At 45.7% G+C, this 69,573-nt stretch overlaps 4 protein-coding genes across 4 annotated transcripts; 1 reads left to right on the top strand and 3 right to left on the bottom strand.

The window, feature by feature from the left end:
- Positions 1–12,807: 12,807 nt before the first annotated feature.
- LOC142750605 (olfactory receptor 6N1-like) lies at positions 12,808–13,749 on the top strand. The gene has a single exon (XM_075859601.1). The coding sequence runs from the start codon at positions 12,808–12,810 to the stop codon at positions 13,747–13,749; it is 942 nt and encodes a 313-aa protein (XP_075715716.1).
- Positions 13,750–21,589: 7,840 nt separating this feature from the next.
- LOC142750606 (zona pellucida sperm-binding protein 3-like) lies at positions 21,590–27,150 on the bottom strand. Its single transcript, XM_075859602.1, has 8 exons — positions 26,695–27,150; positions 25,997–26,115; positions 25,481–25,584; positions 25,236–25,413; positions 25,047–25,164; positions 22,578–22,669; positions 22,316–22,449; positions 21,590–21,831 (listed from the first exon to the last, which is right to left on the bottom strand). Exons 1-8 carry the CDS (start codon positions 27,148–27,150, stop codon positions 21,590–21,592), a joined length of 1,443 nt encoding a protein of 480 aa, XP_075715717.1.
- An 18,223-nt stretch (positions 27,151–45,373) lies between these two features.
- LOC142748448 (zona pellucida sperm-binding protein 3-like) lies at positions 45,374–50,122 on the bottom strand. Its single transcript, XM_075855546.1, has 8 exons — positions 49,667–50,122; positions 48,951–49,069; positions 47,581–47,684; positions 47,336–47,513; positions 47,147–47,264; positions 46,333–46,424; positions 46,069–46,202; positions 45,374–45,621 (listed from the first exon to the last, which is right to left on the bottom strand). The coding sequence occupies exons 1-8, from the start codon at positions 50,120–50,122 to the stop codon at positions 45,374–45,376; spliced, it is 1,449 nt and encodes a 482-aa protein (XP_075711661.1).
- Positions 50,123–61,849: 11,727 nt separating this feature from the next.
- On the bottom strand, positions 61,850–65,352 carry LOC142748450 (zona pellucida sperm-binding protein 3-like). The gene is made up of 8 exons (XM_075855547.1): positions 64,897–65,352; positions 64,122–64,240; positions 63,608–63,711; positions 63,361–63,538; positions 63,172–63,289; positions 62,829–62,920; positions 62,566–62,699; positions 61,850–62,097 (listed from the first exon to the last, which is right to left on the bottom strand). Exons 1-8 carry the CDS (start codon positions 65,350–65,352, stop codon positions 61,850–61,852), a joined length of 1,449 nt encoding a protein of 482 aa, XP_075711662.1.
- Between the last annotated feature and the right edge of the window lie 4,221 nt (positions 65,353–69,573).

Raw genomic sequence — 69,573 nt, forward strand, 5'->3', positions numbered from 1 at the left:
GGTAGACTTAGATACAGGGACCATCAGACAGTATCATACATGGCCATGTATCTAAGCCCACCATGTGGTCGGCTTAGATACAGGGCACCAAGAGACAGTGACGTTAAATTTACCCTCCTCTTCTGAAATCATCCAGCACCGTGACGTCATGCGCGGCACACAGCGTCGTGACGCAAGAGGACGTCAGGTCATCCGCTGTGCTCAGGAAGGAGTAGGCTAAGTATAGTGTCGCTACTATAGTAACAGGGGCCCGTGTAGTTTATTACATAGGCCCCAGTTACTATAGTAAATTTCTATTGACCACCTGTTTTGGGGCAATTGCGACTGCTGCGACCCCGATAGCTGCACCACTGAATGTGGCAGTCTCCTGGGGATCCGGGGCACCGGGCCGAAGATCCAGGGCTAGCGATGCCCCTGGCAATGACATAATTCTGCGAGGACATTAAGGTCCTCAACACTGATCCTTTAGTCTAGGAGGTACAGAGTGGTCAATGCTAGCCATTGTAAACCTTTCCTGAAGGACTTCAGAAGCACAAGTTGTTAGGAGCAGTTAACTTGTTCATGGACAACTAGTTGCAGTGCAGTTATTGGTGGTACAAGTTACCCATGCACCAAAAATGTTTGCTTCAGGCTCATTTGCACCAATGATCAGTAACATTTAAGAATGTACAAGCATTTGTGCTATTAGATGTGAATCTCCATAAACAGACAAAGCCTTCTCTAGCTGTAGCTCCTATCTGACCTCTAACCTGAATAAAGTTTTACAATTATATTTCGATTTCATTAAATTTTCAAACACTGAATCCCTACAGGACCAAACGTGGATCACCATAAAACCCTAAGGTGAGCCAAGTTTAGTAGACCTGGAGAAAGACCTTGCGGTCCACCCATAGACACTGCCACATGACAATGTATTTCTGTAAGTTTGGACATGTCCAACAATTACTTTACCAAGAGTTTATGATTTAGAAACAGGACACCACCCTCTAAAGAATGGCAGTTTACAGTTTCGACAGAACAAACACCTGCATGTATCAAGTGTGAAGATTGTAGGGTCAAGGTAGTTGGGTAAGAAGTCACCAGATGACTTTGAAATTGGGAAGGGTTCTGGGAAACATTTTTAGGGCCTAGTTAGAGGTTGATATATAGAGTCAGACGATTCTGGCATGGCAAGAAGAAGCCATCTTTTGCTTAGGTTTGTCACCCACTAAGTGGAGTCCGTAAGAGATTGACTAAAAGGCAATTCCTTAAGACTTCATGCAATCAATAGACAAAAACACCAAATAAGCAATATCTACATAATGACACACAAGACGAGATGATCTGGGAGGTTTTTAATTCTGGATAGTCAGGACTTTAGTAAGTTTCTTTACGGCACATGTCATAGTCCGAGCAAGACCAAGTATTAAAACAACCAATCTAAAATAACAGATTTAAACCAAAACACACAATTCCACATGTCAGTTGTTCTGGAAGCCTGGATATGATCTGATACAGGGGGGGGGGGGGGCTCCTTTTCTGGTCCGATAACAAGCAGAGGACCATAAACAGTCAGTCCATGTTCTACTGAAGGATGAGAACCTTCAAGAGTGGAAAGCATGCTTGAGTCATTCAATTTGAAGACCAAATATAATACCACTAAAGATAGTAATAGAACCACAGACCTGTAATATCTGAAGCATACACATTAAGAACTTCTACAGTGATTCAGCCAAATCTTGAAGTAAAAATTTGGCACAGGATATCTATGCAAGACAGTTTAAGATGGCTTTTGCAATATTCAGATTACTGTAGGTTTGGGTGATCATCTTCTCATCTGTGGGCACATTCACGAAACCCTGGAGTAAATTATAAAAGCTATTGGAAGTATTCTGACTAATGGTTGTATCACCTAAAGACAAGAAATTGTTCGAATAGCTGTACTCAACAGTTAAGTCAATTAGGAAAACATAAAAGGAGATCTTTCAGAAGACAAACATTAGGGCTTCTGTAGTTAGAACATAAGGTTAGACCTGTGGTGAAATGTATAGAACCCAGCAACCAAGGAAGTTGTTAGGCCTCATGCCCACATTATGGATCCATGTTAATTCCAAGTTGTACAGAACTGTAGTACAATAGTAATGTTATTATATGGAGGTTGACGTACCTTCATGTGTTTGTACACACTGGATGGGATACCAAATATATCAAACAATTGTGCCATGCTCCATCAGATGTGGATTCTCCCCATTGATGTCATGAACAACTTACCCATTGGAAGCTATGATCTCATAACAAGGACTGGCATTGACATTAGATGTAGTAGTGGCCACACAACTATCAAAGAACAGGGTCAGAGGGACATGGTTCTGAGCGTCCACTGAAGCATCTATGTGGAACATGTCACCAAGCTGGAGGACCAAAGATCAGGGTTTCCAACCGTCCGTAGATTTACTGACAGTCTACATAAACCGGGTGTTTTTTTTTTTTCCATCCGTAGTGTTCGGCAGAAAAAAACCACTGTCCGTGATTTTTTTTTCTTCCCCCGAAATCTTACACTTCTCATCTGCCAAAATTGACATACACGGTGCAAACAAGGCAAGGGAAGTGGCGGCTGCGGCACCACGTGTGGGATCACTAAAACTGGTTCTTAAAATTATAGCTGGTTCGGAGAACCGGGATAAAGCCAGACCCAGATGGGTCCCCTGCACTCAATTGTATCTGCGTCCTGGCGAGGCACAGGAACTATCGGTCCAGTGCCTTGCCATTCGGAGCTTTAGCAATTCTGCAGCCAGCGCGATCGATGACATCATCACGCCAACTGCATCATTCCGCTGAATGAGGCCCGTCTCTGATCAGGCCTGCGTTGCCGGAGGACGACATGAGAACGGTGACAGGTGAGCGGGTAATGTATTTTTTTTTTCAGTGGAACTCTCTGAGGGGCACTATCTACAGGGGACTCAATCTACAGGGCACTATATGGGAGAAATATCTACAGGAGGCTCTATGAGGGGCACTATCTATTTATCCTTAACTGTTGATTTTGTAATGTCTCTGTAAAATGTTTGGTCTGTCTGTGATTTTTAGCTCAGAAGTCCAGAGTTACTGAAGTGGAGGTGGCAATCCCACTAAAGATGACCTGGGAGTTTTTCATCCATCTGTAATGGTAGAAAATTAGCCAAAAGGAAGAAAGAGCCTGGTGCCCCAACTACTTACCTGTCATCAAGCGCAAGGAGAAAGACAACCTCTCCTCTGTGGTCACTGTTGTACTAAATGGAGCCCATGTTGGCTTGGTGGCCTTGCTGCTCACATTGCCATGTCTACAAGAGATCATTGGTTCAGCCAACTTACTTACTAACATGGATCAAGTCTTAATAACATTGATATTATTAGTCTTAAGCAAAGCCTCCACTTTATCCTCTACTGCCCCAAGAGAGCACACTAGACATTGTGGACAGGTTCACGGCTCATTGCAGTACAGTAATCAGCACTGTAACAGACTGTGCCCCTGTGTGTCTGTTTACTCTCCCAAGGAATCCCTAATTCTATGTCGAGGAAGCGTAAAAGGGTATTCCCAACTCAGACATTAATGACATATCCACAGGACATGCCATAAATGTTGCATAGGTGCAGTCCCTCTGGTCTCCTGAGTCCCGTCCCGCCTGGTGAAGTGGCCACCACACTTGCTCAGCTGCTCTTCTGTAACTCTTATAGAAGTGAATGAAGACAGCCTCGCACATACGCCAGATGGAAGGGACCAGGATTTTCCAGATACTGTAGATGATGGTCCCAGAGGTGGAACCCATACCTATCGGCATTCATGGCATGTCCTGTGGACATGCCATAAATTTCTGGCATGGGAATACCGCAGTGTAATGTACTGGCTGAGGCTTGTTGTCTAATCTGCCATCAGAAATATCTGGGCCCCATATGTGCAAATTGTCAGGGCTAGAGATGAGCGAACTTATGAAAAGTTTGGTTCGGCTGGTTCGCCGAATTTCACGAAAAAGTTCGATTCAGACCGAACTAGTTCTGACCGAACCTGTAATTCAAGAAAGCCCCTAAAAATCGTGTATAACACTGTTTAAAAGCCCTAGAAGCCCTGTATAACACTCTTAGGTCACCTATGAGTGTATCCAAGTACTTTTGATGTGTCTTTAAGGCAAAGTTAGTGTCAAAGTTACGCCAACATGTATGGCTATAGGAAAACGGATGGGACACAGTGATAACTAACAGAAACCACTGCACTTGTGCATGTTGTATGCTTAATGCATTGTTAAAAAAGGTACAAAAATTAACAATTTTTGGCGGCAGATGCCTGCCAGGGTTCATACATATAAGGTGGTAAAAGAAGAAGCAATGGCTTTTGACAAGCCCTCAAAAAATGTACCCTTTATGGTGGGAGATGCCTGCCGGGGTTCATCCATACATGGATGTAATGTAAAAGCAACAAGCAATGGCTTTTCACAAGCCCCTCCAAAAATGTACCCTTTTTATTGGCAGATGCCTGCCGGGGTTCATCCATACATGGATGTAAAAGCAACAAGCAATGGCTTTTCACAAGCCCTCCAGGCTTGCTTGTAGCAGACGGCAGTGGAGGTGTATTGGTGGTAGTAGAGGTAGCCAACAGACAGCAAGGGTGGTGGTAGTAGCAGCACATTAAAACACACTGGACAGTCACAGGACAAAGCCCTGTGGTGGGGCAGGCCTGCTTGTAGCAGACGGCACTGGAGGTGTATTGGTGGTAGTAGAGGTAGCCAACGGACAGCAAGGGTGGTGGTGGTAGTAGTAGCAGCACATTAACAGACTGGACAGTCACAGGACAAAGTCCTGTGGTGGGGCTGGCCTCAGGTCTGCTTGTAGCAGACGGCAGTGGAGGTTTATTGGTGGTAGTAGAGGTAGGCAACGGACAGCACGGGTGGTGGTAGTAGTAGTAGTAGTAGTAGTAGCAGCACATTAACAGACTGGACAGTCACAGACAAAGCCCTGTGGTGGGGCAGGCCTCAGGCCTGCTTGTAGCAGACGGCACTGGAGGTGTATTGGTGGTAGTAGAGGTAGCCAACGGACAGCAAGGGTGGTGGTGGTAGTAACAGCACATTAAAACAGACTGGACAGTCACAGGACAAAGCCCTGTGGTGGGGCTGGCCTCAGGCCTGCTTGTAGCAGACGGCACTGGAGGTGTATTGGTGGTAGTAGAGGTAGCCAATGGACAGCAAGGGTGGTAGTAGTAGTAGCAGCACATTAAAACAGACTGGACAGTCACAGACAAAGCCCTGTGGTGGGGCAGGCCTCAGGCCTGCTTGTAGCAGACGGCAGTGGAGGCGTATTGGTGGTAGTAGAGGTAGCCAACGGACAGCAAGGGTGGTAGTAGAAGTAGCCGCACATTAAAACAGACTGGACAGTCACAGACAAAGCCCTGTGGTGGGGCTGGCCTCAGGCCTGCTTGTAGCAGACGGCAGTGGAGGTGTATTGGTGGTAGTAGAGGTAGCCAATGGACAGCAAGGGTGGTAGTAGTAGTAGCAGCACATTAAAAGACACTGGACAGACACAGGACAAAGCCCTGTGGTGGGGCAGGCCTGCTTGTAGCAGACGGCACTGGAGGTGTATTGGTGGTAGTAGAGGTAGCCAACGGACAGCAAGGGTGGTGGTGGTAGTAGTAGTAGCAGCACATTAACAGACTGGACAGTCACAGACAAAGCCCTGTGGTGGGGCTGGCCTCAGGCCTGCTTATAGCAGACGGCACTGGAGGTGTATTGGTTGTAGTAGAGGTAGCCAACGGACAGCAAGGGTGGTGGTAGTAGTAGTAGTAGCAGCACATTAAAAGAGACTGGACAGTCACAGGACAAAGCCCTGTGGTGGGGCAGGCCTGCTTGTAGCAGACGGCACTGGAGGTGTATTGGTGGTAGTAGAGGTAGCCAACGGACAGCAAGGGTGGTGGTGGTGGTAGTAGTAGTAGCAGCAGCAGCACATTAACAGACTGGACAGTCACAGCACAAAGCCCTGTGGTGGGGCTGGCCTCAGGCCTGCTTGTAGCAGACGGCAGTGGAGGTGTATTGGTGGTAGTAGAGGTAGGCAACGGACAGCACGGGTGGTGGTAGTAGTAGTAGTAGCAGCACATTAACAGACTGGACAGTCACAGACAAAGCCCTGTGGTGGGGCAGGCCTGCTTGTAGCAGACGGCACTGGAGGTGTATTGGTGGTAGTAGAGGTAGCCAACGGACAGCAAGGGTGGTAGTAGTAGCAGCACATTAACAGACTGGACAGTCACAAGACAAAGCCCTGTGGTGGGGCAGGCCTGCTTGTAGCAGACGGCACTGGGGTGGATTGGTGGTAGAAGTAGTAGTAGCAACAACAGCAGCGGCACATTAAAAAAAGAGTGGACAGGACAGAATCCCATAGTAGCAGGTGGCAGTAGCAGGCGGCAGCGGCAGCAGCAATGTCAGATCTAATCAGTGGCATCAGGCACAGGGGTTTTAAAATCCTCACCGATCCACGCTTGATTCATTTTCAGAAACGTGAGATTTTCCAAGCTGTTGGCGGACAATCTTGTTCGCTTAGGGGTGATGAAGCCCCCTGCCGCGCTGAATACCCTCTCTGACGCTACACTGGAGGGTGGACAAGACAGTACACCCATGGCAAACTGGGCCAGTTCTTGCCAATGATCAAATCTGCTGACCCAGAAGTCCATGGGGTCTGGGATCAGGATTTCTGACGGAGAAAGTGCACAGTCCAGGTACGAGTGAACCTGGTTGTTTAGGTGCTGGACCTGGTGATGGTGAACATCCCTTTGGTGACTACGATGTGTGTCAGGTCGGGGTATTGGATGTAAAAATGTTGTCATCATATTTTCCAAACTAAATTGGCTGCTGCCGCCTATTGCAGAGGTAGCTCTGCCAGAGGCGGTGGAACGATGAGACAGTGGGGAGCGGAGAGTGGCCCCCCGGTCAGACATGCTTGCAGCAGGTGTTTGCCGTTTGAAAGCCGTGACAAGCTGGCTGCATAGCTTCTCTCGATAATAAGCCAATTTTGGCTCCCTCTCGGAAGGCGCGAAAAACTCTCCCATTCTGGCTTTATACCGAGGGTCTAAAAGTGTGGCTATCCAGTACTCATCTCTTTGCTTCATGCTAACAATATGACAGTCAGCGCGCAAGTAACGAAGCATACAGCTCGCCATCCTGGCCAGCGTTTCAGAGGGCCCGGTTGGTTCCATCTCCGCCCCATACTGCCATGGTTGTCCATCATCAAGGTCGTCGTCAGACTCGTCATCATCATCACTGTCATGTTGTGCGGCTGCCTCGTCCCCTATCCCTTCCTGTGATTCCATCTCCAAATCCAGCTCCTCTTCAGGTCCTGTTTCCTCATCCTCCTCCTCCTCCTCCTCCTCAACATCCATAGCCAGATGTGATCCTTCCTCCATCCTTTGCTGAATCATCGCTGTGAGCGTTTGCTCCATAATGAATATCAGTGGCATAACATCGTTTATTCCGCTAGCGTCACGGCTCACAAATCGTGTTGCCTCTTCAAAGGGCCTCAAAACGCGACATGCGTCTCTAACCAGCTGCCAGTGCCTGAGCTCGAAATTACACTGGCTCCAAACGCTGCCCGTCTGCTGCATCAGGAAATCATTCACGGCTTTCCGCTGTTCGTACAGACGGTCCAACATGTGCAGGGTGGAATTCCAGCGTGTTGGAACGTCGCAAATCAGGCTGTGTTCTGGGAGATTGTTTTGACGCTGCAAGTCCAGGAGGGCGTGCTTAAATGCATACGAACGTCTAAAGCGAACGCAAACCCTCCTGGACATGGCCAGCACACCCTTCAAACCAACATATGACTTTAAGAAGCGTGTTATGACCAGATTGATCACATGTGCCATGCAAGGAGCGTGTGTCAGGTGACCTAGACGCAGTGCATCCACAACGTTCTTCCCTTTATCAGAGACAACATTGCCCAGTGTGAGTTTCAGAGGAGACAGCCAGCGTGCGATTTCCTCCTTGATGCACAGCAGCAGCTCGTGCCCTGCCTGTGTGGCTTTTCTCGCCCAGGCTCAGCAGGTGTAAGACAGCGTTGTGGCGCTTCACCTTGCACCTATGAAAAGAGGAGGGAGGAGGAGTGGAAGATAAGCTGTGTCCTGTCGGGGACGGGAAGACCTCCATTGAGGAGGGCAAGGAGGAGGAGGAGTAGGAGGAGGAGGATGGTAGGCGCCTAGTGTCCGGAGTTGAACCAGAAAGATACAAGCGTGGAGGTGGTAATGCCTGGCATTGCTGCGGTGGTGCATCGGACTGCAAAATATTGACCCAGTGGGCCGTGAAAGACATGTACTGTCCCTGCCCATAGTTGCTCTCCACGTGTCGACGGTGGCATCTACCCTGCTGCACACGGATAATTGCAAGGACTGGCCCACCTTTTCCTCCACGTGCTTGTGCAAGGCAGGGACAGCTGTTTTGGAGAAGTAATGTCGGCTAGGTATTCGCCACCTAGGCTGAGCGCATGCCATCAATTGCTCTAAGCCGTCGGAGTCGACCAGGTAGTACGGCAGCGACTGCACCACCAACAACTTAGCTAGGTGTGAATTAAGCCGCACGACAAGTGGATGACTGGGTATATATTGTTGCTTATTGGACAACGATTCCGTAATGGATAACTGACGGGACGTAGGAGGAGCACTAGATGACAGTGATGATGATGACAACGAGATGGTGGATAAGGCCTGGCTACTACTTAGATGGCAGGGACTCGGAGCAGCAGCAGCGGCAGAGGGGTCTTCATTAGATGTACATGATGGTGGGGCATCTCGATTGTCCCACATGGCCTTGTGATGCCGCTCCATGTGTTTACGTAGAGAGGTAGTTCCTACATTGCTGCCCTGCCCACACCTTAATTTCTGCTTGCAGATACGGCACTGTGCCATGTTTTCGTCCTCCGGGTAGGTACAGAAAGATTGCCACACGGCAGAGTACCGTAAAGAGGTAGTACCACGTCCACCACCACCACCACCCGAGCTTGCCCCTTGTCTGGCAGGCTTTTTTCGGGAGCCTACACCAGTAGCAGCAGTGTCGCCGTCACCGGCTCCTGAGCTGACCCTACCGCTGCAACGTTTTGCAGATTGACTTCTTCCCCTACCTCGGCTTGGCTGTTTATCACTGCCAGTGCCACCACTACTACCCTCCTCCTCTGACGCCGTCATCACCTCGTCACCTGGTTCCCACGTCCTGTCTAAAACAACATCATCATAGCACTCATCATCATCCCCGCCACTTCTGTCACTGTGTTGTGAATGTGATGTGACATCATGGCGGGCTCCATGCCCCCCCTCATTGCTGCGTCTGCCACCACGGCCACCACGGCCACCACGGCTACCACCAACACCCCCACTACCACAGCTATGCGTCTCGGACACCGCTTCCACCTCCACCACCGCCGCAACACACTCCGTTGGCTGACTCGCGGAAAACAAATCATCATCACTATGTTGTTCAGTAATATCTTCCTTCGCGCCCGAGGAGATGTCTTTTAGGTCTCTCAGGAAAGATGGCTTCCCGCTAGGAAGGGGGAGTGAAGACATAGATGATGGAATGGAAACGTTAGAAATACCCATATTACTACTGTCACTGTGCCAAGGAACTGTAGAGGATCTGGAATCCAACGAAACCTGGCTTGAAGCCAGATCGTCAGAGTCTTCCTGCTGAGATGACAGTGAGCCAGCCAACTAGTCCACAATGGCCGTATTGTCTAAAGTAACCCGCCCACCGGAGGAGATGGACAAGTCTGGCTTGCTGATACTGCTACTACTACCAGCAGGCACATGGCTGCTGCTACTAGTGGAACTAGGCACATGTCTTGTGCCACAAATGCTGGTACTGGGTCTGGCACCAACAGATCCAACATTTGGACTGGAAGAGGAGACGGCATGGGTGTTTTTTCCTCTACCCCGTCCTTTCACATCCTTTTTTTTACCAGACATTTCACTGCTGGAGTGCAGCAAGTTGAATCAAAACCCCGGGGATGAGCCCCTTCTAAAAGCGTATTCAGACACTGGCTTGGCAAATGGCAATGAATGAGAATTTCTATCAGCCACTGCACTGACTCAGGGAATGCTGGGCGTTGTAGTACTACAAAGCCTGCCTGTATTGCAAGTTGGATGCAACGGGGATGAGCCCCTTATAAAAGCGTATTCACACACTGGCTGAGTAGTGAGTAGTGGATGAGCCCCTTCGATTGCTGGATTCCTGGTTTTTAGATTCCTAAAGCTTTCCCTAACTGCACAGAGATGCTATCCCTACAGCTCCTGTCTGTAAAATGGCCGCTGAGCTCTGTGCATAGACTTTTATTGCAGGTTTGAGCCCGCCCCTATGCTGCCTCCCGATTGGCTGGGAGAGCCGTTTGCAAGGCATTATGGGGTAGCCTGATGTCAGGTGATATTACATGTGCCAGGCGCCAAAATGTAGCCGGGTTCGGTCAAAACGGGTTCGGCCGAACCAGTGAAGTTCGGATTCGCTGCGAACCGAACTTTTCCCGATGTTCGGACCGAAACCGGGTTCGGTTGTCCCGGTTCGCTCATCTCTAGTCAGGGCCCCTAAACGCCATTATGTCCATCAACCTCCATCTTGTAACCTATTGTGTTCATTTGGTGGGCACCTTAGAAAGGCTGTTACACTTCTTCTCAAAAACACAAATTTTGAAATCAGGAGGAATAAAGTAAATAATAAGAAGTTGTAGAGAATAATGTGATTGAAGAAAACAGTAATGATCTCAGTCTTGGGACTTGGGGACCTCCCCTGAGGATCTCTTCTCATTATATAATTATGTGATAGTACAGTAACGACATTCCTGCTCCTCCACATCACAGCCTCATGTCAGGTAAGAATTATGGGGGCTCCTGAATGTTATTTCTTACTTCAACTTTATCATCAATACAATGTCATTTCCAAGACATCAATGTGTCTGTCAGCCCCTCGTGTATTTTATATTTGATTGTTCTTCTCCTTTTACATAGAAATTTTCCTTTAGAATATTATAAAACAAATTGAGAAAATTACCGAAAAGTGTAAAATATTCTGCTGCCCGATGCTGGATACGAGATATTAACTTGAAAATCCCTTTGTATCCTGTTCACTGCGAATAAGAGATTCATTACTAGTCTCATAAAATTCATGAACTTATTTGTCTACCAAAATGGTAGAAATTGCATAAAATTTATCTGAATATTTGCATAGTATATCTCTCCCACTGTCTCATATCATTGGCTATAATTTTCTATTTTTTTTAAATCTTGCTGTATCTCAATGTGGTACAACTTTCTAGGATATTTTTTTATTTTATTTTTTTGTTTTTGCTTTAGTTTTACCCACAATTTTATGTCTGTCTAATATTTTAACCTCTCCATGGGTATTGCAGCTCCGCTCCATTGAAGGTTTAAATGAATGAGCTGTAATACCTCACACCACTAAGGGACAGGTTTGGTGCTGTTTTTGGAAGAAAGTAGACATGTTTTTCTAATCCTGGAAAACCGCTTCAATGTTCTTTCTCCCAACCCCCTACCAGAGGCATCACTTCAAGCTCCTGGGCCCCAATGCAGAATCTGTATCAGAGCCCCACCTACCATGTGCTATTTATAATACTGGTGTCTTCTAAGGGGGCAGAGGAGCATCTGGTCCCTTCAGGAACCTGGACCTGGGTGTTAGTGCTACCTCTGCACTCTCTATAGCTATGCCCCAAAAAACTGCCTAAAAATGTAAAAGAAAACATGTCAATGTGATCATATCCGTCCATATCGACATTGTTGTGGCCAGTAATTTTTAACCAGTTTAATCTGATTTTTGAAAAGGCTGAAAACCCCCTTTGATAGAGCCTCAGATGTGAGGTAGCGAGATGTGAGAAGTTGATGGATGGGAGGCAGTACACAGTGAGCCCTGAAAGTCCAAGGAAGGGAGGAAAACACCCAGAGGACAATCACCATGATAATCATGACCTTTCCATTTCTTAAACTCAATTGCTGATAAATGTGGTCATTGCGGTGGGGCCGCTTTCCAAGTTCTGCTATGGGACCCCATAATTACTTGTTATGCCCCTGCAGGTTATGTGGGCAGTCATTTCTATTATCTTAAAAGTCAACTTTTAAATAGGGAGTTTGTGGGATGAGTTTTTTCTTCTGGCAACATGTTTTATGTCAAGACATCTGGTTTTCTATATGGGGTACATTTTTATGGGGAGGTTTATGGAGGACAAATTGTTGAGGAGGAGATGTGAAGTCTTTATGACTTGCACTTGTGTATGTTTTTGTATTTAAATTTTCAAGGAAAGGGTGGATTCACACTGCCATAAAGTAGTACTGGGTGATGACCTGCAACATACAGTATATCTTACAAATTTGGGGTTCTAGAAAAAGGAGCGCAAATTCAGCATTATAGGCATTGACTGTTGATAAATGTCTTCCAAACTAGGAACTTTTTCTCAACTACTCTTTCTTGCATGGTTGTCCCTACCCAGAGTTGCAAAGTTGACTTCATCCTAATGTCATTGAACCCTCTACTACTTATTCTTTTCTGTCTAGTTGTATCACCGACCCAGAACATTAGCAGGACCTGATGTTCCATGAACAACAGAATTGGACAACTCAGAGCTAATTTTTGGTGGACTTTGAGAATTAAGCCCATAAAAATGCGAGTTGCCCCAATTCATGTCAAATGCCCAAGTCTACAAGTCACCAGCAAGGATCATGCACCAAAGTATCAAATAATCCTTGGCTTCAATATCTTCATGTGTTTAGATGTAATATTTTAAAGATTCCTTTCTACTGACCAGAAAGTTGGTTCTTCTGGCCTTCAAGGAATGGATGAGAATAATCAAACAGTGGTAACAGAATTTCTACTCCTGGGATTTGGGAACCTCAAGAACTTCAGGATTTTTACTTTTATCCTCTTACTGATCATTCATATCATGGCCTTAATGGAAAATATTCTTGTTATTATTTTGGTTGCAGCCAAAAAGAATCTGCATTGCCCAATGTACTTCTTTCTCAGTCAACTGTCCCTATCGGAAATTTTGTTCACCACCGATATTGTACCCAACATGCTGCGGCTGATATTGGAGGGTGGAGGGAAATTATCAGTCTCTCAGTGTATATTCCAGTTCTATTTATCAGCTGTACCAACCATTGCCCAGTGCTTGTTGTTGGCAGTAATGTCCTATGACCGACATGTGGCCATATGTAAACCATTACACTATGCCACCATCATGACATTCACACATCAATTACAGATGGCCACCTTCTGCTGGTTGTTGGGTTTCTCCTTATCCATTGTTATATGTGTTTTCCTAAGAAAATTGACCTTCTGCTACCATAACATCATTGATCATTTTTTTTGCGACATTGCTCCCCTGGTTGAGCTCTCTTGTTCGGATACATCTTCAGTTGAACTGGTCACGGCTTTGCTTGCTTACCCCATCATATTGTCTCCATTTCTGTTCATCGTGGCCAGCTACATCTCCATTCTACAAACGGTCCTCAAAATCTCCTCCAGCATAGGGAGACAGAAAGCCTTCTCCACCTGTAGCTCCCACCTAACTTCTGTATGTCTGTATTATGGGACATTAAGCTCTATATACATCTTTCCACTGAAGGAGAAGTTCATAAATGCAAACAAGGGTCTGACATTACTTTATGCCCTTGCGACACCGCTGTTCAACCCTCTGATCTACAGCTTGAGGAACCAGGATATCAGAAACGCCATTTATACATTTGTCCAAATATCCCCACTAGGCAAGAGTTGAGCACTTCTTTTTTTTACTATTGTAGGTTACACATAAATTTATCTTCGTACAACAGAGAACTAATTTCACCACTTCTAATCGCTATGTGATAAGTGCAGGGGAGATTTGTCACCATTTTACATTCCGTCTGTAGAGAAGGTAAGAAGGTTTTTCATTTCTACCTTAAAAACACAAACCATCTAACAAAGTGATGAGTGATTGGTACGATTTCACCTACAGAGTCAACCTACTAAGACCAGACATCAATGCTTCAAGGACAGAAGAAGTCAATTGTCCCATGGTTGCCTTGTGGTTTAATTTTTGCAATGGCGAGACCAAAAAAAATGGTGCTGGGCCTGACGTAGAAGATGAAAATCTCCTACCATCATATTCGCTAACTAGTGGTTCTCCTGGTGTTACAAAACAAGCATTTTTCCCAACATGTCCATGACACGCTGGGATTTGATTTGGAGATGCAGATTAGCACCTGCTAACATAGTGCGTTTTTTGGTCAGTGGATATAGGAATTATTTGATGTCAAATCTGGTACCTCTAGTAGACCACAATTAAAAGGGACTGTATGAGATTGCAAACACACTCTTGTCCATGGACAGTGTATGGTGTTCAGTTGAATAGGACGAGCTCTAATATTTGGCTCAGCCCAAAACTGGGAATCGCATAGTTTCTGGTATACTACTAGAACCTGTTGGACATCAGATCATTCCCGTGTCCACCAATCAAAAATGTATTACTGCTGGATTGTGACTGCGCTGACACTTTAAGGTGTGCGAGTAAAAAAACAAGCATTGTTACATTAATTGCAAAAAAATGAAATCAGAGAAGAGTGAACTGATTCGTCACAAATCAAATTTGGTCAGAATTTCTAAAAAGATTCGGATATGCCGAAATCCAAAATTTCCAAGTTCCTGGCCGCAATTTTCCGATTTATAGAACGAAAAAGGGAGATAAAAGACATACTCACCAGCTCCCCTGGTCTCCCGACACGTCTTTGACCGCAGGTGAGATGACATGGCTGTCCCATGTGAGTGCTGCAGACAGAAAACGTCATCTCACCTGCCGACAAGAATGTGTCGCTACAGGAGACCAGTGGAGGTGGTGAGTCTGTTGCTTTCCAGAAAGAAACATTGAGGTAATGATAATACCATTGTTTTACTATGATTCGTGGAGCTCCAACCTAAAACCCAGTGTGGTCTGGATGAGCGACCCTCAGGCTGGGTTCACACGACCATGTTACGTCCGTAATGGGCGGAACGTATTTCGGCCGGAAGACCCGGACCGAACACAGTGCAGGGAGCCGGGCTCCTAGCATCAGTTATGTACGATGCTAGGAGTCTCTGCCTCGCTGCAGGACAACTGTCCCGTACTGTAATCATGTTTTCAGTACGGGACAGTAGTTCCACGGAGAGGCAGGGACTCCTAGCATCGTACATAACTATGATGCTAGGAGCCCGGCTCCCTGCAGTGTGTTCGGTCCGGGTCTTCCGGCCGAAATACGTTCCGTCCATTACGGACGTAACATGGTCGTGTGAACCCAGCCTTAAACTTGTGTTGTGTGTAAGAGGACCTATAACTTACACCAATAAACTTCATGAAGCCCAACTACCCTCCAATGGCGGCTCAAATTTGTGTTTTTATCATTTATATAATTGGAAAAGGATATGATGCTGGAAAAGGTTTCATTCAGACCAGCGTAGGTTACCGGTCTTTAACAGTACACATTCTAGATTTGACACTCACCCCACCCTCTTCATAGTTTTATCTATACATACAGGGATCTATAGAGTTGTAAGTTTAGTAAAACATCTGGAAGTCTAAGGGTATGTTCACAAGCTTACTAAAAAACGTCTGAAAATACGAAGCTGTTTTCAAGAGAAAATTAAACTAGATTTAACATCCATAATACAGCTGCAAAACCCAAACTCCTGCAGCTGGTGAACTGAACTTAGATCCGCATAACTCTATGAGGATCTAAGTTCAACCATAGGAGGTCTTGGTGTTGCAGCCACAATATGGACACTAAAATTGAGTCTTAGGTTTTTGGGGTAGGTTGATGGAATAACCTCTAATGTATACTATTTCTCTAGACTGGAAGGTCCAAAGATGTTTTGCTTTTGGATCTTCACCACAAACGGTCATAATGTGCCTCATTTTAGAGTCCATATTCTGTCAGAAAGACTGAGACTCCCTCTGGTTCAAGCGAATAGAACTTAGATCTAAAATACAGATTGTAAAATGTGGCCGCGTTATGCTGGAGTGAATGAGGCCTTACAGACAAACCAATGCTACTTCTACAAAATTGTCTTAACCAAACTTCACTGTATGCCAGAAATTATACTCTTGGTCAAGAGTAGTTGCTACCTACTATTCTGGAGATCACTAAAGAAGTGTTATAAAGTAACTAGCAAAGACCGATTTCTTAGGGGACATTGAGGTCCTCAACCCTGTTCTAGTCTAGAGGTATGGAGTGGTCAATAGTAGGTATTATCCATCAGCAAGACTTTACTTAACAAGCACAAGTTATTAGGAGCAGTTCACGTGTACCAACAATAACTGCAACTAGTTGTCCATGAACAAGTTACCCAAGCGCCAAAAACGTTTACTTCTGGCTCTTTTCCACCAGTGATCAGAAACATTTAAGACTCTACAAGAATTTGTGCTCGTAGATGTGAAGCTCCCAAAAAAAAAAAAAAAAAAGACAAAGCCTTCTCTAGCTGCAGCTCCCACCAGACCTCTAACCTGAATACAATTATACAATTTATCGCTACAGAACCAAACTTAGATCACAAAAAAACCCTATGGTGAGCCAAGTTCAGTCGACCTGCGGAAAGTCCTTGTAGTCCACCCATAGACACTGCCACATGACAATGTATTTCTATAAGTTACAATTATAGAAAAGACAATTACTTTACCAAAGTCTATGGTCCCAGCATTACTTTGATGAATCTTATCTTAAATAACATGGGACGACGACGACGGGGGGTTGGGTTTAGAAGCAAGACGCCACCATCTAAAGAGGGGCTGTTCAGTTTGGACAGGACAAACACATGTATCAAGTGTGAAGACTGTATGGCAGGGGTCAGCAACCTATGGCACTTATGTCGCAGCTGACACGCGGGGCATGGTTTGCTGGCACACTTTCCTCTCCCAATGCTGTGGTGTGCTTGGCGACGGTAAACACAGAAAGAGAGCGGAGCTTCATTATGTACCAGGAAAGAGAGCAGTGCTTCATGGTCTTTGTCGCTTCTGAAGTTTGGCAAGAACACAATGCAGCACTGCTTTCTCTCTTGGTGATCAGCGCCACAAGGAGTTCAGCAACCATTCTGTAAAAGAAGAGTAAGCAAAAGTCAGCAGCTTTCCCTCTTGTGTACACCCCCCAAGCTCATTAGCCACAGTTTCTCCTATGTGCCCCCCCCAAGCTGGTGCTCAATAGCCACAGTCTCTCCTATGTGCCTCCCCAAGCTGGTGCTTAGTAGCCACGGTTTCCCCTATGTGCCCTGCAAGCTGGTGCTCAGTAGCCACAGTCTCTCCTATGTGCCCCCCAAAAGGGTGTTGAGTAGTCACTCTCTCTCGTGTGTGCAGTGCCCTTAAGATGGTGTTCAGTAGCTGCGGTCTCTTACATTTAACCTCCCAAATGTGGTGTTCAGAAGCCTTGTCTGCACCACATATAAATCATCTTTGCAAAGTAAGTCAGGAAAAAGGGTCACACTGAGATGTAAGTTTAATTAACTGATTAATTGATTTATGTCACATACACGGTAACAGTTTGTCTTATATGACTTCCATGTTTGCATGGCACAGAGAGTACTTCATGACTGAGTTGTTTTTTTTTTATCAGCACGCCATACAATAAAGTTTGCCTATGCCTGCTGTAGGGTCAGGGTAGTTTGGTAAGAAATCTCCAGAACCTAATTGAAGACTTGAGAGTTTGGCAGGGTTCTGGGAAACAATATATCAACCTCAAACTAGGCCCTAAAATAGAGTCGGAAGATGCCGGCATGGCAAGCAGAAGTCCTTCTGATCAGGTTTGTCAGCCACTACGTAGAGTCTGTTAGAGAGTGCATGAAGCCTTGAGGATTTGTCTTTTAATCAGTCAATAGATAAAACCACCAATAAACAACATCTACACAAAAAGACACATAAGAGATGATATGTGAGGCTTTAATTCTGGACGGTCAGAACTTTAGTAAGTTTCTTTATGGCACATGTCATAGTCAGAGCAAGACCGTGTAAGACAACATGTCTGGAATCAGTCGTTCTGGAAGCCTGGATATAATCCGATGCATGGGGAGACTCCTTTCGGGCCCGGTAGTAAGCAGAGGACCAAAAACAGCCAGTCCATGTTCTACTGATGGTTGTGAACCTTCAAGAGATGAAAGCATGTTTGAGTCAGTCAATTTGAAGACCAAATTCAATACCAGTAAAGATAGTAATAGAACTATCATCTTACAAACCTTAGGTCCACTTTTCAACTGAGGGTAAAGCAGACGTCTGGCCCTTCATATGGCATAGCAGTGCAATTCCTATGCCACCACACAGCAGTGAGCATATCCCTAGATTCTCATGGTTGCACATACAGTACAGAGGAGGAGGATGATTGGGGGGGGGGGGGGTCATCACACCATCATCATGCAGCCACTTCAAAGATCTCCTTCCACACTATGAATGATCTAGAGAAATTTAATTAATCTTATGTAGTTTTTGTGCCCATTACACATAAGGACACCACCAGAGTCCAGACACTTACCTCCAATTTACTACCACATTCTCGAAGGCCATTTTCATAGATCACGGTTCTGAGCTTTGAGGTCCAGCTCTCCAGGGCTGGGATCCTAGGGTCTGATCTGAGGGCTTCACCAGCTTTCCATTCCCATAGAAGTCTCTGGTCACCATCACCACCAACCCGTCCTCACCACACTGATAGGAGAGTTTGGAGATTGTGTAAGCTGTCGTGGCTGAAGTTCTCCAATATACCTGGGGCCCCATCCAATCTGAACTGGAGACCAAGGATTTCCTCTAAGAGAGCCTACTCCAGAGAAAGGTTGTCCAAGTCCTCTAGAAGATCCCCATCCAGGCTGATAATCTCTCCACCTAGGGTCTGACTGGCGCTGGTGCCTAACCAAGGAACTGCTAAAGCCTGGTCCATAGAGAAAAACCATTAACAGACAACTCCACCTGACCCACAGCTCCATCCTGACGGCAGAAGTAGTAACACAAGGAGAGTGGAGGAAGCAGAACTTTATACTCCACCGATCACAGTCACACCTTCACATGGAGCAGAACTTTATACTCCACCTGGCGCATCATCCTCAGTTAAGCACATCCCATGACATTCTGTTCCTTTTTATACTGTTTTTCTATAACTTTGATAGGTTGTTATGGGGATCTATTAGGCTCATACATTGCTGCCGCAATCCAGCCAAAGTTCGACCTCAACTGTGCTGGCATGCAAGGTTATTAAATGGAGTGCTGCCTATAGTTATTTGGGGGTTACAGCCATACAAGATGGCAGGTATCAAATTGCATTTCGCTGCACTCAGGTTTCGGCCGCAATGTGTGAACATAGCCTTACGCTGGGGCTCCACGCCAATATATCATGGCCGATCACTCAACTGTGCTTAAGCTAGAATGTAGCGCAGTCTGTGGAATCGCATGATGTTGGCCGTGTACACAATTTATTGCAGAAGGTTTTCCTCCCTATAGGATTCAATGTAAATTGCACGTGATTGCAATATTTATTTATCCCTAAAAAAAAAACTCTTCTAAATTGTGAATTTTTTTTTTTTGCAACCATATAATTTCATACAATGCATTAGGATATATTATGTGAGATATAATCGCCATGGAGTGCCATTTATGATGTGGTAAAACACTTATTTTAAAAGGCCTAATCGCAGTAAAACCTCATGCGTTTATCTGTCAGTAACTGCACCTCAACATCTGAATGGACCATAAAGGGTCAATTTACAGACGTCATTTTATCATGGTTTGTCACTTTAAAAATTTGGCATAAAAGCAGCAGTTAACAAAAATGACGCATTTTGTCAGGATTACAAATATCATGGCAAAAAGTGGCTGAAATAGAGTCTAAAGAATTCTCTGCCATGTGCATATGCATCTACAGCCCGCAGGACTCCCTAGTATGAAGACATGGGGTCCACATGCTCTGCCGTACAGGCTGAGTCAGGTGCTGTATAAACAGATATTCTACTCTTGTAGAACTTCTTACTCTACCGTACATACAGCCTCCGATGGAACTTGCCTCCAGTATTAGATAAAAAAAAAAAATTACACATATGGAGTATATTTGAAAGTAGCAGAACTGAATAAACTTTATTTACAGACATCTATTCCGATCGCAGGTTCTCCGGAGTAAGCTGATTGCATGATGTCCTGCCAACAGTGTTTGCATATAGCAGTGAACGGGTAGGTGCCCAAACATTTTCATAGTCTATCTGCAAGACCTGGACGCCCTACGGACCAAGTGAATGGAAAATAGATTATATTATACCCTATGGTAATCCATGTTCAGTCCTCTTGAGGAACAAGAGAAAACCCAAGACCTAGTTCCTCATAGGAAATCATTGAGCTCATCAGACTACAATTCACATGCGACTAAGTGTTTAGTACCAGCCTAAGCTTATTTGCCTCATTCGCATTGACTTGATGTTACAGACTAAAGCTCTAGCCGTCCTATAGCATCAGGTCTGTGCTTAGCTGTTTAACCAGGTCTCTAGCAGAATGGAACCGGAAAAACCATTCAAGCCAGTGAGGATGTGGACGTCTGTCAATTTACACTATGATCATAAAAGGTGCAAAGCCACAACATGAGCAGAAGGTGTCACGTAAACATATCCAAAGACTCTGCCAACTGCTCTTACACAAGGCAGGAATGCCGAGAGCTTTACAGAGATCGTCATACCCACCTTACATACCTCTAAGTGGCACCCATTGTATGCAGTTAACACTCAGTAGCTACCAGATACCGACGTAGTCATGTAACGCCCAGACAGCCATCCACAGACTCATCCATGTATGGATTCTTAAAGGAACACTCCAGGAATTACTTGACACTTATGCCTTGTGTAGGGTAGAAAGCCGTGTTCATCTCAGATTTCAAACACCTAAAGCTACACTTACAATAACTAAGCTTAACAGCGAGCATTCAAACAGCTATTCCTCCCAACTCCCTGCACGGTGAAAAGGCCACTACCCAACACATCTGGTAGTATTTTATCTCCAACAGGAATGTAGAAATCTAACATGCCCAATATTTTCTTCTGTCCCCCCCCCCCCCTTCTGTCAGTCACTTTAAGTCATCTGTCTCACCCAAGTTTGTGACCTTAGACTTTTCTGTAGAGTGTCAAAGTACCGCAAGATGTACAGCACCATCTTACCTGCTCTTTGGCTCTGAGGTGAGTACTCAACCATCAAGCTACAGCCAAGCCTTTAGTGCTAGTTTTCCTGGAGTATTACTTTTAGTGTGAGAGTCATAGTCCTTCAGATGGATTTTTAATCAATTATGTAGGTTGGGCATGTTAAAGTTCAGGGCGGCAGCCAACCCGTAGCTTTCACTATTTCAGAAAGACTGCCGAATTTAAATCCACACAGTGTCTGGGATGTAACACTCATACTAGACCATCTAGTAGCTCCATAAAACTGCTGAGGAGGCTCTGCCATATGAAGTACATGTGCCTCCTTAATACTAGTGTATATAAGGGACCTGATGTGGTCAATTGTAATGAACAATGTATGACACTCCCAGACTAATGGAAGCCCATTCAACTGTTTAGAGGTTATGGTCAAAAAAACCAAATAGACACCAACATTTTTTATTTTAGTTTTATTTCTGGACTATTGGGAAGAATCTGTTCAGAAGACATCTTCCAACCATAGTAAGAGCAATCACAACTACTACTGAACTGACAGACCCGATGGCCACCAGCACCCACAGCTGTAGACGGTCATGTCCTGCAATCATTCTGGAAGCTTGGACGTTTCCGGCTTCAGAGATGTGGTTCGGCTTGTTACTAGTAACTAGAAGAGGACCCAGTGTGGCCAGGCCACGTTTCTCTACATGAGGACCTGGTGGAAGAAAGTTCTTAATATTAATTGAATTGCAGTCGTGAGGAACATGTGACCGTCTGAGAAAGTAAACAGCAAATACTCTAGAGTAGGACTTTGTCCAAATGCTTGGTACTTAGGATCTTAAAAAAAACCAAAAAAAAAAAAACCACAGGAGACAGTCCCAACTTTGAGGAACCTAGCTTTCTTTTAAGTGACCCCACCCCTCATCTACAGTTACAATTTAGAAGTCTACTTGCTGGAAACAAGCTGCAGTCTCCCTCAGGTTTCTACAGCAGAAGTTTTATTTAGTAAGAAAGAGGCAAGCAGTAGAATGGAGATCCATACTCATAAATTGATACTGAATATAATGGTTGGTGCAACCCATTATGAACCAAGATACATTGTGCGGCACAGTCTACAGCAAACGTGTGTAGAGAGCACATCTTCAGTTTATGCAAGAGGAAATTTTAGTCACACAAGCTAGAAAACATGTAGAACTCACCGACATCTCTCTTCCCAAGTCCCCTGGGTCTTCCAAGTGAGGAGCCCCACGTCATTCTCTGGCCTGAAGCAGTAGCACAGTTCCTGGTGGAGCAGCACTGGCAGATCCCACTTGATCCTTCCACAGGTGACCAACTAGAAGAGATTGAGAGTCAACCAAGTGTTCAACTATTGAATATTTCATAAAATTGTTGTCCAAGACCACATCTAGGATTGTGAATATTTTTTAACCAAAACAGCCACCCATTTGTAGGACCTCTTACCTACTAGTAGCCTTGTTGTAGGAGCAGGCCTTGTTCACTGGATCAGGGGTCTGGTTGATGTCAGCAGCTCTCAAAGAACACGTGATATAGATCTAGGACAGCAACATTCACAGTTCAGGTCTTGATACATGCAACGATGGCTTTCACAACATTTAGTCCACTTCCATGCAATAGTTTAGTTAACAATTACCACACAAGCTGTAACCTACACAAGAGATTCATGTTGGTCCGATGGCATTACATAGTACAGTTGAAAAAAAAAAAAACGACACGTCCATCAAGTTCAACAAAGGGATGGGAAAGGGGAAGTAAAAAAAATGTCTACACAAAGGAGCTGATATTTTTTTTGTTCTAGAAATTTTTTTAAGACTTTTTTGCAGCCATCTGTCCCTGCTGTGACTATTCCATAAATTCAGTTCTCACAGTAAAGGCTAGTCGCCTCTGCAGGTTGAACCTTTCAGACGGAGGGATGCATAAGTTTACATTTATCTACATTAAACTTCATTTGCCAAGTGGACGCCCAAACATTGTGAATTGCAAGCGGATTTAAACAAACATCTTCCATAGTCTGAACTATATTACATAGCTTGGTGTCATCTGAAAAAATTGAAATAGTGCTATTAATCCCTTCCTCTATATCATTAATAAATAAGTTGAATAATAGTGGTCCCAGCACTGAACCCTGGGGTACACCACTTATTACCAGTGACCATTCAGAGTAGGAATCATTGACCACAACTCTGGATACGGTCCTTGAGCCAATTCTCAATCCAATTACAAACTATACTATGTAAACCCATAGTCCTTAATTTACCCATTAGACGTCTGAGGCAGTGTCAAATGCCTTTGCAAAGTCCAAAAACACTATATCCACAGCGGCCCAAAAATAAATCAGGTTGGTTTGACAGCTTCTGTCCTTAGTAAAACCGTGCTGGCTGTCACTTATAATACTATTGTCACATAATTCTGTATATAGTCCCTCAAACATTTTCCCCACAATGGATGTTAAGCTTACTGGTCTATAATTACCTTTTTGAAAATAGGCACCACATTTGCCCTGCGCCAGTCCCTTGGCACTATACCAGTCACGAGAGAATATCTAAATATTATGAAGAGGGGGACAGAAATAACTGAACTAAGCTCCTTAAGAACTCTAGGGTGTAACCCATCTGGTCCCGGGGCCTTGTGTACGTTTATTTTATTTAGCTTGCACCATATCTACATTCATCCAATTCAGTATATCAACTGATATATTAACAGCACTGGCAGCGGCTACATCAGCTGCTCTTCTGTTGGATATACAGAGCTGAAGAACCCATTTAGTAACTCTGCCTTCTCTTGATCCCCTGTGACCAACTCCCCATTACCATTATTTATTCGTCATACATTTTCAGACCTTGGCTTTTTTGCATTTATATCCTTGAAGTATTTTTTGGGATTTTACTATCCTCGGCCACCTGCCTTTCATTTTGTATTTTTGCTGATTTTATTAAGCTCTTTATATTTTACAAAGGCTACAGCTGTACCCTCAGATTTGTATTTTTTAAATGCCCTTTTTTTGTCATGTATTGCCCCTTTCACAGAAGGTGTAAGCCATGTGGGGTTTAATTTGAGTCGTTTATACTTGTTACCTATAGGAATAAATTTTGCACTATAATAACTCAAAGTAGATTTGAAAATCTCCCATTTATCATTTGTCCCATTATTTGACATTAGTTCTTCCCAGTCTATATCCTGAATTGCCGCCCTCATCCTGGGGAAATTGGCTCTTAAATGTAAGTGTTTTTGCCCTCCCGGCCTGTGTTTTTTGCAGTATAGGTAAAATGTAACTATATTGTGATCACTGTTACCGAGGTTCTCACGAACATTGACGTTCCCAACAAGCTCTGCATTATTAGAAATGACCAGATCCAACAGAGCTTCACCTCTAGTCGGGTCTTCCACAAACTGGCCCATAAAATTTTCCTGCAACAGGTTGAGGAAATGTCTCACCTTTGCAGTTGAAGCCGAACCATGACACCAATATCCCGGAAATTAAAATCTCCCATTATCACTACAGTACCCGCCTGTGCAGCCCGCTCCATCTGTTTATATAGCTGACCTTCCATCTCTTCAGTTATATTGGGGGTGTCTATAGATTACACCAAAAGTTATATTTTCAGTGTTTACCTCCCTTTGTAATTCCACCCACCAGGTTTCAACCTCCTCAGTCTTTACCCTCTAATGTCTCATTCACACTCACCGTCATATCGCTTCTCACATAGACATACACTACCTTTCCTATTCGCCCTGTCTTTCCGAAATAGTGTAAAAAGCCTGTAGATTTACAGCCCAGTCATGTGAAGAAGTCTACTGCTCTACCTTTTCAAGTTCACAATTAAGTGAGCTACTCAGTTGGGGGTCTCCATGGTTATACCCCACTGCCCAACATGTCTTAGTTATCAGAAAAATTACACTTCTAATACTCACCGTAGAGAAATCACGGTCAGTGAACCTGAAGGCATCAACCATGAAGCGGAGCTTGTTGGCTTGGGGTCTTTGCAAAAATGCAGAGGAGGAATCATCTTGCATACCATCCATCATGCACCTGAAGGAGAGATGCACTTCAGTAAAGATGCCCTTGGTTTAAATAGTTCAACGTGGAAGGCAGAAACTCACCCATTATAAGCAATGATCTCATAACGGGGATTGGAGGTCACATCTGGAGTAATGGTGGCCACACAGCTGTCAACAAACAGGGTCATCGGGACATGGTTCTGAACGTCCACAGAGGCTTCAATGTAGAACATGTCACCAAGCTGGAAGACCAGTGATGACCTAGGAGCACTCCAGTCCTCTGTGGATGCAGTTTAAGGTTATTAGCCTAGAACAAGAGACTCTGCCCCACTACTGGAAAGACTTACCAGTCATTAGCTGCAAGGAGAAGACCAGCCGCTCTTCTGTGGTCACCGTGGTGCTAAAGGGAACCCAAGTCGGCTTGATCGCTTTGCTGCTCACATTGCCATGTCTAGAAAGGTTGGAAGGTGCTTATTTAGATTCAGAATCTTATGTCTACCACATTTATTCAAGAAGAAGGCACCATCACACGTCTTAGAAACAGTTTCTAGTTAAAGTCAAACTCATTGCTACTTTTTTTACTGCACTGTATACCCAATACCACAGTATATCCAGCCATAGGATTAAATCTGCTACCAAATCATGTCCTAAATAGTATCATAAATACTGTAAGCTTCAGAACTTACAGAAGGCATTAAGAAAAAAATAAAATTAAGCAACACTTTAGAATCCATGGAATACCCTAGAATGCATTGACAATGGACATAGTCTTCTACTTTACCAGAGTAACACTGAATGTAACTTCACCACTTGTCTATAGCCAGATCTTCTGAACATGGAGACTATCATTGTTTTAGACTCACCGTGGGTAGTAACACTGGATGGGGACCAAAGCGGAGTTGAACCTGGTGATGGGCACATTGCTGGAGGAAGTGGGGGTGTAGCGCAGGTTGAGCGTGTAGATAAGCCAGTCTGGAGTCATCTTGGGGAGAAAAAAAAAATAAAAATAAAAAACTTCTAGTAATCAAGTGAGTTATGAATAATCACTGCAAAGCCTCAGTAAATAGAATTTAATATGAACAAATATTCTGGGCACCATCACCAAGAAAGAGCATTCTGTTTCCCCATGACCAAAAGTGGGTGGGGGGGGGGGGAGGGGAAAGAGTGGTGTGAAAAACACATGTTATATACACATTGAATATAAATCCCCCAAAATTCCACATGAAAAAAAATTATATATATATATATATATATAGAGAGAGAGGAGTTACTTGGTATGAGATCACCCAAACAACTTCTGTTTATTTGGTGGTCAGTCAAATGTGTGAATAAAGCTCAAGTGCAGGTCTTGTAGCTACTGATGAACTTCAGCATAAACAAATATGGATTAATAACCACCATATGGATTCACCACACTGTGGGAGCCAGAAATGGAAGCCAACTGCCTAAGTATTTAGGTTTTTAAAGTCGGTCTAGTCAAAAAACTAGTTCTTTTGGGCAAGAACCCACCGTTGTATTTCTTACCCAAGGATAAGGGCACCTCCGGAGATCAGACACTTACCTCCAAGTTGCTCCCACATTCTTGAAGGCCATTTTCAAAGATTACAGTAGTATCGGAGCTCTGAGGTCCAGCTCGGCAGGGCTTGGATCCTAGGGTGAGGTCTGAGGGCTTCACCAACTTTCCATTCCCATAGAAGTCTCTGGTCACCATCACCACCAGCCTGTCCTCACCACACTGCACACTGATAGGGGAGTTTGGAGATTGTGTAAGCTGTCGTGGCTGAAGTTCTCCAATATACCTGGAGCCCCAACCAGTCTGAACTGGAGACCAAGGGATTCCTCTAGGAGAGCCCACTCCAGACACAGGCTGTCCAAGTCCTCTAGAAGATCCCCATCCAGGCTGATAATCCCTCCACCTAGGGTCTGACTGGCGCTGGTGCCTAACCAAGGAACTGCTAAAGCCTGAGCCATAGAGCAGAACCACCAACAGCCAACTCCACCTGATCCATAGCTCCATTCTGACTGCAGAAGGAGAGAGTGGAGGGAGCAGAACTTTATACTCCACCTGTCACATGGAGCAGCTAATGATCACACTCAGCTGGACACCTTCTCAATCACAGCTGATTAGTGTATAGCAGAGCTAAGATTGTGGTTTTCAGATGTTCATTGGTGGTGAAATTGAGTTTTTCACGATACTTTGAGGCCAAATCCACATGATGCGTATTAGGCCTCATTTACACGAACGTAATATACGCGCGTGCGATGCGCGTGCTTTGCACGCATGTCGTACGCACCTATATTAGTCAATGGGGCAGTTTAGACGATGCGTGAATTGCGCTCAGCGCGTGTGCGCAGAAAAAAACTCACGACATGTTCTATAATCGTGCGTTTTTCGCGCACTCACGCACCCATTGAAGTCAATGGGTGCGTGAAAACCACGCATGCCGCACGGAAGCACTTCCGTGCGAACTGCGTGATTCGCGCAAGAGCTGTCAAACTCCTGAATGTAAACAGAAAAGCACCACGTGCTTTTCTGTTTACAAACATCCAAACGGAGTGTCAAATTCGAGATGAGCGCACCGAACTTCACCGGGTTCGGCCAAACTCGTTTTGACTGAAACCAGTAAAAAATGTTCGGGTACGCGACGTCAGGAGACAGTCACTGTCCACGGTGCTGAAAGAGTTAAACTGGTTTGCACCATGGACAGTGACTTCCGCTCCGAAAATCCATGAACCTGTAAAAAAAAAAAGACGTTCTGACTTACCGATAACTCCGGTCCGACCTCCCGGGATGACAGTTCAGTCCAAATGACAGCTGCAGCCAATCACAGGCCAAGCACAGGCTGCAGCCAATCACAGGCTGCAGCGGTCTCATGGACTGCGGCGTCATCCTGGGAGGTGGGGCCGGATGACAAGAGAGGGACGCGTCACCAAGGCAACGGCCGGGAGCCCGGACTGGGGGAAGCAGGAAGTTCTTGGTAAGTATGAAAGTCTTTTTTTATTCACAGGTTGGTGTATATTGTGATCGGAACTCACTGTCGAGGGTGCTGAAAGAGTTACTGCCGATCAGTTAGCTCTTTCAGCACCTTGGACAGTGACGGGCGTCGACTAGCCTCATCTCTATGATTGCGGCTGCGCGAAAATCACGCAGCCGCGCATCATACACGGATGACACACGGAGCTGCCAAGTGCCTTTTGCGCGCGCAAAACGCAGCGTTTTTTGCGCGCGCAAAACGCACACGCTCGTGTAAATGAGGCCTTAGGCTGGATTCACACGAGCATGTTCGGTCCATAATGGACGGAACGTATTTCGGCCCCGGACCATACACACTGCAGGGAGCCGGGCTCCTAGTATCATATTTATGTATGACGCTAGGAGTCCCTGCCTCTCCATGGAACTACTGTCCCGTACTGAAAACATGATTACAGTACGGGACAGTTGTTCTGCAGAGAGGCAGGGTCTCCTAGCATCGTACATAACTATGATGCTAGGAGCCCGGCTCCCTGCAGTGTGTTTGGTCCGGGACTTGCGGCCGAAATACGTTCCGTCCATTTCGGACCGAACATGCTCGTGTGAATCCAGCCTAAGGCCTCATTTACACGAGTGTGATATACGTGTGTGTGACGTGCGTGCTTTTCACGCGTGTCGTACGCACCTATATTAGGCTATGGGGCAGTGCAGACAGTCCGTGAGTTTTGCTCAGCGTGAGTCCGCTGAAAAAACCGTGCGAACTGCGTGATTCGCGCAACAGCAGTCAAACTCTGAATGTAAACAGAAAAGCACCACGTGCTTTTCTGTTTACAAACATCCAAACGGAGTGTCATAATGATGGCGGCTGCGCGAAAATCACGCAGCCGCGCATCATACGCTGCTGACACACGGAGCTGTTAAGTGCCTTTTGCGCACGCAAAACGCCGCGTTTTTTGCGTGCGCAAAACGCACACGCTGGTGTAAATCAAGCCTATGGGTATGCTCACACGCAGTGACCAAAAACGTCTGAAAATACGAAGCTGTTTTCAGGCGAAACCAGCTCCTGATTTTCAGACGTTTTTTAACAACTCGCGTTTTTCGCTGCGTAATTTACGGCCGTTTTGGGAGCTGTTTTTCAATGGACTTAATGAAAAACACCTCCAAAAACGCCCCAAGAAGTGTCCTGCACTTCTTTTGACGAGCCGTCATTTTACGCGCCGTATTTTGACAGCGACGCGTAAAATAAAGGCTCGTGGGAACAGAACATCGTAAAAAATTGTGGTTTTGCTGTGAATTGCAGCGGTTTCGTCTATGCAGTTTTTACAGGTGAAACACAACTATTTTCCTGTTTCCCCTGTAAAAGCCGCACGGCCAAAAATCGTATTGCACTCCGTGGCAATTCGTGGTAAAACCACGCACGGTTTTGTCCTTGTTTTCCTTTTTTATGAGTTTTTATCGCACTCTACATGTTTGCTGAAAATAGTGGAAACATTCAGTCCACACTTCGCAGTAGATTATAGCGTTATATGATGCGTTATATGATGCGTTATATGTAGACGCACGTCTCTATACTATTCTGAATGCATTTACATGAGATGTTTTTGGTCACGCGGTAAAAAACGCATAAAAATCTCAACAAAAAAGCATGCGGTTTTAGAGTATGCTCACACTGACTATGTTCAGCCGTTTTTCGGGCCGTAAACATCCTAAAAAATGTCTAAAAATGCGGGGGCTGAACGCCTACAAAGATCTGCCCATTGGTTTCAATGTGAAAAGCAGTGTTCCGTTCCCACAGGGCGTTTTTTACGCGGCCGCCTTTAAAAACGGCCGTGTAACAAAACGCCTCGTAAAAAGAAGTGCATGTCACTTCTTCAGCCAATCATTGACTCAATAGAAAAACAGCTCCAAAAGCGGCCGTGAAAAACGCTAAAAAACTCAAGTTGCTTAAAAAACGTCTGAAAATCAGAGGCTATTTTCCCTTGAAAACCGCTCCGTATTTTCAGCCGTTTTTTGTTAAGCGTGTGAACATCGCCTGAATCGTCCTGCTCTATCGTGTAGCGGAATCTGCTCTAGAACCTCTCATTCAAATCGATTGGAGTCAGAAAGAAACAACTCTGTGGAGTTTGGACACGGCTTTTGGCAATTTTTTTGTTAAATTTAAATGTACCGATGACTAGGGTTCCGAAACAAAAAATTAATTCCTCAAAATCCACCTGCATTTTAACCCTTTCAGGACGCAGCCATTTTTTGAATTTTCGGTTTAATTTTTTCCTCCCCATCTTCCAAAAGCCATAGGGCTTGTTTTTTGCAGGACGAGTTGTAGTTTTTCACAATTTATTATACTATATATCGTGGGGTGGATTCTTTGTGGGGTGGAATAGGAAAAAAACAGCGATGCCTCAATATTTTGAGGGGTTTCGTTTTTACGGCTTTCACCATACAGTAAGGGTATGTTCACACGAGGGCGTCCGTAACGGCTGAAATTATGGGGATGTTTCAGCCTGAAAACATCCCCGTAATTTCAGCCGTAACGGCATCTGCAGGCGCTTGAACGCGGCGTCCATTACGGGCGTAATTGGCGCTGCTATTCATTGGAGTCAATGAATAACGGCTCTAATTACGGCCAAAGAAGTGACAGGTCACTTCTTTGACGCGGGCGTCTATTTACGCGCCGTCATTTGACAGCGGCGCGTAAATTACGCCGCGTGTGAACAGACAAACGTCTGCCCATTGCTTTCAATGGGCAGATGTTTGTCAGCGCTATTGAGGCGCTATTTTCGGACGTAATTCGGGGCAAAAACGCCCGAATTACATCCGTAAATAGGCCGTGTGAACATACCCTAAAAACGACAGTTAACTTTATTCTACCGGTCAAGATGATAACGGCGATACCAAACGTATATTTTTTTTTTATGTTTTACAAGGAAACAACTGATTGTTAAAAATAAAATTTGGGTTTTTGCCGCCATATTCTGAGAGCCATAACTTTTTTAATTTTCCATTGAGCGGTATGAGAGCGTATTTTTTTTGAAGGATGAGCTGTAGTTTCTATTAATATCATTTTGGGCTACATGAGACTTTTTTATCACTATTTATTTCATTTTTTGTGGGATTTGAAGTGACCAAAAAAAACCAGAGATTCTGGCGTTTTATATATTTTCCTTTTTATGGCGTTCACCGTGCGCATTAAATAATCGTATATTGTAATAGTTCAGACTTTTACAGACGAAGAAATGCCAATTTAGTATATTTTTTATTTTTTACATTACTTCAGAAGAAAAATGTCAAAAGGATTTTTTTTGTTACGCTACTAAAAACTTTATTTAACAAATTTCATTAGTCTCCTCAGGGGACTTGAACCAGCAATCATTAGATTACTGGTACAATACACTGCAATGCTATTGTGTTACAGTATATTGTTATCTTTACAGGCTCCTGTTAAGCCCTGCTTAACAGGAGATGAAGAAAGGCAGCCCTGGTGGCCTTCATTAGGCCCCTAGGCTGCGCTGACAAGCATTGGTGCCTCCGGATCGCGTTGCAGGGGGCCGATGAGATGTCAGAGGGGAGCTTCTGCTCTTTCTAACATATTAGATGCTGCGATCGTGCTTGATCGCAGCATCTAAGGGATTAAACGTCCAGGAACAGCACGATCGCTGTTCCTGGCCGTTAGCCCCCCGTGCCCGCTGTAAAACTCAGCTGACACCTGCTGCGTACGGAGCGGGCTCAGCGGGTGAGCTCGCTCCAAACATCACCACCCCCACCACAACGCTATAGTGCGTCGTGATGCACAAAAAGGTTAAAAACCACCTCCAAAATTCTGCCGGAAATTTGGAGTCAGATTTTATCTACAGAATCCACGTGCTTCACCTGTTTTACGTGTTTTTTTTACCCCTCAAACCATCAAAAACAGCTCAAGTAAATAATTATGTTACGACTGATTAAACTTTATTTACTGGATGACATCTTTTCAGATTGTGGGTCCTCCGGATGAAAGCTGATTGCATGATGTCCTGCTGCTTGTAGCCCCGACAGTCAGTGTTATCACCAGGTCCATCGATACTGAAAGTACATTATAGTATGGTCATAGATGGTTCAGCTCTTGGATCTGGTTTGATGGAGGTGCCCTCATCACATCTCAACATGCCCTCATAGCGCACTGCACTTAGGGTTCGTCCGATATGGACCATATTTTTTGAGGAACCATTACACGTTTTACCAGCACTTTGTAAATGAAGGCAATGCCCATTATTAACCTGGGCGTCACTTTTCCGTTCACTCGTTCCCTATTATGCCAACCTCCGTAGGATAACATTACTGCTGCATTCCAGCCGTGTACCACTCTGAACTGGTACGGAGCCATAATAGTGTCATGTGCATGAGCACTCAGGATGCTCCAGTGACCGGTACGTTATTAGGAGGTCTTCGGTAATCATTACAAGGCAATATCCTGGGATTTCTAATGCAGCCATATCAAATTATGATCATATGTCCATAAGATCCACCAGACATGCTGTGTACTACAGTAATAGGCTGGTTGTCACGATGGGTGTGTGGACCCACTGGGCCATACCACCGTAGCGGGATAGCAGCTAGCCAATAGGCCACCAAGTAAATATCTATAGTCCGAATAAGGGTACCTGTGGTAATTCAGACAGTAGCGATAGTTGGGCTCGGATGGGACCTTGGCAGCAGGCGGACACTAGGCGCGGTGTAACACAGCAGGCGTTGTATACGGCACAACACGACTTCAACTCTCTATGGCACAGGAACAAGGTAGCACGGGATATAGGATACAGGTAGCAGGAGCGGGAACACTTGGAACTGGAAAATACTAGGGGACCATTTGCAAAGACCAACACGGGTAAACACAACAACGCTCAGGCAATGAAGAAAGCGGCAGGGTCCTTCTTATAGTCCAGGGTGATCATGGGCTAATTTTACATACTATTCAGGTGCGCGCGCTGGCCCTTTAAGGGACACAGCAGAGTGAAGCCGAAATGAGAGCTGGCGTCTCCTGAGGAAGAGATGCGGGCCAGCGCTCACTGATCCATGGCTGCGGCCGTTGGGGGGTGAGTAATCCCGACGGTCCGTGGCCATGAGTGTCGCAGTATCACACTTCTTACACCCCCTCCTCTTGGGGCCAGAGCGGGAGAGAAACCTCTTCACAAGGGTAGGAGCATTGAGGTTCTCCTCTGGCTCCAAAGACCTCTGTTCTGGACTAAACCTCCTCCAATCCACCAAATAAAAAGTTCTTCCTCCTACTTTCTTGGTGTCCACGATCTCCTTAACCTTGAATGTGTCCAATGAACTGCTGGTGGCAACTGCAGGACTAGGAGTCTTGGTGTGGCGGTTTAGGACCACAGGCTTCAGGAGGGAGACATGGAAGAATGTAACGTCTATTGCCGAGGGCCGTCGTTCAGACTTACCTTCTGACGGCCCCGGCCATGGACATCTGTGTTCCCAGTCATGTCCGACCCTGCATTGACTACCGAGGCCTCAACCAGATCACGGTGAAGAACAGGTACCCATTGCCTTTGATTTCGGAACTATTTGATCGCTTACGGGGGGGGGAAACTTTTTTTCTAAACTAGACCTGCGGGGGGCTTACCTTCTAATCCGGATTCATCAGGGTGACGAGTGGAAGACTGCATTTAATACACGTGATGGGCACTACAAATATCTGGTCATGCCCTTCGGCCTGTGTAACGCCCCCGCAGTGTTTCAAGAATTTGTCAATTACATTTTTCGTGATCTCCTCTATGTCTGTGTTGTGGTGTATCTCAATGACATTTTGATTTTTTTCCCCAGATCCAGTAACTCATCAGGGTCATGTCCGCCAGGTTTTGCCTCGATTAAGGGAGAATCATCTTTATGCCAAGCTGGAGAAGTGCGTGTTTGAAAAGATGTCTCTACCCTTCCTGGGCTATATCATCTCCGATCAGGGTCTCAAGATGGACCTGAGAAGGTAAAGGCTGTCCTGGAATAGCCACACCCCCAGGGCTTAAGGGCCATACAACACTTCCTGGGATTCGCCAACTTCTACCGCCTGTTAATTCCCAACTACTCTTCATTAACAGCTCCCATCTCCACACTTACTAAAAAGGGCATGAATGCCAAGGTGTGTTCTCCAGAAGCAGAAGCCGCATTTAAAACCTTAAAAAAGGCCTTCATGTCAGCCTCTATTCTTCATCCCCCTGATGTATCCCTACAGTTTTCATTAGAGGTGGACGCTTCCTCTGTTGGTGCCGGTGCACTTTTGTTCCAGAGAGGTTCGAAAGGCAAGACTGTTTTCTCCCGCAGAACACAACTACTCGATTGGGGATTGGGATTTACTGGCCATGGAGCTGACCCTGCAGGAGTGGAGACACCTATTAGAAGGCGCAGCTTATCCTATCCTGGTCTTCACGGACCACAAGAACTTGACCTACCTACAGACGGCTCAACGGCTAAATCCTCGTCAAGCCAGGTGGTCGTTGTTCTTTGCTCGGTCTCGAACTCCACTACTGACAAGAATGTGAGGGCCAATGCCTTGTCTAGGTTGTTTGAAACAGAGGGCAATGTGGAGTCCCCACAGAATATTATCGACCCTTCTTGCATCTATTCTGTTAACGCTCTGCAAGTTAGACACATTCCTCCGGGAAGGACCTTTGTACGTCTGGACAGAGGAAGAATCCTTCGCTGGGGTCACAGTTCCAAGCTGGCAGGTCACGCGGGTGCCCGTAAGAACTGAGACCTAATTGCACGTCAGTTCTGGTGGCCCACGCTGCCCAAAGCTTTCATGGACTTTGTCTCCTCCTGTACGGTGTGCGCAGCATACAAAGTTGCCCACTCCAGACCAGCCGGTCTGCTCCAACTACTGCTTGTACCCGATACCCCCTGGCAGCATGTTGCTATGGACTTTGTCACAGATCTGCCTCTCTCTGCTGGGTTGCAGTGTGATCTGGGTGGTGGAGGTGGTGGTTTGATTTTCTAAAATGGCTTATTTTATTCCCCTGACTAGCCTGCCTTCTGCTGCTCGACTGGCCGACCTCTTCGTTCAACACATCTTCCATCTGCACGGCTTGTCTCTGCATATTGTCTCGTATCGAGGGGTCCAGTTCACCTCTAAGTTCTGGAGAGCACTCTGCGGGCTCCTCGGCGTAATGTTGGACTACTCCTCGGCTTACCATCCTCAGTCCAATGGACAAGTCGTAAGGGTTAACCAGATTATGGAGAACTATCTGCAGCACTTTGTCTCCAGACGACATGATGACTGGGTGCAGCTGCTCCCGTGGGCTGAGTTCTCCTATAATAACCATACTAGTGAGTCCACCACCTCCAGTCCGTTCTTCATCATATACGGCCAACATCCTCGTATACCTCTTCCTGTCTCTACTATGTCCCAGGTGCCTGCAGCTGACTCTACCTTCAGGGACTTTCTGCAGATATGGGAACAGACACGAACTTCTATTCTGCTGGCGGTGGACCGCATGAAGATAAAAGCAGACACTAGAAGATGAGAACCTCCCCAGTTTCTTCCAGGTACGAAGGTCCGGCTGTCTTCCAGGAATATCTGGCTGAGGGTGCCGTCTTGCAAATTTGCTCCCAGTTTCCTCTGACCCTTTGAGATTCTGCTACAAATCAATCCTGTGTCTTACAAGCTTCGGCTGCCTCCTACCCTCAAGATCCCTAACTCCTTCCATGTCTCCTTGCTGAAGCCCGTGGTCCTGAACCGCTACTCCAGGACTCCTTAGTTCTGCAGTGGCTCCTGGTGGTTCATCAGGGACTTTCGAAGTGAGGGAGATCCTGGCCACGAAGAAAGTGGGAGGAAGGACGTTTTATTTGGTGGATTGGAGGGGATTTGGTCCAGAGGAAAGGTCTTGGGAGCCAGAGGAGAACATCGATGCCCTTGTTCTTGTGAAGAGATTTCTCTCCTGCTCTGGTCCCACGAAGAGGTGGCATAAAAGGGAGGATACTGTAACCTCTATGGCCGAGGGCCGTCGTTCAGACTTACCCTCTGATCCCCCCGGCCATGGACATCTGTGTTCCAGGCGACATCTCCCTCCAGGGAGATGCCGGCACTCACTTCCAGGTCCTGGGATTGCTTCCCGCAGGGTGCGCGCGCCTGCGCGTACACGGCCTTAAAAGGCCAGTACGCATCCAGCTGTCATTAATCAGTATTAGCCCAGAATTCTGCTGGACTATAAAAGAGGATCTGCCCACTTGATCCTTGCCTGAGCATTGTTGTTTACCTAAAGTTTGTCTTGCAAATGGTCTCCCAGTGTTTTCCAGTTCCAAGTGTTACCCTTTCCTGCTGCCTGTACCCTGTATCCTGTGCTACCGTGCCTCTGTGCATCTACTGTGAAATTAAAGTCTTATCTTCCGCTGCATCTACTGTGAAAGTCAAGTCATGTCTTCCGCTGCATCTACAGTGAGAGTCAAGTTGTGTCAACGCTACTGTCTACATTGCCTCAGGTACCCTTTCTGGACTATAGACATTGTTTTGTACCTAGTTGGCCAGCTGCTATCCCGCTACGCGGTACGGCCCAGTGGGTCCACACCTCACTCCGTGACAAAGAAGTTGGGGATTTTGAGGGTAGGAGGCAGCCGAAGCTTATAGGAAACAGGGTTGATCTGTTGCAAGATGCCGAAGGGTCCGAGCAGAGGCGTAGCTAGGTTCTCCAGCACCCGGGGCAAAGATTCAGTTTGGCGCCCCCTCCAACCTCTTTCCCGACATCTCCTTCCCCCTCGCCATGTTTGTTTTTTCTACCAATCAATGACGTGTCATTTCTTTTCCACATTTTTTTTAATGTAACTCAAACATAAAAACATTTGTACATTTTACAAGCAATATAGTTTTATACACAACACATCAAACCAAGCTCATTACATATATACAGCACCAGAACAAAGCTCATTACATATATACAGCACTAGAACAAAGCTCAGTACATAAATACAGCCCCAGAACCAAGCTTAGTACATATATATAGTACCAGAACCAAGTTCTGTACATATATGTAACACCAGAACAAATACAGCTCAATTTAGTGCAACCCCTGCCATATAGGTTTGCACTAAATTGTTTCTAGCTCTCAACATGACCCAAACAATGGTAAGGATATGCTGGGAGTTGCTGTTTCACAAAAAAAAATCATATCATAATCATACCACCGATCATCTCGCTGCAGATCATACAGTGACTACAGTACTGATTAGAGGCAGAATAAACATTAAGTGACTCGCCGGTGACCTCTCAGATTATAGTTCTTTTTCTCGATCCGGTCCAGACCTCTATGATGACTCCTCCCGGTCATAGCCCATTTCTGCAGTTTGCCACTCAGATGTCTTCAGCTTCTCACTTTTCAAACATTTCTACACCTATAAACAAGATAAGGTTCTCATTATGCCACACACTACACCCCTAAATATAATAGCGCCATACACTGCACCTCTAATTATAATTGCACGATACACTGTGTCCCACACACACACCATGCCCCCTGTAGATAGTGCCTCCCATATAGCCCACCCCTGAATATAGTGTCCCACATATAGCTCCCCCTATAGTGCTCAACATATAGCCCACCCCTGTATATAGCCCCCTGTACATTTAGCCCAACCCTGTATATAGTGCTCCACATATAGCCCACCCATGTATACAGTGTTTCACAGATAGCCCACCCCTGTATATAGCCCCCTGTAGATATAGCCCACCCCAGTATATAGTGCTCCAAATATAGCCCACCCCTCTATATAGTGCTCCACATATAGCCCCCCTGTAGATAGAGCCCCCGATAGATAAAGCCCCCCCCCCCCGTAGATAAAGCCACCCTGCGTAGATAATGCCACACACTTTTTTATTAGGATAAAAAAACAAACTATACAAACTCACCTTAATCCCGTTCATGCGCTGTCCGGCGGCAATGGAGACCTGCTCTCTTCTGCGCAGGTCTCCTGGGGTTGAACGACGCAAACAGCGCGATGATGTGATCGCGCCGCTTGCGACTATGAAAGGCGCTGTTTGGCAGGGCAGAATGACTTTCCCTGTCAATCAGTGCCTTTCAACGATGCAAGCGGAGCAAAGTATCGCGCCACTTCACTCTTACAAAGGCGCTGAATGGCCGGACACGGAACGTACCCGGCCATTCATTGCTTCTAATTGTACTTGTGTCCTATAGACGCAGGTACAATTATAGTGCAGGAGGGGGGTGGCGGCGGCTGGTTTCAGTGGCACCGCCGACCACTAAGAGAGGCAGCAGGCCGCCGTCATGTTGCGCCCGGGGCTCTAAGTTGCGCCCGGGGCACATGCCCCGCCTGCCCCCCCCCAGCTACGTCCCTGGGTCCGAGTAATCTGGGAGAAAACTTGTATGGCAGCACCCTCAGCCGGATAGTCCCAGAGGACAGCCAGACCTTGGTACCCGGAAGAAACTGAGGTGGCTCTCTTCTGTTGTGTTTGCCTTTTGTTTCATGCGGTCGACCACCAGCAGAATAGAGGATCGGGTTTTCTGCCAGATCTGCAGGAAGTCTATGAAATCAGCTGCGGGCACCTCGGACGTAACAGACACCAGAAGAGGAATTTGTTGGTGTTGGCCGTAGACAATGAAGAATGGTGTGGTTCTTGTGAACTCGCTTGTATTGTTATTATAAGAGAACTCGGCCCAAGGAAAAAGCTACAACAAGATGTGTTGGATGAAGAGGTTGGTAAGTCGAAAAGCAGAAGGTAGGCTGGTCAGCAGAACGAAATGAGCCATCTTCCACCACCACCCAGACCATACTGCATCCAGCAGAGGAAGGCAGGTCAGTGACATGTCCATTGCTATATGCTGCCAGGGAGCATTGGGCACAGGCAGCGGCTGGAGCAGGCCAGCAGGTTTGGAGAGAGCAACCTTGTAAGCTGCACACACCGTGCAAGAAGAGACAAATTCCATGATGTCTTTGGGCAATGTGGGCCACAATAAATTATGGGCAATCAGGTCTCTGGTTTTTAGGGGCACCCACGTTGCTTGCCAGTTTGGAGCTGTGTCCCCAGCGGAGGATTCTCCCTCTGTCTGCCAGGCGCACAAAAGTCCTCCTCGGAGGGATGTCTCTAACTTGCAGAGGGTTGACAGAGACAATGCAGGACGGATCAATAATATTTTGTGGGGACCCCATGGTGTCCTCTGTCTCAAATGACCTGGACAAGGCATCGACCCTCACATTCTTGTCGGCAGGGCAGTAGTGGAGCTCAAACTGGAACCGGGCAAAGAACAGTGACCACCTGGCTTGACGGGGGTTCAGCCGTTGGGCCGTCTGGAGATAGGTGAAGTTCTTGTGGTCAGTAAGTATCAGGATTGGATGAACAGCGGCCTCTAATAGATTGCTCCACTCCTCCAGAGCCAACTTGATGGCCAGTAATTCCCAATCTCCAATCGAGTAATTGCGTACTGCGGACAAAAAAAGGTCTGGAATAATAGCCACATACAACTGCCTTGCCTTTGGGACCTCTCTGGAACAGAAGTGCGCCAGCACCAACAGTGGAGGTGTCCACCTCCAACGAAAACTGTCGAGATACATCAGAATGATGGAGGGTTGAGGCTGACGTGAAGGCACTCTTCAGGCTATTAAATGCTGACTCTCCTTCTGGAGTCCACACATTGGTGTTCATGCCTTTTTTGGTGAGGGTAGAGATGAAAGCTGTCAGTGAGGAGAAGCTTGGGATGAACTGCCGGTAGAAGTTGGCGAATCCTAAGAAACGCTGTATGAACCTTTAAAGTTTGAGGACGTGGCTATTCCAGGACGACCTTTACCTCAACATCGTCTCAAACATGCACTTCTCCAAATTGGCATAAGGCAATTCTCCCTCAATCTGGGGAAAAAATTAAGATGTCATCAAGATAGACCACAACACAGACATAGAGGAGATCCTGGAAGATGTAATTGACAAATTCTTGGAAGACCGTGGGAGCATTACACAGGCCGAAGGGCATCACCAGGTATTCATAGTGCCCGTCTCGGGTATTATATACCGTCTTCCATTCGTCACCCAGGCGATTCCAGATTAGGTTGTAAGCCCCACACAGGTCTAGGTTAGAAAAAATCTTGGCTCCTCGTATGCCATCAAAAAGTTCTGATATTAGTGGCAACGGATATCTATTTTTGACCGTGATCTGGTTGAGGACCCCAGTAGTCGATGCAGGGTCGCAGAGATCTGTCCTTTTTTTTGACTAAGAAGAACCCGGCCCCGGTCGGGGAGGAGGATTTTCGTATGAAACCCCTCTCCAAATTCTCCATAATATAGGCCGACGTGTCTCTGGCAAGAAGAGGGGGTATACCCTACCATGGGGAAGGGGCGCATCAGGAACCAGTTCAATAGGGTAGTCATGCGCCCAGTGTGGGGGCAGCATCTCCACCTCCCTCTTGCTGAAGACATCCGAGAACAGAGAATAGTGAGAAGGCAATCCTGCCAATGACTGAGGCAGAGAAGGCTGGACCGGGTGGAGCTGCCCCAGGCAGCAGTTGAGGCACTTGAGACCCCACTGGGGAACCTCTCCAGAATTCCAGTCCAGCACTGGGGCATGTAGTCGGAGACAAGGCAGACTCAGCAGCACAGGGTTGACGGCCTTGGACAGGTCAAGAAACAAGATGAGCTCAGATTGAAGGGCTCCCACTTGGAGCTTCAGCAGTTTGGTCAGAGCTACCATCGGGTCGGACAGAGGCAGTTTATTTACCGAGGCAATGATCAACGGCCTCTCCAGGGGCATTGTGGGCAACTGGAGAAGATCCACCAGGTCTCTCTGAATAATGTTAGCCGCGGACCCAGAGTCCAGATAGGCAGGACCCGGTGCATCTTTTCACCGGACACTATGGTCACGGGGATGGACAATTTGGAAGAAAGTCCTTCTCCACTCAGAATTGTTTCTCCAACCAACACTAGGCTTTGGGGCCACAGACGCACAATATGGCCTCCGAGGCCGCAATACAGATGGAGTCCCGAAGTGCGTCTGCGTTGTTTCTCTTGGATAGACAACTTGAAATGGTCCATTCTGGGTCTAGGGTTTCCTCCCTCCCGACGAACCTCTTGGGACCATTCTCGGATCATCATGTCAATCCGGACAGCCAGAAGAATGAGGTCATCCAGGGTAGATGGCAGATCTCGGACGGCAAGCTCATCCTTAATTTCAGGGGACAGTCCCTGCCAGAATGTAGCCACCAAGGCCTCGTTGTTCCAGGTTAGTTCGGCAGCCAGGGTGCGGAACTGAATGGCGTACTCGCCCATGGAGGGGTCTTCCTGGCGAAGGGTCAGCAGGGATGCAACAGCCAAATATAGTAGGGAAAGTCTGTACGAACCACTGTAACTCACGGTTCTCTGGTCCCTGATGTTCCCAAATGGGGTTCGCCCACGCCAGGGCTTTGCCAGTGAGGAGAGAGATTATGAAGGCGATCTTGACTTCATCAGAAGGGAAGGCCTCTGAATACAATGTGAAGTGAATCTGGCATTGGTTCAGAAATCCCCTGCAGGTCCTTGTGTCTCCATCATAGAGATGAGATAGTGGCAGAGAAAATCAGGAGTTAGCACTGCCAGGAGGTGTAGTAGGAGGAACAGCAGAGGTAACAGGCGCAGGTGCCGGAAAGGCTGCAGCTTGCATATCCAGCCGATGTGCAAGATGTTCACCGCCCGGAGGAGTTGGTCTTGTCGTGACCAGAGGTCTAGCATATCTGCCCGCATGACTTGTGACGTCATCATGGTCTTGGGATTACCAGCGGGGTCCATGGCCTGAGCCTACTGTAACGATGGGTGTGTGGACCCACTGGGCTGTACCACCGTAGCGGGATACCATCTGGCCAACAGGATACCAAGTAAATGTCTATAGTTCGAATAAGGGTACCTGTGGTAATTCAGACAGTAGCGATAGTTAGGCTCGGATGGGACCTTGGCAGCAGGCAGAGACCAGGCACGGTGTAACACAGCAGGCATAGTATATGGTATAACACGACTCCAACTCTATATGGCACAGGAACAAGGTAGCACAGGATACAGGTAGCCGAACGGGAACACTGGGAACTGGAAACAACTAGGGGACCATTTGCAAAGACTAATACGGGTAAACACAACAATGCTCAGTCAATGAAGGAAGGGGCAGGGCCCTTCTTATAGTCCAGGGTGATCATGGGGTAATTTGACATACTATTCAGGTGCGTGCGCTGGCCCTTTAAGGCCGGGCACGAGCACCCTACGGGACACAGCCGAGTGAAGCGGAAGTGAGCGCTGGCGTCTCCTGAGGAGAAGATGCAGGCCAGCGCTCACTGATCCATGGCTGAGGCCATCGGGGAGGGGGGGGGGGTGAGCAATCCCAACGGTCCGCGGCCATGGGTGTCACACTGGTGCTTTTCCTGCGAGCACATCCCATAACAGGATGGCTGCCCATCCACTTGTAGCTGAGAATGGCAGTTTCACCCTCTCCCGCAGGGAGATAAAAAGGGAAAAAAAAAATATAAAGTTATGGCTCGGAGGGTGAAGAAGGAAAAATAAAAAATGGCTTGGTCTTTAAAAATAGGACTAGACGAATGAAGATTCGAACCAAGGGGGAGAGAGCATGACTTAGTTTGTGCTTACGAGCGCTCAGCTGTACGGGCAGAAGTGGAGGCGGGGAATTCAAAGGTCCGGAAATGGAATGTGATGGGTGTATAGCAGAGGCGAGGCAGAGACAGAAGCCATGATCAGCACTCAACCGTGTTTAAGCTAGAATGTAGCGCAGTCTGTGGGATCGCATGATGTTGGACGTGTATGCAATTTATTGCATAAGGTTTTCCTCCCTATAGGATTCAATGTATTTCAAATGTGATCGCAATTTTTTCATTTATTTATTTTTAATCTAGAAAAAAAAAAACAACTTCTAAATTCTAGTAAAATTTCATGTGAAGTTTTTTTTTTTTTTGCAACCATATAATTTCATACAATGCATTATGATATATTATTTGTGATATATCGCCATGGAGCGCCAGAGAGATTTTGGCAGCGTGATCGCTGGATGTTCAGTTTAAAGACTTCCAATTTTGCCTTTCCACCCATGGGGAAACAATTACCCAGTCTCCTTAAAATTGTATTCAAATGGTGCAGTAATATCGAGTCTTCTGCCGCGACACATGGCAGTCTGCAGCCCGTAGGACTCCCTAGTATGAAGCCACGTGGTCCCCATGCTCTGCCGTACTGGCTCCGTTAGGTGCTGTCTATACAGAGATATTCTACTCTTTTAGAACTTTACTGTACATACAGCCTCTGATGGAATAAGCCTCCATTTTTATTATTTTATATATTTTTTTTTTTAAAGTAAAAGGAGTATATCAGAAAGTAGCAGAACTGAATAGACTTTTACACACATCTATTCAGATTGTGGGTCCTCCGGAGAAAAGCGGATTGCATGATGTCCTGCAGACAGTGTTTGGGCACCTACCTGTTCACAGCTATATGCAAACAATTGCATAGATCATATTCTATCTGCAAGACCCAGATGCCCTACAGACCAAGTGAATGGAAAATAGATTATATTATACCCTACGGTAATCCATGTTCAGATCACTTGAGGAACAATGGAAAACCCAAGACCTAGTTCCTCATAGGAAATCATTGCGGTCATCCGACTACAATTCACCTGCGACTAAGTGTTTAGTATCAGCCTAATCTTATTTGCCTCATTCGCATTCACTTGAAGTTACAGACTAAAGCTCTAGCCGTCCTGTAGCATCAGGTCTGTGCTTAGCTGTTTAACCAGGTCTCTAGCAGAATGGAACCGGAAAAACCCATTCAAGCCAGCGAGGATGTGGACGTCTGTGTCAATTTACACTATGATCATAATAAAAGGTGCAAAGCCACAACATGAGCAGAAGGTGTGAGGTAGACATAGCATCCAAATACTCTGCCAACTGCTCTTATACAAGGCAGGAATGCCAAGAGCTTTACAGAGAGTCATACCCACCTTCCATACCTCTAAGTGGCACCCATTGTATGCAGTTAACACTCAGGCGCTACCAGATACCGAAGTAATGTCATGTAACGCCCAGACAGCCATCCCCCTCCAAGTATTGATTCTTAAAGACTCCAGGAATTACTTGACACTTATGCCTTGTGTAGGGTACAGTAGAAAGCAGTGCTCAGATAATATCTAAAGCTACAGATACAATAACGGTTAGCCAAACAGCGAGCATTCAACAAGCCGCTCTTCTCCCAACTCCCCATGTGCTGAAAAGGCCACTGCCTAACACATCTGGCAGTATTTTTATCTCCCACGGGAAAAAGGCATGTAGAAATCCAACATACCCAATATTTTCTTCAATCCCCCCCTTCTGCTAGTTACTTAAAATAAGTCATCTGTCTTGCCCAAGTTTGTGACCTTAGACTTTTCTGTAAAGTGTCAAAATACCACAAGATGTACAGCACCATCTTACCTGCTCTTTGGCTCTGAGGTGAGTACTGAACCATCAAGTTACACCCAAGCCTTTAGTGCTAGTTTTTCCTGGAGTATTACTTTAAGGACTGATTCACACAAGCGTGTGCGTTTTGAGTGCGCAAAAACGCCACGTTTTGAGTCCATAAAAGCTCCATGTGTCATCACAGGATGCGTGGCCGCCATCATTTTGACACCGTTTTTATGTATGTAAACAGAAAAGCAAATGGTGCTTTTGTTTTCATTCATAGCTTTGACTACTGTAGCGCGCATCACACGGAAGTGCTTCCGTGTGCGGTTTTCACGCATCCATTGACCTCAATGGGTGCGTGATTCGTGAAAAACGGGCAAATATAGGACATGTCGTGAGTTTTACGCAGCGGACATACGCTGAGTGAAAATCAGACAGTCCTAACAGCCCCATTGACTAACATAGGTCCGTGTGACGTGTGTGAAAATCACGTGCGTAGCACGTACGTATTATACGTTAGTCTAAATAAGCCCTAATTGAGATAGTCAGAGTCCTTCAGATGGATTTTTAAGCAATTATGTAGGTTGGGCATGTTGGAGTTCATGGCGGCAGCCAACCCGTAGCTCACTACATTTCAGAATGACTGCCGAAATTAAATCCAGTGTCAGGGTTGTAACACTCATACTAGACCATCCAGTAGCTCCATAAAACTGCCGAAGAGGTTCTGCCATATGAAGTACATGTGACTCCTTAATACTAGTGTATATAAAAATGGACCTGATGTGGTCAATTGTAATGAATGATGCAGGACGTTCCCAAACTAATGGAAACCCAGTAAACCGTGTTCTTTAGATAGTCACAAGAGCCAAGATAGACACCAAGTTTTTTTATTTTGTTATAGCTTTATTTCTTGACTATTGAAGAATCTGTTCAGAAGACATTTTCCAACCATAGTAAGAGCAATCACAACAATTATTGAACTGACAGACCCGATGGCCACCATCACCCACAGCTGTAGACGGTCACGTCCTGCAGTCATTCTGGAAGCTTCAGTGTGTGCTGCTCTGGAGATCTGGTTAGGCTTTTCTCCAGTCACTAGAAGAGGACCCAGTGTGGCCAGGACATGTTTCTCTACATGGAAACCTGGAAGAAAGTTCTTAAATATTAATTGAATTGCAGACGTGAGGAACATTGGACACTAAGACAAAGTAAACAGCAAGTATTCTAGAGTAGGACTCTGTCCAAATAATTGGTACTCAAGTTCTTATAAAAACAGGACAGTCCCAACTTTGAGGAACCTAGCTTTCTTTTAAGTGTCCCCCACCCCTCATCTACAGTTACAATTTAGAAGTTTTCCTGGAAACACAAGCTGTAGTCTCCCTCAGGTTTCTACAGCAGGAGTTTTATTTAGTAAGAAAGAGGCAAGCAGTAGAATACAGAGATCCATGCTCATAAATTGACAGAATATAAAGGTTGGGCAACCCATTATGCACAAAGATACAATGTGCGGCACAGTCTACAGCAAACATGAGTCTTCAGTTTATCCAAGATGGAATTTCAGTCACAAGTTAGAAAACATCTAGAACTCACCAACATCTCTCTTCCCAAGTCCCCTGGGTCTTCCAAGTGAGGAGCCCCATGTCATTCTTTGGCCTGAAGCAGTAGCACAGTTCCTGGTGGTGCAGCACTGGCAGATCCCACTTGATCCTTCCACGGGTGACCAACTAGGAGATATTGTAAGCCAACCAAGTGTTCCAACTATTGAATACTTTATAAAATTGTTGTCCAAGACCACATCTAGTATTGTGATTTTTTTTTTAACCAAAACACCCACCCATTTGAAGGAGCTCTCACCTGCTGGTAGCCTTGTTGTAGGAGCAGGCCTTGTTCACTGGATCAGGGGTCTGGTTGAGGTCAGCAGCTCTCAGAGAACATGTGATATAGATCTAGAACAACATTCACAGTTCAGGTCTTAATACATGCAACGATGGATTTCACAACTTTTAGTCCACTTCCATGCAATAGTTTAGTTAAAGAGCCTCTGTCACAAGATCAAATCCCTATCTCCTATTGCATGAGATCGGCGCTGCAATGTAGAGAACAGTAACATTTATTTATTTTCAAAAACTATCATTTTTGGCTAAGTTATGAGCAATTTTATATTTATGCAAATGGTTCTCTTATTTCCAACTGGGCGTGTTTATTTCTTTCACTGCACAATCACACTGTGCTGTGGATCATGCTGGGCTAGAACAATGAGAAGGATTGGTCACCGATTGGTCAGCCTCATACACTCCTCTGTACAACACCCAGTTGGTAAAAAGTAAAAACACGCCCAGTTGGCCATTGAGAAACTCATTAGCATAAATCTAAACTAGCTCATAACTTGCTCAAAAATGATCATTTTTCAAAATAAAAACCACTGTTCTCTACATTACAGCGCCAATCAGATTATATAGGAGATAGGGCACTTATAATCTGGTGACAGAGCCTCTTTAACGTAATTACCACACAAGCTGTAACCTACACAAGAGATTCATGTTGAAAAGGTAGAGCAGTAATGCTCTCAGACCAAGTTCACATTTAAAAGAGCTACTCAGTTGGGGTCTTCATGGTTATACCCCACTGCACAACAGGTCTTATTTTTCTGATAATCACTAATACTCACCGTAGAGAGATCACGGTCAGTGAACCTGAAAGCATCAACCTTGAAGCGGAGCTTGCTGGCTTGGGGTCTTTGCAAAAATGCAGAGGAGGAATCTTCTTGCATACCATCCATCAAGCACCTATAGGAGAGATTCACTTCAGTTAAGATGCCCTTGGTTTAAATAGTGCAACGTGTAAGGCAGAAACTCACCCATTATAAGCAATGATCTCATAACGGGGATTGGAGGTCACATCTGCGGTAAGGGTGGCCACACAGCTGTCAACAAACAGGGTCATCGGGACATGGTTCTGAACATCCAAAGAGGCTTCAATGTAGAACATGTCACCAAGCTGGAAGACCAGTGATGACCTAGGAGCACTCCAGTCCTCTGGGGATGCAATTTAAGGTTATTAGCCTAGAACAAGAGACTCTGCCCCACTACTGGAAAGACTTACCAGTCATTAGCTGCAAGGAGAAGACCAGCCGCTCTTCTGTGGTCACCGTGGTGCTAAAGGGAACCCAAGTCGGCTTGACCGCTTTGCTGCTCACATTGCCATGTCTAGAAAGGTTGAAGAGTGCTTAGAGATTCAGAATCCTATGTCAGCCACATTCAAGAAGAAGGTACCATCACACGTCTTAGAAACAGTTTCTAGTTTCGAGGCGCTCTGTCACCACATTATAAGTGCCCTTTCAACTACATAATGTGATCGGAGCTGTAATGTAGATAAGTGTTTATTTTGAAAAACGAATTGAGCAAGTTATGAGCAATTTTAGATTTATGCTAATTTGTTTCTTAATGGACAACTGGGCGTTTACCTTTTGACCAAGTGTGTTGTAAAGAGAAGTGTATGACACTGACCAATCAGCGTCATACACTTCTCCATTCTTGTCAATTTGTACTCAGCACAGCATGATCGCACAAGATCATGCTGTGTTGTCACATACACCCACATTAACTTTACTGAAGTGTCTTGAGTGTGAGTAGACATTGCCTCCAGCCAGGATGCGATGTCTATTCACACACGACACTTCGGTAAAGTTTATGTGGGACTTACTCACACAGCACAGCGTGATCTCATGAGATCACGCGGTGTATTGATTCACAGTGTGATCTCACTCACAAGATCACGCTGTACTGTAAGTCCCCCACAAACTTTACCGAAGTGTTGGGTGTGAATAGACATCGGGTCATGGCTGGAGGCAATGTCTACTCTCTCAAGACACTTCAGTAAAGTTAACGTGGGTGTATGTGACAGCACAGCGGGATCTCGTGAGATCACGCTGTGCTGAGTACAAATGGACAAGAATGGAGAGAAGTGTATGACACTGACCACTTTACAACACAGTTGGTCAAAAGGTAAAAAACCGCCCAGTTGTCCATAAGGAAACAAATTAGCATAAATCTAAAATTGCTCATAACTTGCTCAGTTCGTTTTTCAAAATAAAAAACACTTATCTACATTACAGCTCCGATCACATTATGTAGTTGATAGGGCACTTGTAACGTGGTGACAGAGCCGCTTTAAGTTAAACTCATTGCTACTTTTTTTACTGCATTGTATACCCAATGCCACCAGCATGCTAATACTACACTATATCCAGCCATAGGAGTAAATCTGCTACCAAACCATATCCTAGATACTGAACATTTCAGAAGGCATCAAGAGAAGAGAACTAAAATTAACCAACACTCTATATTCAATGTACTCTAGTGTATACCATGGACAATTGACTTACTCTGGTAAGGTAGAACCCTAAATTTACCACCACTTGTTTCTAACCAGATCTTCTGAACATGGAGATCATATCATTGCTATAGACTCACCGTGGGTAGTAACACTGGATGGGGACCAAAGCAGAGTTGAACCTGGTGATTGGCACATTGCTGGAGGACGTGGGGGTGTAGCGCAGGTTGATCGTGTAGAGAAGCCAGTCTGGAGTCATCTTGGGGAGAAAAAAAACCAAAACATTTATAGTAATTAAGTTTTATGAAAAACTACAAAGCCTCTAAGTGGAGTTCAATAACAAAAACTACCACCAAGAAAGCATTCGGTTTCCCCATGACCAAAAGGGGGGGGGGGGGTGAGAACAAAAACACGTTACACAAAATATAAACCCACTTAAAAAAAAAAACATCTGTGGCCATTTTTTTTTCTCTTTTATGTAAATCCACCCCCCCCTTGATATAATATGATATAAGACATATGAACCATTAGGAATGTGGGGTTCACAGCCAGCCAATTACAAATCTGGGAGTTACTTGGTATAAGATCACCCAAACAATCAACAGTCAAATGTGTGACTAAAGCTCACATTTTAGTGCAGGTCCAGTAGCTACTGATGAACTTCAGCAGAAACTAATATGGATTAATAACCACCATATGGATTCACCACGCTGTGGAGGCCGGAAGCAGAAATAAACTGCCTAAGTATTTAGGTTTTTAAAGCCAGTCTGGTCAGAAAACTAGTTATTTTGGGCAAGAACCCGACCTTGTATTTCTTACCCAAGGATTAGGGCACCTCCGGAGATCAGACACTTACCTCCAAGTTGCTCCCACATTCTTGAAGACCATTTTCAAAGATCACAGTAGTATCTGAGCTCTGAGGTCCAGCTCTGCAGGGCTGGGATCCTAGAGTCAGGTCTGAAGCCTTCACCAGCTTTCCATTCCCATAGAAGTCTCTGGTCACCATCACCACCAGCCTGTCCTCACCACACTGCACACTGATAGGGGAGTTTGGAGATTGTGTAAGCTGTCGTGGCTGAAACTCTCCAGGATACCTGGGGCCCCATCCAGTCTGAACTGGAGACCAAGGGATTCCTCTAGGAGAGCCCACTCCAGACACAGGTTGTCCAAGTCCTCTAGAAGATCCCCATCCAGGCTGATAATCCCTCCACCTAGGGTCTGACTGGCGCTGCTGTCTAACCAAGGAACTACTAAAGCCTGGTCCACAGAGAAGAACCACTAACAACCAACTCCACCTGACCCACAGCTCCATCCTGACTGCAGAAGAAGTAACACAAGGAGAGAGTGGAGGAAGCAGGACTTTATACTCCACCCATCACATAGTCATACCTTCACATGGAGCAGATAATGATCACACTCAGCTGGACACCTTCTCAATCACAGTTGATTAGGATATAGCAGAGCTGACGTAGTGGTTTTTAGAAGTTCATTGGTGGTGAAGTTGAGTTTGTCACGATACTTTGAGGCCAAATGCACATGATGCGTATTACGTGCAGATCCGCAGCATAATACAATACAATCAAAATAAATGAGAATTCGGGTATGTGCACACACACTAATTACGTCCGTAATTGACGGACGTATTTCGGCCGCAAGTAGTGGACCGAACACAGTGCAGGGAGCCGGGCTCCTAGCATCATACTTATGTACGATGCTAGGAGTCCCTGCCTCTCCGTGGAACTACTGTCCCGTACTGAAAACATGACTACAGTACGGGACAGTTGTCCTGCAGCGAGGCAGGGACTCCTAGCATCGTACATAAGTATGATGCTAGGAGCCCGGCTCCCTGCACTGTGTTCGGTCCGGGACTTGCGGCCGAAATACGTCCGTCAATTACGGACGTAATTAGTGTGTGTGCACATACCCTTCAAGTAATCTCATCTACACGTTGCAGAGTTTTTGCGCACATAAAGTGACCTGCGGTGCGTATTTAAAATCTGCAGCATGTCAATTTATCTTGCGTTTCTGCCAGCGACTTGTATCTGACAAGTTTATAAAACAAAACACACCAAAATCTGCAGCATAAAAACCGCATCTAAAAACGCATAAAAAAACGCATTGTTAGGTACCTCGGGAATTTCCTGTGGTCACCTGTGGTTTTGATGCAAATTTTCTGCACCAAATTACACAAAGTGTGAATGTAGCCCAAGGGTGAATTTACATGAGATATTTTTGGTCACACGGTAAAAAACACTTAAAGAGGCTCTGTCACCAGATTTTGCAACCCCTATCTGCTATTGCAGCAGATGGGCGCTGCAATGTAGATTACAGTAACGTTTTTATTTTTAAAAAACGAGCATTTTTGGCCAAGTTATGACCATTTTTGTATTTATGCAAATGAGGCTTGCAAAAGTCCAAGTGGGCGTGTTTAAAGTAAAAGTCCAAGTGGGCGTGTATTATGTGCGTACATCGGGGCGTGTTTACTACTTTTACTAGCTGGGCGTTGTGTATAGAAGTATCATCCACTTCTCTTCAGAACGCCCAGCTTCTGGCAGTGCAGACACAGCCGTGTTCTCCAGAGATCACGCTGTGACGTCACTTCCTGCCCCAGATCCTGCATCGTGTCGGACGAGCGAGGACTCATCGGCACCAGAGGCTTCAGTTGATTCTGCAGCAGCATCGGCGTTTGCAGGTAAGTCGATGTAGCTACTTACCTGCAAACGCTGATGCTGCTGCAGAATCAACTGTAGCCTCTGGTGCCGATGTGGCCGACACGATGCAGGACCTGTGAGTGACGTCACAGATCTGCACTGCCAGAAGCTGGGCGTTGTGAAGAGGAGTGGATGATACTTCTCATCAGAACGCCCAGCTAGTAAAAGTATTAAAAACGCCCCGATGTACGAACACAATACACGCCCACTTGGACTTTTACTTTTAAACACGCCCAGTTGTACTTTTGCAAGCCTCATTTGCATAAATACGAAAATGGTCATAACTTGGACAAAAATGCTCGTTTTTTAAAAAATAAAAACGTTACTGTAATCTACATTGCAGCGCCGATCACATGCAATAGCAGATAGGGGCTGCAAAATCTGGTGACGGAGCCTCTTTAAAAATCAACAAAAAAAGCATGCGGTCTTAGTGTGAATTATGGCGGTTTTGCAAAGCGATTTTTGCCTGGGCAGTTATCACAGATAAAGCTTGTAAAATAAATCGTCTTCACTTATAAAAACCGCATGGCAAAACCTCGACAATTAGCGGTAAAATTGCGTGCAATCTTGCCGTAATTATTTATGCAATTTTTATAGTGCGGCCAAAAACTTCTGGCTGTGGCTTAAAAAACGGAGCTAAAAACTGCCATAAAAACCGCATCAATACTGTGTGTGTGATCCCGGCCTTAAGATCTGTGTACACAGAGTTTTTTTAATGCTGATTTTGATGCATTTTCAGCTCCGGAACCAGCGGCAAAAACTTTTTCAATCGGCCTCTCATTCATTTCAATCAGAATCAGAGCCATTTTTTCAGGATAGAATGAAGCGTCCTGCTCTATCGTGAAGCGGAATCTGCTCTAGAACCTCTCATTCAAATCAACTGGAGTCAGAAAAAAACGACTCTGTGGAGTTTCGGCACGTTTTTTGGTACTTTTTTTAATTAAATGTAAATGTACCGATGACTAGGGTTCCGAAACAAAAATAAAAGATGAATTCCTCAAAATCTACCTGTATTTTAAAGGACAGGTGTCGTGAAAAATTTTTTTTTTACATACATTTGCTTTTAGTGTGTTATTAAAATACATTTTATTTATTTGTGTTTTTGTGTTTGACTTTTTTCTTTCTTTTTTCTCTCTATGAGGGCTGCCATTTTTTTTCATCTCTGTATGTGTCGATTAACGACACATACAAAGATGGAATACGGCACATACAGCCCCATAGAGAATGCGAACGGGAGCCGTTCCATTCACTATGGTGTACGCTGTCTGTGTGGGAACGGTGCATGCGCCGCCCCCACACAATCCAAAAGGAAGGTCTTTGGCCGAGCGACATCCAGCGCCATTTTCATATGGACCGGAAGCCGCGGCCGGACAGTACGATGACTACTTCCGGTCGCGGCTTCCGGACATATATTCAGAAGCAAGGACTAGGAGCGGAGGGAGCGGACGGAGCGGCGGCCGCGGCAGGAGCAGGTAAGTTATGTTTGTGTATGTTCGTGTTTTACTGTGTGTTTACCACTGTATGTAAACCTACTACACTGTGCATTCGCTCAAAAAATGGCGGCACACAGTGTAGGAGGTTTGAACATTAAACCCCCTCCTTTCTCCTGGCACTAGCCAGGATGAAGGAGGGGGGATTGTTTGAGCACACTAGAGCGAGTGTGCCTTCTCCAATTTTGCAGCATAAAGCAATGAGGTTGCTTTACCACATGCCAATGCTGCAATTTTGGGAATTGCTCCCTCTAGTGACCAGCACATGGAAATGTTATAAATTAGAATCTAATTTGTAATATTTCCTGACTTGTGAAAAAATTTAAAAAATTAGAACAATGTGTAATCATTTATATACTAACTGTTTAACTAAAAAAAATAAAAAAATTTCTAGCGACACATTCCCTTTAATCCTTTCAGGACGCAGCCATTTTTTGGATTTTCATTTTCATTTTTTCCTCCCCACCTTCCAAAAGCCATAACTTTTATATTTTTCCGTCGATATGCCCTATGAGGGCTTGTTTTTTGCAGGACGAGTTGTAGTTTTTCACAGTTTATTATACTATATATCGTATTGGGAAACTGAAAAAAAATCTTTGTGGGGTGGAATAGGAAAAAAACAGCGATTCCTCAATATTTTGAGGGGTTTCGTTTTTACGGCTTTCACCATACAGTAAAAACGACAGTTAACTTCATTCTATCGGTCATTACGATTACGGCGATACCAAACTTATATTGTTTTTTTTATGTTTTACAAGGAAACAACTGATTGTTAGGCCTCGTTTACACGAGCGTATTATACGCGCGTGCGACGCGCGTGCTTTTCACGCGTGTCGTACGCACCTATAATAGTCTATGGGGCTGTTTAGACGATGCGTGTATTTTGCGCTGCGTGAGTGCGTTGCGTAAAACTCACGACATGTTCTATATTCTTGCGTTTTTCACGCAACACGCACCCATTGACTTCAATGGGTGCGTGAAAACAACGCATGCCACACGGACGGTCCTGCGTTGCATGCGCGAAAAACACGCAAGAGCTGTTATGTCCATTCTAATTAGTCTATAAAGCTACACAAAGCTTCTCCAAACCAGGAAGTGCCTGCCTTTCAAGTGCGAGGGGGCAAGACTAGCCAGTGCCAGCAGAGTTGTCTGGGGAGATTTTGGAGTGTTTCACAGCCACATACTACAGCCATGCCGCGCGGGATGGATGTGGAGCGCCTCATACTTTTTATCCAGGAGCATCCTGCGATATGGGATAACAGATGTGAGGAGTATCACAACAGGACGGTGAAGGAGGACGCATGGGAGTTGGTGGCCAAAAACCTCTTTGGGCAAGAGTGGGAGACTGGCCGAACCCGTGACCGCACTCGCTTGGGTGAGTACCTGTCATTTTCTGTCAATGCCTGTCATGCCTATAGAAAACCTGGGCCCTGTATGTGTATTGCGCACATGAGCACGAGAAACTTTGGTGGAGCAGGTGCTTCCCCACGTCCCACCGCATTGCCATTGCAGGGCCCTTCATTTTGTAGTGAGAGGTGATAGTTCTGATGGCGTGTTTTGTTTTTGTTACATACACCAGTCCAAGATATCAAGACACGGTGGCGGAGCTGCCGTGATCAATTCAGGCGAGAGATGGGTGACAAGGGACGCAGCGGAGATGGGGCATCTCGCAAACGGCCCTACATTTATACGAAACAGCTGATGTTCCTGAAGGACATCATGGATATGCGCACGTAAGCATTTATGTCGTTGCATGAGTGTACTGTGTGTTTGGCCAGGTCCTGTCTGTCAACGTGTTGTTGTGGGCATTGTTAGATTTTGTACTCATAATTTTTTGCCTCCTTGTAGAACCACCGACAATTTGGAGGATACAGCAGAGGAGACTGACGTGGGGGAGTCTGTGGCCGAAGCCCCTGCTCCCAATATCCTGCCACCCAGCCCCGAGCCGACACCCCAGGAGCCCGCACCAGGCCAGTCCGAACGGCCGGTTGCCTCTCCAGCCCAGGAGCGGCCCGTGCGAGCCCGCAGTCGGCGTGTTCGTGCCCCACAGCCCTCCACATCTGCCCAGGTGGATACGCGGGTACTCGAGTATTTGAGGCGAGCCGCAGAGGAGGATGGCAATGATGCCTTTGGCCGCAGCATTGTGCCCCTCCTACGCCTGGTGCCGATGGACCTTATGGGCCGTCTGCAGGCGTCGATCGTCACATTGATCGACGCTTGCAGACCGCCACACAATCCCCATCCGTGTTTCACGGCAATCGAGCAGTGGCGAAATACTTACATGCCGCCACCCACGGCCCAGGTGCCTGGCCAATTTCACCCTGTTCCCCAGATGGCCCGTCCGCATCCATACATGCGCCCTATGGCTCCCCACTTCGCGGGGCCCACATTCCAGCCACCACATCAGCACCACTATGCTGGCCAGGAACAACCTACCCAGCTCCAGGTCCAGCATAGTGGTGCTGAAATGCAGGCATATGCCTCCCCAGCCCAACTATACCAACACCTCTGAGTGTGTTGGTGCCAATATTTCTGGACGGCACTGTTGTGTGTGGTGCAGGCCTGGCCACGTATATTGTGTGATCCTGTTTTTAGTTTGGATTTCGTTACACCATGTTGGTGTGTATTTATTTTTCAAAAAAAATTGGGATTGGTCCGAATCCCAAAATAAAAAAAAACAAGTTCATGGTTTGATTTCGTTTTATTATTCTTTTCGACCACCCAACAGAAGGTTTGGCACACATTTCCTTAGCCTACACTCTCACACACTTCCTGCCTTTTGGACCAATGCATGGACATGTGATATGAGGTTTTAGTTAATCTCTCGTGGTTTGACATGGCTTGAAAGGGATTCCAAAGTTTAGGTCCTGCCATGGGCCCTGAAGCAAAATAAGTACACTTGCAATTGGACTTCCCTACCTGCAGTCCGCACAACAGGATATATGGGCAAAGTAAGTCGGCAACTGTGTAAAGTCCTGCTCAAACCCAGAGAGATATAAGCTCGCAACCCGCGTCAAGGGTCCTCATGTTTTGCGAGTCCCTACCCCAACCCCAACACACAAAAGAAACAAAACAAAAAATGCCCACATCTCAGGTCGGTAGTGAAGCGTCAAAAGAACATTCACCCCTTCACAGGTCATCAGCCCCCCACGGTGCTGGTCCAGATGGGCACTCAAAATATGCCGCCAAAGTATCACGAACTCGAAGGCCGGAGGAGACAGATCGGCCGAGAGGAATCACCGGGACATTGTCAGTGGTGTCTGCGTGTGTTATGATATAGTCAGCATCAAAGTTTGCATCATTAATGCGGCAGAAGTTATGCAGAACTACACCCGCTTGGATAACACGTGTGACATTATGCATGGACAATTGCATTGTTGACAGAAAGACACGCCACCTGTTCGACATAATGCCAAAGGCACATTCGACACATCGCCGAGCTCTGCCCAGGCGGAGATTGAACATGCGCCTACGGTCATCCAAGCCCCTTCTTGCAAAGGGACGCATGACTTGCCTTGTGAGTGCGAACCCCTCATCTGCCACGATTACATACGGGATTGGGGGCCCGCTGGAGCCTGGGAGGATGGAGGGTTCCGGCAACCCCAGTCGCCTATTCACGAGTCGCTTCCCCATTCTTGATGTACGGAATATGCGTGCATCTGCCGAGCTTCCATACGAGCCAATGTCAACAATAGTGAAACAATAATTAGTGTCCGCCAAGGCTAACAATACCATGGAAAAATACTGCTTGTAGTTATAGTATTGCGAGCCACTGCGTGGGGGCTTTCTCACACGAATGTGTTTGCCGTCTAGGGCACCAATGCAATTAGGAAATTCAGTAGCTCTAAGAAATCCCTCTGATATACTTAGCCACTGTTCTGTCGTGTGCTGAGGCATGACCGTGCTCTTTAAACTCTGCCACAACACGACACAGGTGGATGTGACAATGAACGAAATGGTGGTCACTCCCAAAAGAAATTCAAAATGCAACGAATGATAACTATTGCCTGTGGCCAGAAATCTAGAAAATAAAGAGAAAGAAAAAGAAAGGAAGAACACATGTTAGTGGGGGGCTGGTGAAGAAGGCAGCGGCATGGACTAAGTTATAGCAGCTTCATACATACCTCAAGGTCACAAGCAGACGTTCCTCGGGCGAAATGCAGCGTCTCATGTTCGTATTCTGGAAGGTGAGACCAGAGCGAGTTTGCTCAAGCAGAAGGTCAAATGTGGCCACAGACATGCGGCAGAAGGCTCGAAATTTGTCGGGATGCCGGCGTAAGTCCTCAAACAGGGTATGGAAATGCCCTTTTATTGTACGTTGGGCCACAAGTGGGTGAACCCAAATGCGACTTCTTCCAGGCGTGTGGTGCTGCAGCATGTGTCGGCGCTGGCCAAACCGACGTGAGATCATCCAGAGAAGAAGCACACGCGCCAGTGCTGGCGAAGCCATAATAGTTGGGTGTCAAAGCGATTCCAATTTGAAGGGAAAAACAAACACTGTGGTTTCTGCAGAGGCGGAAATAACCTTGCAAACATATTTCTACCAGCAAGCATGGGTTGGGCCAGCTGGCCTATTTGTAGGCGGGCGTCCCACTAATCCCCTCTGCGTTTTTTACGCGCGATGTAAACGCTAGTCGTGCGCGCGTTTAAAATGCAACAAGGCTGCGTATACGCAGTGCATACGCCATACAAACGCGCGCAAAACGCAGCGTTTTTTGCGCGCGCAAAACGCACACGCTCGTGTAAATGAGGCCTTAAACATAAAATTTGTGTGTTGCCGCCATATTCTGAGAGCCATAACTTTTTTATTTTTACATCGATTGAGCGGTATGAGGTTTTTGCGGGACGAGCTGTAGTTTCTATTAGAATCATTTTGGGGTACATGAGACTTTTTTTATTACTATTTATTTCATTTTTTTGTATTCTGTTTTTCTATTGAGTCAATGAGAAACGGCTCCAAAAACGGCTCAAGAAGTGACGTGCCCTTCTTTTTACGAGACGTGGGAACGGAACGCCGTTTTTCCCATTGAAATCAAAGGGCAGATGTTTGGAGGCGTCCAGCCACCGCAGTTTTAGCCGCTTTTTGGGGTGTTTACGGCCCGAAAAATGGCTAAAAATAGGCCGTGTGAACATACCATCATGGGCTGCCATGACAAGCATTGGTGCCGCCCGATCACGTTGCAATGAGCTGTCAGAGGGTGGCGTCCCCTCTTTCCAACGTCTTAGATGCTGCTATCGTGCTTGATCACAGCATCTAAGGGGTTAAGCGGCCAGGGACAGCGCAATCACTGTTTCTGGCCGTTAGCCCCATGTGTCAGCTATAACACACAGCTAACACCTGGTGCATACGGAGCGGGCTCAGCGGGTGAGACCGCTCCAATCATCACCTCCCCCACCACGACACTATAGTGCGTTGTGGTGCACATATAGGTTAAAAGCTTGGAGTCAGATTTTATCTACAGAAACCACGTGCTTCACCTGTTTTATGTGTTTTTTACTGCTCAAACCATCAAAAACATCCCAAGTAAATAATTATTTTACAACTGATTAAACTTTATTTACTGGACGACATCTTTTCAGATTGTGGGTCCTCCGGATGAAAGCTGATTGCATGATGTCCTGCTGCTTGGGGCCCCGACAGTCAGTGTTATCACCAGGTCCATTGATACTGAAGGTACATTATAGTATGGTCATAGATGGTGCAGCTCTTGGATCTGGTTTGATGGAGGTGCCCTCATAATATCTCAACATGCCCTCATAGCGCACTGCACTTAGGGTTCGTCCGATATGGACCATATTTTTTGAAGAACCATTACACGTTTTACCAGCACTTTGTAAATGAAGACAAGGCCCATTATTAACCGCTGCATCACTCTTCCGTTCACTCGTTCCATATTATGCCAACCGCCATAGGAGAACATTACTGCTGCATTACAGCTCTGTACCACCCCGAACTGGTACAGAGCCATAATACGGGACAGAGTAGAGTGAAGCAGAAGGAGAGGATGCGGGCCAGCACTCACTGATCCATGGCTGCGGCCGTTGGGGGGGGGGGGGGTGAGCAATGCCGACAGTCCGCGGCCATGGGTGTCTCACTGGTGCTCTTCCTGTGGGCACATGCCATAACAGGATGGCGGCCCATCCACTTGTAGCTGAGAATCGCAGTCTCACCCTCTCACACAGGGAGACAAAAAGGGGAGAAGAAAAAAAATAAAGTTATGGCTCTGAGGGAAAAATAAAAAATGGCCTTGTCTTTAAAAAAAAAAATAGGACTAGACGAATGAAAAGAATCGACCCAAGGGGGAGAGAGTATGACTTAGGTTGTGCTTATGAGCGCTCAGCTGTACAGGCAGAAGTGGAGGCGGGGAATTCAAAGGTCCGGAAATGGAATGTGATGGGTGTATAGCAGAGCCGAGGCAGAGGCCGTGATCAGCCAGATCATGATTCAACCGTGTTTAAGATAGAATGTAGCGCAGTCTGTGGGATCGCATGATGTTGGTGTACAATTTATTGCATAAAATTTTCCTCCCTTTAGGATTCAATGTAGATCGAATGTGATCGCAATTTTTATTTTTTTTTAAACCAGAAAAATACAACCGCTTCTAAATTCTAGTAAAATTGTGAATTTTTTTTTGCAACCATATAATTTCATACAATGCATTATGATATATATTGTGTGATATCGCCATGGAGCGCCAGAGAGATTTTGACAGCGTGATCGCTGGATGTTCAGTTTAAAGATTGCCTTTCCACCCATGGGGGAACAAGTACCCAGTCTCCTTAAAATTGTATCCACATGCTGCAGTAATATCGGGTCTCCTGCCGCGACCCTAAAGCTTCATTTACAAGTTGCGAATAAATGCATCCGAGACCTGCCCGCATATTTTGCCATGATCTTATGCAGTTTCTTAGATGTGGTTAAACGCATAATAATCGCAGTAAAACCACATGTGTTTATCTTTCTGTAACCGCACCGACATCTGGAAGGACCATAAAGTGTCTATTTACAGACGTCATTTTTATCGTGGTTTGTCACTTTGAAAAATGTGTCAAAAAAGCAGCAGTTAACAAGTGACGCAGTGTCATTACAAGAATCATGGCAAAAAGTGGCTCAAATAGAATCTAAAGACTCATGACAGATGTGTCTGCAGCCCGTAGGACTCCCTAGTATGAAGCCACATGGTCCCCATGCTCTGCCGTACAGGCTCCGTCAGGTGCTGTATATACAGAGATATACTCTTGTAGAACTTACTCTACCGTACATACAGCCTCCGATGGAACTTGCCTCCATTTTATTTTTTATAGTAAAGGAGTTTATTGGACAGTAGCAGAACTGGATAAACTTTGTTCACAAAAGACATTTATTCCAATGGTGGGTCCTCCGGAGAAAAGCTGATTGCATGATGTCCTGCCGACCGTGTTTGGGCACCTAGCTGTTCATATTCTATCTGCAAGACTTGGACGCCCTACGGACCAAGTGAATGGACCACAGGTCATATTATACCCGATGGTAATCCATGTTCAGTTCACTTGAGGAACAAGGGAAAACCCAAGACCTAGATTCCCATAGGAAATCATTGAGCTCACCCGACTAAAATTCACATGCGACTAAATGTTTGTTAGTACCAGCCTGATCTTATTTTCCTCACTCATTGACTTGAAGTTACAGACTAAAGCGCTCGCCATCCTATAGCATCAGGTCTGTGCTTTGCTGTTCAACCAGGTCTCAGGCAGAACAGAACCAAAAGCACCATTCAAGCCAATGAGGATGTGAACCGCTGTGTCAATTTACACTATGGTCATAATAAATGTGCAAAGCCACATGAGCAGAAAGAGTCATCATGTAGACATCGCATCCAAAGACTGCCAACTGCTCTTACACAAGGCAGGAATGCCAAGAGATTTACAGAGATCCAGTCATACCCACCTTCCATACCTCTAAGTAGCACCTATTGCATGCAGTTAACATTCAGGCGCTACCAGATACTGAAGTAATGTCATGTAATTCCAAGACAGCCATACCAAGCCTCATCCAAGTATGGATTCTTAAAGGAACACTCCAGAAATTACTTGGCACTTATGCAGGGTACAGTAGAAAGCAGTGCTCAGATAACCCCTAAAAGCTACGGATAAACTTACAACGGTTAGCCAAAGAGCGGGCATTCGACAAGCCACTATTCCTCCCAAATCCCCATATGCTGAAAAGGCCACTACTCAACACATCTGGCAGTATCTTATCTCCCACAGGAACAGGCATGTAGAAATCCATATTTTCTTCTGCGCCCCCCCCCCCCCTTCTGTCTGTCACTTTAAATAAGTTCGATCTTGCCCAAGTTTGTGACCTTAGACTTTTCTGAAAAGTGTCTAAGTACCGCAAGATGTACAGCACCATCTTACCTGCTCTTTGGCTCTGAGGTGAGTACTGAACCAACAAGCTACACCCAAGCCTTTAGTGCTAGTTTTTCCTGGAGTATTACTTTTAGTGTGAGAGTCAGTCCTTCAGATGGATTTTTAAGCAATTACGTAGGTTGGGCATGTTAGAGTTCAGGGCGGCAGCCAACCCGTAGCTTTCACTATTTCAGAAAGACTGCCGAATTTAAATCCATAGTGTCTGGGATGTAACACTCATACTAGACCATCTAGTAGCTCCATAAAACTGCTGAGGAGGCTCTGCCATATGAAGTACATGTGACTCTTAAATACTCATGTATATAAAAGGGACCCGATGTGGTCAATTGTAATGGATGTAGGACGCTTCCAGACTAATGGAAACCCAGTCAGTGTTCCTCTTTAGATAGTCACAAGACCCAAGATAGACACCAAGTTTTTTTTATTTTGTTATAGTTTTATTTCTTGACTATTGAAGAATCTGTTCAGAAGACATCTTCCAACCATAGTAAGAGCAATCACAGCAACTACTGAACTGACAGACCCGATGGCCACCATCACCCACAGCTGTAGACGGTCACGTCCTGCAGTCATTCTGGAAGCTTCAGTGTGTGCTGCTCCGGAGCTCTGGTTAGGCTTGTCTCCAGTCACTAGAAGAGGACCCAGTGTGGCCAGGACATGTGTCTCTACTGGAGAACCTGGTGGAAGAAAGTTCTTATTAATGAACTGCAGACATGAGGAACATCGGACACTCTGAGATCAAAGTAAACAGCAAGTCTTCTAGAGTAGGACTTTGTCCAAATAATTGGTACTCAAGGTCTTATAAAAACAGGAGACAGTCCCAACTTTGAGGAACCCAGCTTTCTTTTAAGTGTCCCCACCCCTCATCTACAGTTACAATTTAGAAGTCTACTTGCTGGAAACACAAGCTGCAGTCTCAGGTTTCTATGGCAGGAGTTTTATTTAGTAAGAAAGAGGCAAGCAGTAGAATGGATTCAGGCTCATAAATTGATACAAAACAGAATATAAAGTTTCGGCAACCCATTATGCACCAAGTTAAAGTGTGCGACACAGTCTACAGCAAACATGAGTCTGTCGAGAGCACATCTTCAGTTTATTCAAGAGGGAATTTCAGTCACACAAGCTAGAAAACATCTAGAACTCACCAACATCTCTCTTCCCAAGTCCCCTGGGTCTTCCAAGTGAGGAGCCCCATGTCATTCTTTGGCCTGAAGCAGTAGCACAGTTCCTGGTGGTGCAGCACTGGCAGATCCCACTTGATCCTTCGACAGGTGACCAACTAGGAGATATTGTAAGCCAACCAAGTGTTCCAACTATTGAATACTTCATAAACTTGTTGCCCAAGACCACATCTAAGATTGTGAATCATTTTTAACCAAAATACTCAACCATTTGTAGGAGCTCTTACCTGCTAGTAGCCTTGTTGTAGGAGCACGCCTTGTTCACTGGATCAGGGGTCTGGTTGATGTCAGCAGCTCTCAGAGTACACGTGATATAGATCTAGGACAACAAAATTCACAGTTCAGGTCTTGATACATGCAACGATGGCTTTCGCAACTTTTAGTTCTCTTCCATGCAATAGTAGTTAACGGAATTACCACACAAGCGATTCATGTTGGTCCGAGAACATTACTGCTCTACCTTTTCAAGTTCACATTTAAAAGAGCTACTCAGTTGGGGTCTTCATGGTTATAATCCACTGCACAACATGTCTTAGAAGCGTAATTTCTCTAATAATCACTAATACTCACCGTAGAGAGATCACGGTCAGTGAACCTGAAAGCATCAACCTTGAAGCGGAGCTTGCTGGCTTGGGGTCTTTGCAAAAATGCAGAGGAGGAATCTTCTTGCATACCATCCATCAAGCACCTATAGGAGAGATTCACTTCAGTAAAGATGCCCTTGGTTTAAGTAGTGCAACGTGTAAGGCAGAAACTCACCCATTATAAGCAATAATCTCATAACGAGGATTGGAGGTCACATCTGCAGTAAGGGTGGCCACACAGCTGTCAACAAACAGGGTCATCGGGACATGGTTCTGAACATCCAAAGAGGCTTCAATGTAGAACATGTCACCAAGCTGGAAGACCAGTGATGACCTAGGAGCACTCCAGTCCTCTGGGGATGCAATTTAAGGTTATTAGCCTAGAACAAGAGACTCTGTCCCACTACTGGAAAGCTTCTTACCATTCATTAGCTGCAAGGAGAAGACCAGCCGCTCTTCTGTGGTCACCGTGGTGCTAAAGGGAACCCAAGTCGGCTTGACCGCTTTGCTGCTCACATTGCCATGTCTAGAAAGGTTGAAGAGTGCTTAGAGATTCAGAATCCTATGTCAGCCACATTCAAGAAGAAGGCACCATCACATGTCTTAGAAACAGTTTCTAGTTTAGGTCAAACTCATTGCCACTTTGACTGCATTGTATACCCAATGCCACCAGCATACTAATACTACAGTATATCCAGCCATAAGAGTACATTTGCTACCGAAGCATGTCCTAGATACTGTACATTTCATAAGGCATCGAGAAAAAAAAAATAAAAATAAAAAAATTAACCAACACTTTAGAATCAATGTATTCTAGAGTATTCCATGGACAATCGACTTACTCTGGTAAGGTAGAAGACTAACCCTGAATGTAACGTCACCACTCGTCTATAGCCAGATCTTCAGAACATGGAGCCCATATTGCTATAGACTCACCTTGGGTAGTAACATTGTATGGGGACCAAAGCAGAGTTGAACCTGGTGATGGGCACATTGCTGGAGGACGTGGGGTTGTAGCGCAGGTTGATAGTGTAGACAAGCCAGTCTGGAGTCATCTTGGGGAGAAAAAAAATATAAATACATTTATAGTAATCAAGTGAGTTTTATGAATGAGAACTGCAAAGCCTCTGTAAATGGAGTTCAATATGAACAGTAACAAATATTCTGGGCACTACCACCAAGAACATTGTTTCCCCATGACCAAAGGGGGGGGGGGGGGGGGGAGTGGTGAGAACAAAACACGCATGTTATATACACACACTGGATATAAAGCCACCAAAAGCCCACTTCAAATAATGAATAAATGGACATCTGTGTTTTTTTTTAATGTACAAACCCCCCTTCCTCATTGATAGAAGAAATATGAACCATTAGGAATGTGGGGTTCACAGCCAACCAAGTACAAATCTGGGGGTTACTTGGTAGGAGACAACCCAAAGCGATTTACATTTATTTGTCAGACAAGTGTGAATAAAGCTCAAATGCTAGTGCAGGTCCAGTAGATACGGATAAACTTCTGCAGAAACAGCCATATGGATTAATAACCACCATATGGATTCACCACGCTGTGGGAGCCAGAAATGGAAACCAACTGCCTAAATATTTAGGTTTTTAAAGCCGGTCTGGTCAGAAAACTAGTTATTTTGGGCAAAAACCCACACTTGTATTTCTTACCCAAGGATAAGGGCACCTCCGGAGATGAGACACTTACCTCCAAGTTGCTCCCACATTCTTGAAGACCATTTTCAAAGATCACAGTAGTATCTGAGCTCTGAGGTCTAGCTCTGCAGGGCTGGGATCCTAGGGTCAGGTCTGAAGCCTTCACCAGCTTTCCATTCCCATAGAAGTCTCTGGTCACCATCACCACCAGCCTGTCCTCACCACACTGCACACTGATAGGGGAGTTTGGAGATTGTGTAAGCTGTCGTGGTTGAAACTCTCCAATATACCTGGAGCCCCATCCAGTCTGAACTGGAGACCAAGGGTTTCCTCTAGGAGAACCCACTCCAGACACAGGTTGTCCAAGTCCTCGAGAAGATCCCCATCCAGGCTGATAGTTCCTCCACCTAGGGTCTGACTGGCGCTGGTGTCTAACCAAGGAACTGCTAAAGCCTCGTCCATAGAGAAGAACCACTAACAGCCAACTCCACCTGACCCACAGCTCCATCCTGACTGCAGAAGAAGTAACACAAGGAGAGAGTGGAGGAAGCAGAACTTTATACTCCACCCATCTCATAGTTATACCTTCACATGGAGCAGATAATGATCACACCCAGCTGGACACCTTCTCAATCACAGCTGATTAGGATATAGCAGAGCTGAGGTTGTGGTTTTCAGACATTCATTGTTGGTGAAGTTGAGTTTTTCACGATACTTTAAGGCCAAATACACATGATGCGTATTACGTGCAGATTTTCAGCGCAGATTTTCCTGTGGTAAGTCCGCAGCATAATACAATACTAGCAAAATAAATGAGATTTCAAGTAATCTCAGCTACACGTTGCAGAATTTTTCCCGCACGTAAAGTGACCTGTGGTACGTATTTAAAATCCGCAGCATGTCAATTTATTTTGCGTTTCTGCCAGCGACTTGTATCTGACAAGTTTATAAAACAAAACACACCAAAATCCGCAGCATAAAAAAACGCATTATTATTCTATCGGTCAATATGATTATGGTGATACCAAACTTATATTGTTTTTTTATGTTTTACTACTTTTACAAGGACGAAACAAATTGTTAAAAATAAAATTTGGGTTTTATCGCCACATTCTGAGAGCCATAACTTTTTTATTTTTCCATGGATTGAGCGGTATGAGGGCTTATTTTTGTGCGGGGCGAGCTGTAGTTTCTATTAGTACCATTTTGGGGTTCATGAGACTATTTGATCAAGTTTTTTTTCATTTTTTGTGGGATTTGAAGTGACAAAAAAACAGCGATTCTGGGGCTTTATATTTTTTCTTTTTACAGCGTTCACCGTGTGCATAAAATAATGGCTTATTGTAATAGTTCAGACTTTTACAGACGTAAAGATACCAATTTTGTATAGTTTTTTTTATTTTTTACCTTACTTTAGAGAAAAAATGGGAAAATGGTTGTTTTTTTTAAGTTTTTTATTTTTTTCAACTACTAAGAACTTTATTTAACAAATTTCATTAGTCTCCCTAGGGGACTTGAACCAGCGATCATTACATCACTGGTACAATACACTGCAATACTAATGTATTACAGTATATTGTAATCTTTACAGGCTCCTGGTAAGCCCTGCTTAACAGGAGATGAAGAAAGGCAGCCCTGGGGGCCTTCATTAGGCCCCTGGGCTGCCATGAGAACCATTGGCGCCCCCCGATCGCATTGCGGGGGGGGCGATGAGCTGTCAGATGGGGGCGTTCCCTCTTTCTAACGTCTTAGATGCTGCAATCATGCTTGATCGGGCTCTCCAATGGTCCTGCGGAGCAGTGCAGTTACCTGTTATTCCCCATTGCCCCACCCCCAGGGTCTTAGCCAGAGCGGGAGTTTAACCCACAATGTAGGTTCCATGGAGAATGTTGGCGATGGTTGAATCTCCTCTGCCTTTCCCTTTTTTCTTCCACGGGTCCTGCACAAGAACCAGCGAAATGAGGGAGGAAACATTGCGCAAAAAAGCATCATCACCATGGTCGTCGCAGACACAGAGTGTCCTCATCAACGTCCAGTGACGTACCCTTCTCTTCTTCCTCGTCGTCTCCTCCGCAGTTCTCACAGGAGTCATCCAGGAATATCGTATAGAGGCGGGACATGCTCGACGTTGGGAGGCCCAGCATCTGTCCGCTGATCCGGTTTCGCTGTCCCAGACGATTTCCACTGCCTGCAGCCCACGTTCAAGCCAGTCTCCGGTTCCAGCTCCGATTTCAGCTGATGGGATACAGCCTATGGATGTGAATCTACATGCGATAAGGCATGTCTCAAAGAACTGTTTTATCTAATACTGATTTGATTACTGCATGAAAGCCGTGGTGGCTGGCTTGAACGGGAATGAAGGAGTGTCTGCTGGCTCTGTGCCGCCAGGTGGGGCTAAGCCCCCGTTTGTGAAAGAAGCAGAGATGTCTAGTCTAAAATTTAGAGACTCTTAGTTTTGTGGTGTGGCGCCCCTCGAGACTCGCTTGTCATCAGATACCAAGGAAAAGATATGGAAGAATGACTTTGTAGACATTTGGTCCTTGGTTTCTGTTGAACAAGTGACGGTCGACAAGGAGCGCACATTTGAAAAAGGATCAGACAAGAAAGTGAAGGTGGCAAAAACGTTCAATAACTGGCTTCAGGGTTATGCGACCCTGGCGAACGTTATATGTCAACGCTTCACTGAGAAAGATGCAGAACTATTTGTATATTTTGAAACAATATTTAGCGCTCACAGGCTGCTTGGTGGCGTTGTGACGAAGAATTTTGTCATAGGTTGGCTTTGACACCCGACATTAGTTTGGCGTCAAAGGCAATGGATGTTTGGCTACAGCTCATTTTAGCTCAGACCGGGAAGCTCACGCATCCCTTTCCACCAGCGGCCGCCACTTCGTGAATCGCTCCTGGAGTTGCGGCCGCACGGCCCACAGGAGCCTGTGGGCTGTATAATGAGGGTCACTGCCGATTCTTTGCCACCTGCAAGTTTAGGCATGAATGCTCCATATGAGTGGGCGCTCACTCGGCGATTAGGTGCTGTCGGACAGGCAAGCAGCCTGTCAAGGCACCTCCTTCTGGGCCAGCGAAGAACGCCGGTGAACGTCCACAAAATGGGGCCATGGGGGTATGGGAGAACCGTAACTAAAACCCTCAATGATGAGCCCTGCCTCCTGTCTCCTGGGGTACTGATAGTACCCCAGGAGGCAGGGCTCATCATTGAGGGTTTTAGTTATGGTTTTCCAAAACCTTTTGAGTACTCGTCCACATTGTTGTTGTCCGACAATTTGAAGTCGATCAACGAAAATGTGGAAATAGCGCGGAAAAAGATTGAAAAGGAAGTTAAATTGGGACAAATGGCTGGTCCATTTTCGAAGCCCCAGTATAGCAACCCGAGGGTCCCTCCCCTTGGCTTAGTGCCCAAAAAAATAACAAGGCAGTTTTTGAGTCTTACATCATTTATCCTTTCCTCGTGGGGCATCAGTCAACGATGGGATTCCCAGGGAAGATATGATGGTTTCCTATACTTCCTTTGAAGTCGCGGTTCAATTGGCAGCGCGCTTTTCTTGCAAAAATGAACAATGGGGCTGATTTCCGTTTGCTACCTATTCACCCGGACTGCTTTCACTTGTTGGGTTGTTGTTTGGATGGTTGTTTCTATGTGGACATGTGTTTGCCCAGTGGCGTAACTACCACTGTGCCAGCGGCGGCTATGGGGCCCACAGCATAATTGTATATATGTACTGGCCTTGGTTCTAGTGCTGTATTTATGTACTGAGCTTGGTTCTGGTGCTCTATATATGTACTGAGCTTAGTTCTGGTGCTGTATTTATGTACTGGCCTTGGTTCTGGTATTGTATATATGTACTGACCTTGGTTCTGGTGCTGTATATATGTCAGAGCTTTGTTCTAGTGCTGTATTTTTTTGTACTGAGATTTGTTCTGGTGCTGTATATATATATACTGAGCTTGGTTCTGTAGCCGTATATGTCACAGCTTCGTTCTGGAGCTGTAATTATATAGGATTTTAGCTTTTATACCCGACGTTGCTCGGGAGGTTGACTTACAATATGGATATAGAGTAAAAGCTCACTATTTAAATACCTCTCAGTATGAATTTTATTGCTACCTCTCGATATGAATTTAATTGCTAGAGAGTGTAAATAATGTTATTGGAAGCATAAAATAAATGAAATTAAGCAATATATTCATTACAGATTTAGGCCTCATGCACACGAACGTAAAAACGCCCTTAATCACGGGCCCGTAGACTTCTATTGGTCTTGGGCACCTTCTCGTTTGCTTACGGGAAGGTGCCCGGGACGTTGAAAAACATAGGACATGTCCTACTTCAGGCCGTAATTACGGGCACATGGTATTCCCTGTCCAGCGGTAGTCTCTGTCCAGGGTGCTGAAAGAGTTAAGGGGCTGCACTGATCGGCAGTAACTCTTTCACCACCCTGGACAGTGAGTACCGCTGGACAGGGAATAGCATGTGCGGCGCTCACAATATCGTGTACATAGTGTGAACAGGTTTCAGTTTCCTCTCGGAAAATGAAACACAGAAGTGTACACGGAGTACACACGGGAAGCACACGGTTCCAATCACGGACACACGGATCCGTGAAAAATGGGCGTGAAAACGGTGATGGAAGTGTGCATGAGGCCTAAGTCTATGGGGCTCCCGTAATACAGGTGGCTACGTGTGTGCACCCGTAATTACGGGAGCGTTGCT

Source organism: Rhinoderma darwinii, chromosome 3 (assembly GCF_050947455.1).
Source record: "Rhinoderma darwinii isolate aRhiDar2 chromosome 3, aRhiDar2.hap1, whole genome shotgun sequence".
NCBI classification, from domain to species: Eukaryota; Metazoa; Chordata; class Amphibia; order Anura; family Rhinodermatidae; genus Rhinoderma; species Rhinoderma darwinii.

What these genes read in the sequence shown, in the direction of transcription:
- LOC142748450 (XM_075855547.1), bottom strand. Translation starts at nt 65,352, where the DNA reads ATGGAGCTGTGGGTCAGGTGGAGTTGGCTGTTAGTGGTTCTTCTCTAT. An exon ending in AATGTGGGAGCAACTTGGAG is followed by an intron (nt 64,241 to 64,896) that starts GTAAGTGTCTCA and finishes TTTCTCCCCAAG; the next exon opens with ATGACTCCAGACTGGCTTGT. An exon ending in CTCCTTGCAGCTAATGAATG is followed by an intron (nt 63,539 to 63,607) that starts GTAAGAAGCTTT and finishes TTGCATCCCCAG; the next exon opens with AGGACTGGAGTGCTCCTAGG.
- LOC142748448 (XM_075855546.1), bottom strand. Translation starts at nt 50,122, where the DNA reads ATGGAGCTGTGGGTCAGGTGGAGTTGGTTGTTAGTGGTTCTTCTCTGT. An exon ending in GAGATCATTGCTTATAATGG is followed by an intron (nt 47,265 to 47,335) that starts GTGAGTTTCTGC and finishes TCTCTCCTATAG; the next exon opens with GTGCTTGATGGATGGTATGC. An exon ending in ACTTGGGAAGAGAGATGTTG is followed by an intron (nt 45,622 to 46,068) that starts GTGAGTTCTAGA and finishes ACTTTCTTCCAG; the next exon opens with GTTTCCATGTAGAGAAACAT.
- LOC142750606 (XM_075859602.1), bottom strand. Translation starts at nt 27,150, where the DNA reads ATGGAGCTATGGATCAGGTGGAGTTGGCTGTTGGTGGTTCTGCTCTAT. An exon ending in CTGACCGTGATTTCTCTACG is followed by an intron (nt 22,670 to 25,046) that starts GTGAGTATTAGA and finishes TTGCTGTCCTAG; the next exon opens with ATCTATATCACGTGTTCTTT. An exon ending in TACAACAAGGCTACTAGTAG is followed by an intron (nt 22,450 to 22,577) that starts GTAAGAGGTCCT and finishes AATCTCTTCTAG; the next exon opens with TTGGTCACCTGTGGAAGGAT.
- LOC142750605 (XM_075859601.1), top strand. Translation starts at nt 12,808, where the DNA reads ATGGATGAGAATAATCAAACAGTGGTAACAGAATTTCTACTCCTGGGA.